The sequence below is a fragment of the Petaurus breviceps genome, unplaced genomic scaffold (assembly GCF_028583685.1).
Source record: "Petaurus breviceps papuanus isolate PSGF00001 unplaced genomic scaffold, PetGlider_PUasm1.0 184, whole genome shotgun sequence".
Classification (NCBI taxonomy): Eukaryota; Metazoa; Chordata; class Mammalia; order Diprotodontia; family Petauridae; genus Petaurus; species Petaurus breviceps.
In genome coordinates, this window is record NW_027185793.1 from 2168 (window position 1) to 74256 (window position 72089).

At 40.0% G+C, this 72089-nt stretch overlaps 1 protein-coding gene and 2 long non-coding RNA genes across 5 annotated transcripts in view; 1 reads left to right on the forward strand and 2 right to left on the reverse strand.

Annotated features, from left to right (window-relative positions):
* The first annotated feature begins 5799 nt into the window (after window positions 1-5799).
* Window positions 5800-26249, forward strand: LOC138161290 (uncharacterized). Its single transcript, XR_011168326.1, has 5 exons — window positions 5800-5989; window positions 6797-6874; window positions 10780-10836; window positions 21544-21695; window positions 26067-26249. It is a non-coding gene; the product is annotated as an uncharacterized lncRNA (long non-coding RNA).
* On the reverse strand, window positions 17917-24199 carry LOC138161289 (uncharacterized). 3 transcript variants are annotated; one of them, XR_011168324.1, is made up of 4 exons: window positions 23486-24199; window positions 22474-22586; window positions 19511-21401; window positions 17917-18782 (listed from the first exon to the last, which is right to left on the reverse strand). It is a non-coding gene; the product is annotated as an uncharacterized lncRNA (long non-coding RNA). The 3 variants fall into 3 exon arrangements; XR_011168325.1 differs by lacking the exon at window positions 23486-24199 and adding an exon at window positions 22942-23331 and having other exon boundaries at window positions 22474-22608; XR_011168323.1 differs by lacking the exon at window positions 23486-24199 and having other exon boundaries at window positions 17919-18782; window positions 22474-22913.
* A 33919-nt stretch (window positions 26250-60168) lies between the features above and the next one.
* CAVIN4 (caveolae associated protein 4) overlaps window positions 60169-72089 on the reverse strand; it is a 14015-nt gene continuing 2094 nt past the window's right edge. The window contains exon 2 of the mRNA XM_069088066.1: window positions 60169-61113. Within this exon, the coding sequence (XP_068944167.1) occupies window positions 60394-61113 (720 nt within the window). The 3' untranslated portion in view covers window positions 60169-60393. The remainder of the gene's footprint in view (window positions 61114-72089) is intronic.

Genomic DNA, 72089 nt, shown 5'->3' on the forward strand with positions numbered 1-72089 from the left:
ATTTAAAAATTATTGGACTACCTGAAAGCCATGATCAAAGTAAGAACGTAGAAATCATCCTCCAGGAAGTTCTCAAAGAAAACTGCAATGATGTTTTAGAACCAGAGGGCAAAATAGAGGTTGAAGGAATCCACCGATCACCTCTTGAAAAAGATCCCAAAAAGAAAACTCCTGGGAATATTATAGCCAGGTTCCGGAATTTCCAGATTAAGGAGAGAATACTACAAGCAGCCTGGAAGAAACAATTTGAATGTTGTGAAAAGACAATCAGGATAACACAGGATCTGGCACCTTCTACACTGAGGGATCAAAGGGCTTGGAATGATATTCCAGAGGTCAAAGGAGCTGGGATTAAAACCAAGAATCACATACCCAGCAAAACTAAGTATAATGTTTCAGGGGAAAATATGGTCATTCAGTGGAATAGAGGACTTTCAAGCATTCTTAATGAACAAACTGGAGTTGAATAGAAAATTTGACATTCAGATACAAGAAGCATGAGAAGGTAAACAGGGAAAAGAAATCATAAGGAACTTATCGAAGTTGAACTATTAACATTCCTACATGGGAAAACAATAATTGTAACTGATGAAACTTTTCTCAGTATGAAAATAATTGAAGGGAATAGAAATATATATGTCTATATATGTAGGTATGTGGGCATATGAATAATATGTGAATGTGTGTATATATGTTTACAGGTATACATAGATAGAGGACCAATTTAATAGGGAAGGATGATACTTAAAAGGTGAAATTAAGAGGTGAGGGAGGAATATAATGAGAGGAGATGGGGAGAGACAGAATGGGGTAAACTATCTCATATAGAAGAGGCAAGGGAAAATGGTTACAATGGAGGGGAAGAATGGGAAGGCAAAAGGGAATGGGTCAACCTTATTCTCATTGAATTTGGCTTGAGGAGGGAATGAAATACACACTAAATAGGGTATCTCACCTTACAGGAGAGTAGGGGGGAAGGGGATGAGAGGGGGTATGATGGAAGGGAGGGCAGGCTGGGGGGGAGGGAAGTTAGAAGCGCCCACTTTTGAAAAGGGACAGGATCAAAGTAGAGAGTTGAACAAGTGGGAGGTGGGATAGGAGGGAGGGAAATAGAGTCAGTCTTTTACAATATATCTACTATGTTATTGTTTTGCATTAGTTACACATGTACAACCTATACTGAACTGCTTATCTTCCCAGTAAGGGTGGGTGACAAGGAAGGGAATGAATCTGGAATTCAAAGTTTTAAAATCAAATGTTTAAATTTGTATACTTATTTATATACTATTATTAATACCATTTTGCATGTAATTGGGAAATAAGTTATACAGCCACTGGGGCATAGACATCCACCTGCCCTACTGGAAAAGTTGAAGGTGGTATGGGAGAAAATATGGGAGAGAGCAGATTGGAGGAGGGGATATCCTGTGGAACTTCTATTTTGGGGCAGTGGGTAGGGGAAAAACGGGGAGAAAATTTGTAACTCAAAATCTGGCGGAAATGAATGATGTAAATCAGAAGTTAATAAAGCATTTGAAAAATGGAAAAAAAAAATAGAGTCCTACACTTGAGAAATCTTCCTCTGAACGGTAACTTTAAAAATACCAAGTATTGTATTCTTCTCTTATATCTTTTAATAGTGCCACATTATTTCTTCATTAAATTTTAGTGCTTTGAGATTGAAAAGTTGCTATTTAAAAGTGACTATGTCGGGGGCAGCCAGGTAGCACAGCGAGTAAGAGCACCGGCTCCAGTGTCGGGCTGACCTGGATCAAATCCGGGCTCAGATACTCAGCACCACACCCAGAAATAACTGGCCGTGTAACCTTGAGCAAGTTACTTAACCCCGATTGCTTAAAAAAAAAAAAAGTGAATATGTAAACTTTTCAGAATGCCATGTAATATTAATTCTGTGCTTCAAGTGACTTCTTGAGGACAAAGACAAGTGATGGTCTAGTGAGAATCACATGCCACTGAGAACTTGGAATTAAAAGTGAGCAAAAGAAGGCAACAGCTTTCTTCTGCTGAAATTGATTAGTCAATCTCAGCAGTGAAAAACTTGAGTTCTTAAATTCTGACTCCTTATGCAGTGTTGAGATCTGCTAACACATGTACATCAAGTGCTTTCATAGTCTCCTGTTTATACACCTTGAATGAATCTGAACTGTTACTTCACAGGAACGGCCCTTTCATTTTCAGATAGATCTTATTGCTAGGGAATTATTCCCCACATTGCCTCCCTGCAGCTTTTTACCCTTTATGCTTGTTTTGTCTCTGGAACCAAGCAAAATAAGGCTTATGTGTCTCCTGTGTGATGGCCTTTCAGATATCTGAAGATAGCTTCCATACACTAACTCTAACCTACCTTGCTCACCCAGTCTTCTCCCCTCTAGGGTAAACATCCTTAATTTCTTTCCCAGATCTCGATGACATGCCTCCTAGTCTTCTCACTATTCTGGTTGACTTTCTTTGGAAAGTGACTAGCTATCAGCATCTCTCCTCAACGTGGTACACAGAATGAAACAAAAATATTTTAAATGTGACCTCCTGGTACAAGGAGACTATCTCCTTCCTCTGTGGATGGTATATTTCTGTTCCCTGAATAGTCTTACTCCAATGATTACTCATGGTGTGGAGGTGACCTTCAGTCCTCAATGATTATGCCAGCAGAATGGAATGCAAGCTCTCATAGTTCCTACCAAGCTGAAAAGACTTGGGATACAGGCTAGACCAGTGCAACTTTTAGAAGCTGTGGGGTTGGATGAATATTTACACCCCCACACTGATGACATCCCAGGCCCTTGAAGTCTGCTTCTTTGAATGCAGCCTACAACAGTCTTTCCTCCCGGGTTTGTCCATTGACTGTATCATTCTATAGAATGGATTCTTACTGCTTTTAGTGAATCCATGCTTATTCTTGATGTTCACAAATTACATGATATAATTACCATTATAGATTTTTGTCATAGATAGATGCTGAGCTCACGCATCTGTAGTTTGCAGAACACTCCTTATTCTCTGCCCCTTGTTTATTTTTGAAAATCAGGAAAACATTTGACCAGTTCCAACCTCATTGGCACCTCTCATTTTCCCCAGTTCCTCCAAGATCACCATTAGAAGTTCAACAGTTATATCTGCAAGCTGTTTTGATTCATGGGGATGTAATCCTCCCAGGACAAGGGACCAAGTCATTTATAGTATCTGAGTGTTCCACCTACACCTGCTATTTTTTAAATTTTTTCTTGCATTTTAATTCTGCTTAACTGCTTTTTCCTATCCTTTTCTTTTTCAAATTTTTTTTCTATTTTTTTGCTTTTTGGAGGGCAGTTGGGGTTAAGTGACTTACACAAAGTCACACAGCTAGTAAGTGTATCAAGAGTCTGAGGCCAGATTTAAGTTCAGGTCCTTCTGACTCCAGGGCCGGTGTTCTATTCACTGCACCACCTAGCCAACCCCTCCTATCCTTTTCAAGATGAAGATCATTATCCTTGGGAAGGGAGAAAAAAAAACGGAAGCAAAGTAGCAGTTGAATAGTTAGGGTTCCTCTGATTATTGAGATTTAGTCATTTTCTCTGTCATTTGTTTACATCATCCCATCTGCCCCAGCAGCAGAAGTGTCTCCCTTTTTTTGCCCCCCCAGTGTAGCTTTTAAAAATTGCTTTGTGTTGTCATTTGAACTTGCATCAGGTCTCAGCTTGTTCTAGGCTTTAATCTTACTGCTATGTCATATTTCTCTTTGGTTATATGCCTCCATTTTAAATATTCTATACCCCCTTAAATCTAAGCTCATCAGAGACTTCCCATCTAAAACCACATATCTTTCTCTTCCTTTTCCAACTCATTGGAATCATTCATGGTTGGAACATTAAGATTTCATTCTTGAATGTTAACCATTTCCTCTAGGAAAATCAGTGGTATCATACCTCCTTTTCTTTGAACTTCTTAAACTCTTTCCTGAAGTGTCATGTAAATGTCTTTCCTTGGTTTTTGCCAACTCTGTGATGATATCGTTGCTTTCTCCAAGGTTTGCCAGCCATTTTGGTCAGAATTAGATCCAACGTAGGATCAGATACAAAGCAGGTATTATTCTTCTCCTTCTCAGCTTTACCTTCTGAAAGGTACATTTATCAGTTTATCAGCAAGACAAGTGAAGGAATGATAAGAATTTTTACTTTTTGCTGGGATTTCCACCACGTGCCCAACTCTGTCACAATTACAGCCTTCCCTTGTCTTTCTGATAGCCTTGTGATCTAAATCAAGAACCTGTCATCAGTTCCCTCAGGCTGGACATCTTGTAGTACATTCCTACAACAATATCACTACTTTCTTCCTTTTACCCACACCCAAACATTTTTTTCATCACCTTTCTTTATTAGGTTCATGGGGTACATTTCTAGTTTGCCATGCCCTCTGTCAAATGTGTATCTTTTCAACATGGTTCAGACCGTCTTTCATTTCCATATTGTAGCTTGTCACATTAGGTTGTGGTGATGCTTGTATGTACTGCTGCTCTTTAAAAATGCATACCCTGTGCATTAGCATAATAGATATTGGTGGTTATAGGTATCACTCTTAATTTCTTCTAGTTATTTCATGCTGTGAACTACTGTTTAAGTCATATAAGAATTGATATTTTTTTTTTTGCTGTTTCATCCCTTCATAGCACCTAATCTAATAGTTTTCTGAGAGTACACTGTTATGTTATGGAAAAAATGCTAAACTTAAAATCAGGAGAGACCTAAGTTGAAATCCTGTCTCTTATATTTTCTGGCTTTGTGGCCATAGACAAATAACCTAACTTCTCTGAGCCTCAATTTCCTCATATGTAAAAAAAAGGAATCATAACACCTCTAGTACTTATATCACAGGGTGGTTGTAAAGGATTGAGTGAGACAATGTATGCTCAGCACTTTCAAACTTTAATATACAAATAATATAATAGCATTAAGTAATATAAGTATATTGTTATTTCTAAATATATAAATATTACTTTATGCATTTATATATAAAGTAATATATCAATATCATACAAACATTTTTCTTCCCTCCTTCCACTGTCAATTTAAAGCCTTCTTATTCCTCTAAAATTCTCCCTCTAAATGTATTCTTTGCAGTCTTATTAGATGCCTTCTTTCCCTGACTAAGAGCCTATCATTCCTATTAAGAAGATAAGATCCCTTTCTCCAAAACCATCTTCTTAGCCAACTGCGCAGCAGTAACCTATACAAACTGTACAAAACACAACAGGCTTTTCCACTGCATAACTAAGAGTAATAATCACAGTGTCTTCCAGAGGGGATAACTTGAGGGAAGAGAAAGACAAATCATTTTCATAGGGGATAGAGGCATGATGAGCCCCTATGTTGTTATACATGCCCAGACTGGCTTGGTTAAAGTAATTTAAAAACAACTGCCAGCTTAGCATACTCTTTTTCTAGAGGCTAGAGTAGGGCCCTTTTGAAAGTGTGGGGGGGAGCAAAGAACATCACATTATCAGCAGCTCCTGAATCTTATCAGATTAAAGTAACTCCCCACAAACACTTAGGAAAACAGTGAGTTTAACTTTACTCTTACATGGGGTCAGGGAACAAAGCAGTGATGGCATTTGAGTTCCTCAGATGTATATGGGATCCCATTGTTGGCTTTTAAGGATAACCTGAGGGTTTTCTGTGCTACAGGTAAATCCCTCTCTGCATAGGAATTATGATGCCCCCCAAATCCACTCTCTTGGGGAATCAATGCTAAATAAAGACAATTCAGAATACGTGTATGTTCTTGTGAATACTAATTGATTTATTAAAATATTTCTTAATGAAGGAATGAACTGGAAGACAGCCCAAGCTCTCAGACCCAGACATCATCCAGTACCTTATCTCATGCTCCAGGCTGCTGTTCCTTTGATGGGGAAGATCATCAACTTTTAGATACCTATACCAGTGTTAGTAAAGACAGCTTCACAGAAGATTCTAATCAGTACTACTGTGATAAGGTGAGGTCAGCTAGCTCAAATACTGTACTGTGGGGGCGGGGTAGGGGTAGCATAAATCAAATGTTCAAACTTAAAGTTCAGACGTTTTATTGGAAAAATATATATTATCACTAAAATAAAGTATCTTCTCTAAGTTATGCATTGTAATGATTACATAGGGAGACAACCCTATAACTGATCATCTTGAATGGTACCATGGCATAATGGAAATAGAGTTTGCAGCAACTAGGTGGCACAATGGATAGTACCCTGGAATCAGGAAGACTTAAGTTAAAATCTGCCCTCAAACATGTATTAGGTGTATGACCTTGGGCAAGTCACTTAACCTCTGTTTCCTCACCTGTAAAATGGAGATAATAATAGCACCTGCCTCCCAGGCTTGTTAATGAGATAGATTTGAAAGCACTCTCCAAGATGTTGGCTATCATTATTATTATTATTATTGCTTTCTGGAGGGGGGAATGCAGGGCAATTGGGGTTAAGTGACTTGCCCCAGGTCACATGCCTAGTAAATGTTAAATGTCTGAGGCTGGATTTGAACTCAGGTCCTCCTGACTCCAGGGCTGGTGCTGTATTCACTGCGCCACCTAGCTGCCCTGGCTATTATTATTTAACTCCAGTTCTGATAACTGTTAATTATGTGACTTTGAGCTAGTCCCTGAATTTCTCTGAGCCTTGGTTTCCTCCCCTATAAAACAGGGAAGATAATACTTGTCCTACCTTTAGGATTCTTATATATGGAAAATTCTGTAAACTTCAAAGCAGTAGATATATGTGTTACTATTATAATCTTCAAATTTATTTCAGAATGAAGATGGTGATGGTTATCTACTCCTGGTGTGTATTACTCCAGACAAAGATGGAAAATTTGGATTTAATCTTAAGGTAGGGTAGCATTCATAAACTCATGTAAATATAATAGGTAATTTCACAACATTTCAAGCCTTTTAATGGTATTAGAATTACTACTTTTCATTAGAAATGCGTGTTCTGTAAGCTGTTGTATATGATTGTGATGAAATACTGTTGGGCTTTAAGAAATGATGAGTGGTATGCTCTCAGAAAAACATGGAAAGACTTGCATGAACTGATGCAACGTGAAATGAACAGAACCAGGGGAACATTGTACATAGTAACAGCAATATTGTATGCTGACCTACTGTAAATAACTTCTCAACAATACAATGATCCAAGACAATTCTGAAGGACCTACAATGAAAAGTGCTGTCTATCTCCAGAGAGAGAATTGGTGGAGCCTGAATGTGGATCAAAGCTTTTTCTTTACTTTCTTTATTTTTCTTGGGGTTTTTGTCAGTGTTTTCTTTCACAGAATGACTTACATGGAAATGTGTTTTGCATGACTACACGTTTAACCTATGTCAAATTGCTTGCCTTTTCAGTGACGGGGAGGGGGAGAGGGAGAGAATGTGGAACTCAAAATTTGGGGGAGAAGAATGTTAACATTGTTTTTACATGTAATTGGAGAAAAAATTATAAATAAGTTTTTTTTTTAGTTTTAAAAGAAATGTGTGTTCTGGCTAAAAATAAGGAATCAGTTCTATTAAAATTAATCATAATTTAATAAATTTTATAATAAATATTTAATAATTTTATAATAAAAATTAATAAAATTAAAATAAGCTCATTGCAGGCAGAATTTACTCCATTCTTTGTACATGTATCAGGCCTATCCCAGTGCTTGGCACAGAGCAGATGCTTAATAGATAAATATTTGTTGATTGATTGATTCAGCCCCTGAGAGTGTTATGTCTATTTTACATACACCTAGAGGCAATCAGGTGGTGCAAAGGATAGAGTACTTGGCTTGGAGATAGGATAACTTGAGTTTAGATCTAGTTTCAGACACTTACTAGCTGTTTGCCTCAGTTTCCCCAACTGTAAAATGAAGAGGTTGAATCAGATGATCTCATAGGTCCCTTCCAGCTCTAACAGTTTGTGATTCTCTGGTGCTTATTTGCTAAAGAAGAAGCAGATGTTTCAGTATGAAGTATTTCTAATAGCCAGAAAGCATTAATTCTGGAATGTAAAAGATCAGCTAAGACCAGGAGAGGGAAAATTTTATTGCTGGGTTATAAATAAGTTGAATTTTGGTCCCAGTCACTCAACCTGTAGGGGATTAGAAACTAAATGATAATTAAAGCTTTTTTCCAGTTTAAATGTTCTTTGGTGCTAAGACTTAAAAAACACAATGTATAGCCAAGGAAAGAAATACTCTTCCACATCATAGGATAAGGAGAAATAAATATCATTTACACACTCTTTTCTGTAATGAAATGACCACCATTCCCTGGCACACTTTCATCATCTCTCCAGAACTAACCTTTTGTTAGAACCTTTGACAATTGCATAAGAGTTTGAGAGCTATTGTGAAATATACTGCAGAATTATCTAGAATAATTTTATGATGGTTGTCACCAAATTTACTATTAACTAAAGAGATTATGTTAAATAAGTGAAAAAATGAAAGAAGGATTCTAATTATAAAAAATACATTGGTTCTTTTGCTGGCTGACTTTCAGGAGGATAGGAGTAATGTGGGAACAGACAGTATTTCTCCTTTTTGCCACAGTGGACAAAATCATTGTTTTCCCAGAGGAGAGGGAAAGCTGTCGCATAAATTTGTATAAAATTAGTTGGGTGAATCAAATCCTTTCAAACTGAATAGGGTTTATATTTGAGAATGACCATTCTAATAGGCTAACCAGCTGTAGCAGCAAGCACCCCAAGGGTCCTCAGGGTTTGCAGCTACCACAGGTTCTTGGATCTGCTTTGTTAAAGGAAAGCAACTCAAAATGGGTTAACAAGCTTTAATCAGTCAGACATATATCGTTTACCTTGTTCAGGGGAAAAAGGTCAGCACCCTGAACTTCAAAGCATACAGGCAGAATTATCAAGACAGAAACAGATCAAGTAGACAGATTTCCAAACTGTCCAACCATTACATCCATACCCAGTCAACATCTGGGTTTCCACATCTGGGTTTTTCAAAGCCGGGGGACTCTCCACAATGGCTTCCCATAATTCAGATCAAATTACAGAACACTTCTCAAAGTGAGTCCCAAAACAAAGCTATACATCAGGGCTTATATAGCCTTCTCCTGGCTCAGAGAATGTAACAACCTTTTGGACCCACTGGCCAATCAAAAAGTATCTACTGAAAAACAAGCCTCCCACCCTAGGCTTCAGGTGCGCTTTAGCCTAGGGGCAGGGAAGATCTTCCAAATTTGCATTCCCATTACACCAGCCTACTCTGTCAATCACCTGGTCCCTAGAGAAACTTGTAATGCTTGAGAAATTTGTCTTCATCCCACTCCTACCTCCCTTTCTGTACCTTTCTCTTTCCCCTGGGAATCTCTTCCCCCAAGTCATCAGTGTCCTCATATTGCCCTCCAGCTGTCCAAAGCCTCCTAAAAATCAGTCAGTCAGTAAGCATTCATTAGTACTTGCTATGTACCAGGCGCTACAAAGAAAGGCAAAAGACAGTTCTTGTTTTTGAGGATCTCCATTGCAAAAACTCTATATGCAGGATAAATTGGTGATGAACAACAAAAATAAGGCACCAAAAGTGAGTGCCCCATCCTTCAGAATTATTCCACTTTTTTTCAACCAATCAGAACTTCTAAAGCAATTCATATAAGATGTAAATTAGACTTTCATTTAGAGATCTTCACAATGTGATTCCAGCCTACTTTATAAGGCTGGTTGCACTACCACGGAAAAACTTACTTGCTTCTAACCATGTATGACATCTCAGAAAGTGAAAAAATTTCACTGCAGTCTACACAGAGTTCATCAGTTCTCTCCCTGGAGGTAGATAACATTCTTCATCATGAATCCTTTGGAATGTTTTGGATCATTTTTTTGTTCAATATTCTGTTAAATATTCACTAATTGTGTTTTAATCTGGTTTAGGCACTAAGGGGAGGGTTGTAGACTGAATTTGACACCCGTATTGTAAGGTACCTGAGTTTCCATGTGCTTATTTGATACCCAGAAGAGATTCTTACAATATCACATGTCTTGAAATTGCTTGGATCATCATATTGATCAGAATAACCAAGTCTTTCACAGTTGATCATTGATACAGTATTGCTTTTACTGTGTATGATGATCTCCTGGTTCTGCTCACTTCACTTTGCATCAGTTCTTAGGTTTTTCTGAAACCATCTTGCTTTTCATTTGTTACAGCACAATAATATTCCATCACAATCTCATATACCACCACTTGTTCAGTCATTCTTCAGGGATATCCCCCTCCCCAATTTCCAATTCTTTGCTGCCACAAAAAGGGCTGCTATAAATGTTTTTGTACACATAGGTCCTTTTCCTTTTTCTTTGATCTCTTTGTTATACAGACTTAGTTGTGGTATTGCAGGATCATAAACTATGCAGTTTTATAACCCTTTGGACATAGTTCCAAATTGTTTTCTAAAATGGTTAAACTAGTTAACAACCCCTATAAAGAGGGGGGACGTTTAATATTCATATTAACCTCTAATTAGTGGAAGTGTCAGGGAGAGAGAATATTGGGGAAGTAAAAGGCTCCTAGTCTCTACCCTTTCCCCTAAGAGGTTGTGTGTGTTTGTGTGTGTGTGTGTGTGTGTGTGTGTGTGTGTGTGTGTTTAGAAGATGAAGAGGAATGAGAATCTTGGCACCCTTTTTCAGGGAGAATCTTGATTTCTCTACTACATTGACATAAATTTAGACCATGGAACTTAGGAATTTTTCACCATACTTATTTTCATAAATGTGAACAATTTATCATCTAGGGTGGTGTTGATCAAAAAATGCCTCTTGTGGTGTCAAGGATCAGCCCAGAGTCACAGGTGAGTCAACATTTTAAATGTTATTTCCCAAATTCATGTTTAAAACCTATCATAAATGTATATTTTAATACTGTGCTTTAGAATATATTTCCTATATTATCTTATTCCTAGAAGGAATACAATTAAGGTAAAGAGTCTTGCATTGCCTTCCCACTTTTCTACTTAGGTAGACTTTTCAGTATACCACTAAGATTATCGGAAGAGATTGTAACTAATAAACCTTATGACCTGAAGGTCAGTTACTCCAATCTTGAAAGTAAAATTGCCCCTGTCTTATTGTCCTTTCCCCTAATGCCCCTCTACTTTGTGTACCAGCAGCAACATTCCAATATAGATGTCAAATCTCCACAAATAACACAAAAACCTTCTATAGTTATGCCTCCAGCAGCACTGAGACTTTGGAGGTACCATGTATTATTCATCTTTGTGTTCCAGGGTTTGTCTAATCCTTACCATTCTAACCGTGTACATCCCTGAGGAAAAAGAGTGATTGGTGGTGGGTGGCAGAACGAGGTGGGTGAGGCAAAATGTTATTTGTTCCAAGCAGCTTGAGCTTTGGGGGAGAAGATTTATAAGAGATTAAATAGCAAAGAGACAGTTAGCTAGATTAACCAGAATGGAGGAAGGAAGTACCAGTAGGAAAGGAGGAGGGGAATTAAAAAAAGACTTATTTATGTAGGGACTTGGGGGCCGCAGCAGGAGAATATTGACATGTTCCACAGATACACATTTAAAGACAAACAGGCTTTGGTGTAAACTAAACCATGAAATTTTTAAATTTAGGCAAAAATCAGGTTCTTGTTGCCATTTTGTAGGGAAGAGGTTAAGAGAAACCTAAGGCTTTTACTGCTTTTTTGACAAGTCCATGAGAAGGTAGATAGATAGCCATTCTCAAAGTCAACAAGACTTGGGTTCATGTGCCACAACCAGTTTATACTAGCTTTGTGACTGTGAACAAGTCAAGGTGCCAGACACAAGATCCATTGACCACATGTTACTTGTGTGACCCTTATGTAGCCTGAACCAGATTATAATGTAATTGAGAAATTTTTAACAAAATAAATAAAAATACAGTGAAACACATATTGTTAATATGTGATTTCCTAAGTCAGTATGTGACCCACAGGGATCCTTATATGGTCCCTGTTTGTATTTGAATTTGATACCACTATTCTAGGTAACTCTTATGACTCTGAATTACAGAGAAGACCCTTTTGATTTGCACTGGTAAAGGAAGTTTCCTCACCTGGAAGTTCCAAATGCTATTGAAATCACAGACCCATCCAGCCTTAATCCATAGAGGAAATAAAAAATCTTCCATGTTTTATCCTTAGTAGAAATTCAAAGAACATTGTCATTATTTATACAGAACCCTTCATTTTTTAATAACTACTTAATTCTTTAAGAAGTATAATCCTAATTTTTCTTATAATCCTTTCTTGCACGTTTTATCCTTAATAGAAATCCAGAGAACATTGCTACCATTTACACACAATCCTTTCATTTTTTAATTACTACTTAACACTTTCATTTCTCTTAAATCATTTGGATTAAAAACTCTCAGCATTCCCATTAAACTTCCCTCATCTTCACAGTTGCTGAGGTAGCAGAGACTGGAATAAGACTAAAAAATTTCTAGTTGGGTCATGGGGAGATCCCTTTTCTTCTGGTGTCCCTTTTTCCTATTCATGTGTGCTAGCATTATATTTATTTGATAGAATGCATAGTGTAGATGGAAGATAATTAGACTGTAAGTCAGGAGACCTTGGTTCTAATCCTGTCTCTGACAAGGATTAGACAAGAGCAAGGTAAGAATCAAATGCAGGTCCCCTGTCCAGGACAGCAAATACTCCTGGGACTACCACTCCATAGCTCAGAAAATTTTTTAAAAGCCCCTATCAGGACCTCCAAGGACCAGGATGGCAGAGTGAACCCAGCCTGCTCCAACCTCGGCCCCCCCACCACCCTGAAAACATAGTAATTATTGCTGCAGGGTAAAAACCCTCAACAGTAAAGGCTTAAGAACCCTAGAGGAAGGGTGTGGCTAGAGCTCTGCCTCAAAATGGGTAGAAAGCAGACTGCAAAGACAGAGTCTGGAGTCCTGCTATCCTCGGAGGGAGATACCAAACTCAGAGGGAGACAATGTGGACTCCACACCCGCAGCTGAAACATCAACAGGGAATGGGTCCCAAGCACAGAAAGCTCTCCTAGATGAGCTCAAAAGGAACTCTGAAAACCAAATGAGAGAGATAGAAGACAAAATGAATAATTCTTTTAAAATCAAAATTGCAGAATTAGAAAAACATTCTAAATGAAGAAAACAGCTCCTTAAAAAGAAAAGTATATGATATGGAAAAGGAACTCCAAAAACTAACCAAGGAAAATGATTTGCTAAAAACCAGAATCAACCAAATTGAAACAAATAACTCTATGAGGAACCAAGAATTAGTCAAACTAAACAACAAGAATGAAAAATTAGAAAAGATGTAAAATATCTCAATGGAAAAATAACTGACCTGGAAAACAGATCCAGGAGAGATAACCGGAGAATCATAGGCCTACCAGAAAATCATGATAAAAAAATGAGCCTGGATAACATTCTTCAAGAGCTCATTGAGGAAAACTGCCCTGAGATACTAGAACCTGAGGGTAAAATAGAAATCAAGAGAATCCACTGGACACGTGCTGAAAGAGATCCCAAATTTAAAAATCCTTGAAATGTTGTGGCCAAACTCAAGAACTACCAGGTAAAAGAGAAAATACTTCAGGCGGCCAGAAAGAAACAATTCAAATATTGAGGGTCCACAGTGAGGATCGCACAGGATTTGGCAACCTCTACACTGAAAGATTGGAGGCAGTGGAATTCAATTTTCTGGAAGGCAAAAGAGCTCGGGTTACAACCAAGGATCCACCTACCCATCGAGACTAAGCATATTCTTCCAGGCAAAGAGATGGTCATTCAATGATATAACAGATTTCCAGACCTTTCTAATGAAAAAGCCAGAGCTCAATGGAAAATTCAACCTCCAATTACGAGATGCAAGAGTGACATAGAAAGGTAAACAAGGAAAACACACACCCTGTTATTTAATAAGAGCAAATTGTTTATAGACAAGTAGAGGGTATGAGTATAAATTACACAAAATGACAATTTAAAAAAATCTCATTAAGGGCTACAAAGGGACTGCAATGGAAGAAGAGGAATGAATGAAGTGGAAAAGGGTAAATTATGCCACTCGAAGAGGCATAAAAACAATATAGCAGAGGAAAAGAAGGGAGGGAGATGAGTATTATATGAGCTTTTCCCTCATTGGTCCTGGTGCAAGGAGGGAATAACAAACAGTTAAGCATAGGACTCTATGGAGAAGAGACACAAAACATCATATTAGAGGGAAAGAGGGGAGGGAGAGGAGCTTCGCATGAGATTTGCTCCTGTCACTCTTGGTGCGAAGAAGAAATAACATACTTCATTAAGTATAAAAATATCCTACAGGCAGTAGGAGGGGGAAAGGGCTACGAAAGGGGGGGGGTGGTTAGTAGGGAGGGAAGAAGTAAGGGGAAAGGGGAGGAAAAGGGAGGGGGGCTGATAAGGGAAAACTGAGGGAGGCGGTGGTCAAAAGGAAAACTATTAAGGAGGGGAAGGGAGAAGGGGAGAAAAAATATAAGCATTAACAGGGGAGAGAATAGGATGGAGGGAAAAGAAACAGATAATAATCATAACTGTGAATGTGAATGGAACTCTCCCATAAAACGGAGGCAGATAGCAAAATGGATTAAAAATCATAATCCTACAATATGCTGTTTAAAAGAAACACATCTGGGCAGCGAGGTGGCGCAATGAATAGAGCACCAGCCCTGAAGTCAGGAGGACCTGAGTTCAAATCCGGCCTCAGACACTTAACACAAATACTACCCGCGTGACCTTGGGCAAATCACTTAACCCCCATTGGCCTCCAAAAAAAAAGGGCAAAAAATAAATAAATAAATGAATGAATGAATAAAAGAAACACATCTAAAACAAAGGGAAATACACCGGGTAAAGGTAAAAGGCTGGAATAAAATATATCATGCCTCAGCTAAAGTAAAAAAAAAAGCAGGGGGGCAGCCAGGTAGCACAGCAAGTAAGAGCACCGGCTCCAGTGTTGAGAAGACCTGGAGATCAAATCCTGGGCTCAGACACTTAGCACCCACCCAGAAACACCTGGCCGTGTAACCTTGAGCAAGTTACTTAACCCCAATTGCTTAGGGGCGGCCAGGTGGCTCAGCGAGTAAGAGCACCAGCTCCAGTGTCGGGATGACCTGGATCAAATCTGGGCTCAGATACTCAGCACCACACCCAGAAATAACTGGCCGTGTAACCTTGAGCAAGTTACTTAACCCCGATTGCTTTAAAAAAAAAAAAAAAAAGCATGGGTAGCAATCCTTATCTCAGATAAAGCAAAAGCAAAAATTGACCTAATTAAAAGACATAAGGAAGTTAACTATATCCTGCTAAAAGGCACTATCAAGAATGAAGCAATATCATTACTTAACATGCACCAATACATATACCATGCATTTGGTATAGCATCCAAATTCCTAGAGGAGAAGGTAAGGGAATTAAAGGAAGAAATGGATAGCAAAACTATACTAGTGGGAGATCTTAATCTCCCCCTCTCTGAGCTTGATAAATCCAACCTCAGAATGAACAAGAAAGAAATTAAGTTGGTGAATAGAATTTTAGAGAGGGTAGGTATGACAGATCTCTGGAGAAAACTGAATGGGGATAAAAAGGAATATACCTTCTCAGCGGTACATGGCACATACACAAAAATTGACTATGTACTAGGACATAAAAACCTCACAATTCAGTGCAGAAAGGCAGAAATAATAAATGCATCATTCTCAGATCATGATGCAATAAAAATCATATGCAATAAAGGGCCATGGAAAGACAGACTAAAAACTAATTGGAAACTAAACAATTTAATGCTAAAGAATGAGTGGGTCAAACAGGAAATCATAGAAACAATCAGTAACTTCATTCAAGAGAATGACGATAATGAGACAACGTACCAAAATTTGTGGGATACATCAAAGGCAGTTCTTAGGGGAAGTTTTATATCCCTGAGTACACACATGAATAAATTAGAGAAAAGACAGGTAAGTGAATTGGGCATGCAATTGAAAAAGCTAGGGAAAAAAAAACAAATTGAAAATCCCCAATTAAATACTAAATTAGAAACACTGAAAACCAAAGGAGAGATTAATAAAATTGAAATTAAGAAAACTATTGAATTAATAAATAAAACTAAGAGATGGTTTTATGAAAAAAAAACAATAAAATTGATAGGCCCTTAGTCAGTATGATATAAAAAAAAGAAGAAAACCAAATTATGAGTATCAAAAATGAAAACAGTGAACCTGCCACCAAATGAAGAGGAAATTAAAACAATAATTAGGAATTATTTTGCCCAGTTGTATGCACATAAGTTTGACAATCTTAGGGAAATGGATGAATATTTACAAAAATAGAGGTTGCCCAAATTAACTGAAGAGGAAGTAAATTACTTAAATAATCCCATCTCAGTAAAAGAACAAGTCATCAGTGAACTCCGCAGGAAAAAATCCCCAGGGCTAGATGGATTTACTAGTGAATTCTATCAAACATTTAAAGAACAGTTGATTCCAATACTCTACAAACTATTCGGGAAAATTAGTGAAGAAGGTGTCCTACCAAATTCTTTTTATGACACAAATATGATACTGAAACCTAAATCAGGAAGAGATAAAACAGAGAAAGAAAATTATAGACCAATCTCCCTCATGAATATAGATGCAGACACTTTAAATAAAATATTAGCAAAAAGACTACAGCAACTTATCACACGAATAATACACTTTGATCAGGTAGCATTTATTCCAAGAATGCAAGGATGGTTTAATATTAGGAAAACCATCAGTATAATTGATCATATCAACAATAAAACTAGCAAAAACCACATGATTATCTCAATAGATGCAGAAAAGGCTTTTGACAAAATACAACATCCATTCCTATTAAAAACACTAGAAAGAATAGGAACAAATGGAGCCTTCCTTAAAATAATAGGTAGCATCAATTTAAAGCCATTAGCAAGTATTATATGTAATGGGGAGAAGCTAGAAGCATTTCCAATAAGATCAGGGGTGAAACAAGGATGTCCCTCTTATTCAATCTGGTACTAGAAATGTTAGCAGTAGCAATTAGAGAAGAAAAAGGAATCAAATTAGGCAGAGACCAAGCTATCACTCTTTGCAGATGATATGATGATATACTTAGAGAATCCTAGAGAATCAAGTAAAAAAACTATTTGAGACAATAAATAAATTTAGCAAAGTTGCAGGATATAAAATAAACCCACATAAATCCTGAGCATTCCTGATATTTCTAATGAAATTCAACAGCAAGAGATAGAAAGAGAAAACCCATTTAAAGTTACTGTAGACATTATAAAATATTTGGGCTTCTACCTGCCAAAACAAACCCAAGACTTATATGAACACAACTACAAAACACTTCACACAAATAAAGTCAGATATAACTAGTTGGAAAGACATCAATTGCTCATGGCTGGGTCAAGCTAATATAATAAAATGACAATTTTACCTAAATTAAATTATATATTTAGTGCCATACCAATCAGTTTACCAAAAAAAAAAATACCTTATAGAGCTAGAAAAGATAGTAACAAAATTCATTTGGGAAAACAAAATGTCCAGAATGTCAAGGGAATTAATGAAAAGAAATGTTAGGGATGGTGGACTAGCTATACCAGATTTTAATCTGTACTATAAAGCATACTTGGTACTGGCTGAGGAATAGAGTAGTGGATCAATGGAATAGATTGGGTACATGAGACTCAGCAGTCAATGACTATAGTAATCTACTGTTTGATAAACCCAAAGACCCCAATTTTGGGGATAAGATATTTGACAAAAACTGCTGGGAAAACTGGAATATAGTATGGCAGAAACTGGGCATAGACCATTATCTAACACCATATACCAAAATCAAGTCTAAATGGGTGCATGATCTAGGTATAAAGTCTGATACTCTAAGCAATCTGGGAAAGAAAGGAATAGTTTACCTGTCAGATTTGTGGAGAGGTGAAGACTTTATGACCAAACAAGAATTAGAGGGCATTATAAAATGCAATATGGATAATTTTGATTACATTAAATTGAAAAACTTCTGTACAAACAAAACCAATATAACCAGGATTAAGAGGGAAGTGGAAAATTGGGAAAGAATTTTTACAACTTATGTCACTGATAAAGGACTCATTTCTAAAATATACAGAGATTTGAGTCAAATCTGTAAGAATACAAGTCATTCCCCAATTGATAAATGGTCAAAGGATATGAACAGGCAGTTTACAGAGCAAGATATTAAAGATATTTATAAGCATATGAAAAAATGGTCTAAATCACTATTGATTAGAGAAATGCAAATCAAAACAACTCTGAGGTACCTCATTTCACCAGTCAGATTGGCTAAGATGACAAAACAGGAAAATGGGAAATGCTGGAGAGGATGTGGACAAATTGGAACACTAATGCATTGCTGGTGGAGTTGTGAACTGATCCAACCATTATGGAAAGCAATCTGGAATTATGTCCAAAGGGGTATCCCAAAGAGATCATAGAAGTGGGAAAAAGACCCATATTGTACAAAAATATTTATAGCTATTTTTGTGGTAGCAAAGAATTGGAAATTAAGGGGGTGCCCATCAATTGGGGAATGGCTGAACAAGTTGTGGTATATGCATGTTATAGAATACTATTGTGCAATAAGAAATGAGGAGCAGATGGACTCTGCACAAGTCACAAAAAACCTCTGCACAAGTATTACGTGAGTGCCGTTGTAAAATTGCCCAAATGTTGATTGACTGCAGTCAGCTTCGTGTAGATTAGCTGTAGAAATCCTAAAAAAAAAAAAAGCTTTAATTTTGACAGACATCTTTTCATGGAAAAACTAGCCAAACCTATTTTGGAGTTTGGGGAGAGGATTCTATTACATCTAAAGATATAAATCCTTTTCATGAAATTGTATAATAATAAATATAATCATATAATTATGACAATTTTATAATAAAAATTCATAAAATAAATACAATAAAATCTAGATAACATTACATTTTAAAACTAAATCAATAGGTGGCCCACAGGGATCCTTATGTATGGATTAGTGGTCCCTATTTCTACTTGACTTTGACACGGATTATTTAATGAGCGCACAAATGCCAATCATCTTAGCGCCTTCTTTTCCTCCCCAAATTGCCCTACATTTATTTTGAATATACCTTGTACATGATACTAATATATAGGAGAAGCATTATGTAAGATCTCAGTTCCCTCTGAAACATATATCTGTGTAATACTGCTCTAAATATACCTAAATGTGGCTTCCAAAGTGCCGGAGCCTTCCCACAAAGGGGAATATAATACACAGTGTCCTACTATAAATCAAGATAAGAGAATATGTATAGTTGAACAGAGGTTAAGCTATGAAAAGATAGTATTCAAGCACCACTTCCAATCTTCCTTTAAAAAAATAATTAAACACTAGTTCATATTTTATAATACTCCGGGTAAATTTTAGAGCAATATGTAAACTTAGAGCCACTGAAAATATTTCTGGACTGTAACCTACCCCATCCATGAGCAAATTCTAGCTCTTGGTGAATAGTCCTTAGCTTTACCTCCAAATCGGATCAGTGTTGGCCCACATGGGCACTCACTGTAAATACAAATGAAATCACAATAAATTAAAATATTGTTCTTAATAAGTATGTAAGCTAAAACGAAGAATCTTGAAAAAAATGTAATATATGTTGACTACCACTATTCTATATTAATGTGACGACAAGAACCATAAACAATATTGTTATTAGTTCTGTATACTTCAAGGTGTCAAATTTTTAAGTAATGAGTTTATGAAAAATATATCTTTTTACTCATGAATTAAGTACTTGAAGTCTCTTTTTGTTCCTTTCAACAGTCACTGTTTATTTAGAGGCCATACTTTGGAAGTCTTCTAGAAAAAGAAGTAGCTAGTTTCCACTTGCTGAAAAGAAATGAGTTTTTAGAGGGGAAAACCATAGCTTTTTGTGATAGGTCAGTAAAAGGGCAGAATTCAAATTCTATCCTTAGACACTATGTGATCCTGAAAAAGTCACTTAACTTTCCTTTTTTTAATTTAAAAATTTTTAAGTTAACTTTTTAGTTTTCAACATTTACTTTTATAAGATTTTAAGTTCTAAAATTCCCACCCCTTCTTCCTTAGACAACATGCAATCTGACACAGGCTATACATGTATAATCATATTAAACATATTTCCACATTAGTCGTGTTGTTAAAGAAGAATGAGAGCAAAAGGGAAAAACCACAAGAAAGAAAAAAAGAGAAAATAGTATGCCTCGATGTGCATTCAGACTTCTTTCTTTGGATGTGGATAGCATCTTCTATCATGACCCTTTCAGAATTTTCTTAGATCACTGCATTGCTGCGAAAAGTGCAGCAAAGTTGTCATCCCGCAATGTTGCTATTACTGTGTACGATGTTCTCTTGGCTCTGCTCCCCTCACTCAGTATCTGTTCATATAACTCCCTCCAGGTTTTCCTGAAATCTGTCTGATCATCATTTTTTATGAAATAGTATTCCATTACATTCACATACCACCACTTGTTCAGCCATTCCCAATTAATGGGCACTCTCTCAATTTCCAATTCTTTGTCACCACAAGAAGAACTGCTATAAATATTTTTGTACATATGTGTCCTTTCCCCTTTTTACATTCTCTTTAGGAGTCAGAACTAGTAGTGGTATTGCTGGATCAAAAGGTATGCAGAATTTTAGAGCCCTTTGCTCTCCAGAATGATTGGATCACTAGTAACAATGCATTAGTGTTCCAATTTTCCCACATAATTGCCAACATCTGTCATTTTCCTGTTTTTTCAGGTTAGCCAATCTTATAGGTTTCATGTGGTAGCTCAGAGATGTTTCAAGGTGCATTTCTCTATGCAACAGCACTTAACTTTCTGAGCTGCAGTTTCCTCATCTGTAAAGTGATGGATTTGGCTCTGATACTGTGGCATAGTGGCTACAGTGCTGGATTTTGAGTCAGGAAAACCTGAGTTCAAATCCTGTCTCAAATATCCAGTTCAAGACACATTAACCTGTTATCTTCAGTTTTGTCATATGTAAAATGGAAATAAGAGGGCCTCACAGGGTTATTGTGAGAATAAAATGAAATTATATATATATATATATATATTTTTTTTTTTTTTTTTCAAATCACTCCTAGGGACAAAAAATATTAATTCATCTAAGGTGGCAGAGAATTAATTTTGACTATAGATGGTTTGTTTGATAAGATTAAAGTTCAGGAAATATAAATTTTAGAAATTCAAAGTTAGGCATGCATAAGAAGATTGCATGAGGTGAAGACAGAAAGAATATTGAGTAAATTATGCAACTTCCTCCTTTCTAACTGCTGCAGTGAAGATATGACTTTGATGCTCTCCTTTACCTATTACCAAGACTAGGAAGAAAAAAAAGAATTAAAAAAAATAATACCAGGAAGGAGAAAGATTCCAAAGTATAACTACTTCGCTATTATCCAAGGCTTGCTTGTCTTATTTATGGTCTTATGTCTCTGATTTGTCCCTTTCCTCTTTTTTCAGATTTAATCTTTTCTACAGGATGGTTAAAGAACTGAAAACAAAATTCTGTTAACTTTGCTCTAAGCAAGTCTAAAGCCTACAATAACTACTTTTAATGCCTTTTGAGTAATGACCATTCTGCAAAAAAAAAAGAAATATGAAGCATCAATAAGGTAAGGCATATAAAAATCAAAACTAAATAATCCCTGCTTTCACTTTATCAAGGGAGACAACATGTACACATAGAAACACATACAAAATAGAAGCTGACTTTGAAAGAATGGACAAGAAGCCTGGAATGGTAAATAGAAACCAGGTTGTAAAGGGCTTCTGACTTCCAAAAACAGTATTTTAGTTTGTAAAGTAGTGGAGTGTACTGTGTTTCTGTAACATCACTTTGGCTGTTGTGTGGAATGGGGAGAGGCTTGATGTAGGAAGAACAAAAAGCACAATTGGGTAGGAAGTTGAAAATAAGTGGTTAAAAGTGAGTTTAGTGGCTATTATTTTTATTCCATCTATCCCTGTCACATATTAGTTATGAAATTACCAGATTATACCTTAAGATTATTATGATTATACTACTTTAAACAGAGACATTCAAACTCTAAAGAGAGGCAGCTGAATGGTATAGTAGATGAAGACTTGAATTCAGTCTCAGACACTTACTAGCTGTGTGAGCTTGGGTAAGTCACTTCACTTCACTTCTGTCTAAGTTTCCTCAGATGTATAATGGGGATAATAATAGTACATTATAGATAATAATAGTACAGGGCTGTTGTGAGGATCAAAATTAACAAATATCTGTAAAGTACTGAGCACAGTGCATGGCACATAATAAGTACCTAATACATGTTTACTCCCCCTTCCCTTTTCTAATGGTAATTTCCAAATGGTGCAAGTCCAAAAAAGTGCTCATAAGATTCATTAAAAGTCTGTCATAAATGTACTCACATAGCATGAAGAGCTTCCCACTTTAATTTGGTTCAAGTCTTTAATTCGTAGGCATTTTGATGATACTTATACAGTTGAAGAATACATCATGTGTATTATGTTTACTAATAAATCTAAATTTCTTCAGTATAGCAGCTGAAAGGAAATTATTATTTTGCTATAACATTTCACAAGCTTCCAAATATTAATTAGTTAGCAAGAACACTCTGGAAACTTTAACTGCCAAATGTGAAGCAAGAATACCTATCTGATAGTATTCCTCTTATTTTCGTCAAGTACTTTACATGAAAATAAGGAATTCTTACTTTGCTATGGTTGGGTTCGCACATATCTTGATAAATCATGATTAAAGTCAATGACAACTATTAGAAAATGTTTCCAAATGTTTACTACATATTTAGGGATTCTATACCATACATCTTTCAGGGAATCTTTTAAAAATTATATTTAACATCATTATTTACCTACCCTTTTCTTAACATGGCATTCCAAAACATCTGTTCTGAAGGGTAAACCCACTTTTTTTCCGAATCTGCCCTGGGAATTGATGATTCTTCCCTAACAGTTGATAGTGCAAATGGCTGACCAGGGGATGGTGTCTGATTAGGTGGTGGCATCTAAATAAAAAATGAGATTGCTGAGGTTTTTTCAAATATTGGGAAAATTCTGATAATGCACAAATGATAAACATAAAGATCAAATGCTGACTTATAAAACACCAAAAATTTTTTTTTTAAGCAATTGGGGTTAAGTAACTTGCTCAAGGCTACCCGGCCAGTTATTTCTGGGTGTGGTGCTGAGTGTCTGAGCCCGGGATTCGATCTCCAGGTCGTCCCAACACTGAAACCGAAACCAGTGCTCTTACTCGCTGAGCCACCTGGCTGCCCCTAAGCAATTGGGGTTAAGTAACTTGCTCAAGGTTACACAGCCAGGTGTTTCTGGGTGGGTGCTAAGTGTCTGAGCCCGGGATTCGATCTCCAGGTCTTCTCAACACTGGAGCCGGTGCTCTTACTTGCTGTGCTACCTGGCCGCCCCAACACCAAAATTATTTTGACCACTTTTTTTTTGTTCACATAAACTCACCAGTCATATAAGCTCACTACTAAGCAAATCTTACACTAAAATTTTCAATACTTCATACTATCTATCCTTGGAGATAATTTCGCATTTTTCAACAACCCAAGAGAATCACATAAATTGCTTTTCTCCAGTGGTTATTATTTCTTCTGCATTGTAAACACAGTTGCTCAATTTCCTGTTTTGTTTAAAATGTCAAATTGTAAGCTAATACTTAATTTAAAAAAAAAGGTATAAGGCTTTATAAGCTATTATAAGATATTATTAAAAGGCATAAATGTTTATAAGATGTTAATTTTTAGAAATGTACTTAGAAAAGTAGATAGAAAAGTGTTACCTGGAAAAGTCACAACTTCTGTGTCTGTTTTCTCCTTAGCAGAGTGCCCAGTATATAATAGGCACTTAAATACTTATTCCTGTTTTAAATGATATCTCTATATGTCAAGGTTGGTGATTTCCAAATGATGCACTTTCAATTTGTAATTGTAACAGGACAATAAAATATATTAGATAAAATATAATCTTCTTTTCCCATAGTCCAAATGATCCCTTTCGTGCTGAACAACACAGAACTTGGACATGTTAACTTAGGTGAGATGAGTTTTGTAATGGACCTCACTCAAGTTTTTCTCCCCAAATTCCAAAATGCTGGGGCAAGTCATCACTGCCAGTCACTGCAGGAACTCTAGCTTGGCTTCTTCTTCCTCTTGCCCCACCCCTTCCTGCTACGTCATCAAGTCCAATGGGCCATGGAAGATCTTTAAATCCCATAAACCTTACATAAGGCAAACAGGTTAAGTGATTGAGCCAGAGCCATACATCTAGTAAATGTCTGAGGTTCGATCTGAACTTGGGTCTTCCTGACTCTAAGCCCAGCACTCTATTCAATGAGCCATCTCTACTAAAATCCTTTCTCTTAGGAAAATGTATAAAAGGTCCAAAATGGAAGCTGAGACTGCACAAAGGAGATTAAGGGTGGTAACTAAGCAGAATGAGAAAAACTTCAGGTGTAGTTAAGATCATTGCCTTTCACAGCATCAGTATTTTTCTTTGACACAAGGGTCTGGTACCATATTTCACTTGTATTTTAAAATAATAACTGATAGGATTTTTTAAAGCCTGAAATAATATACTATAGGGTCAGAATATTGTCAGACATGGTCTCTATTTTAATCATTTTTTTTTGTCATTGTACAGTAGGGATTCAATCCTAGGAAGGGGAGTTCTTCTGAAAAGAAAACTTCTGAAAGAACTGTAAGCCAAGCAATGCTGAGAATTCATGCATTTCAAAGAACTCCAGAGAAATTGTAGTTTTCCTCATTGTCTTAGATGGTCTTTCCTAGAGCGCAGTGAGAATCCTTGGTGTATTTGCTTGGGAATCCACAGAATGAGGGAGTTCAATGAAGAACTAGATGATGCTCTTTCTTTTTCGCCAGACCTCTTAAACATTCCCATTACATCTCTTTTCCTTTGGCTTGTTTTCGTTGAAACGGAGTGTTTATATTTTCTGCCATTAAAAGGCCCAGGAGCTCATGAAAACGCATTTTGACCCTGGAGTGAAAGCAAATGGTCTGGCTTTTCCAGGGATATGTGGAGGTCTGAGGGAACTGTAAGCCAAGCGATGCTTAGAATTCAGGTATTTCAGAGAACTCCTGGAAATTCCAGTTCTCATCATTGACTTGGATGGGCTTTGATAGAGCGTATTTAGAATACTTGGTGTATTTGCTTGTAAATCACCATGATGTACGAGTTCATCGCCGATGTTCATGACGCTGTTTCTTCGTAGCTAAGACCTCTCACACATACACATCACATCTCTTTCTTTTCCTTGGGCTCATTTTCGTTGAAACTGAGTATTCACGTTTTCTCTCATTGAAACCCAAAGGGGCACATGAAAACGCACTTTGACAAAGGAGTAAAAGCAAATGGTCTTGCTTCTATGGAAGTTTGTAGAGCTAAAGGCACTCTAAGCCAAGCAATACTTAGAATTCCAGTACTTCAAAGAACTCCTGAGGATTTCCAGCTTGCACTTTGAGTTATGTGGTCTTTTATAGAGCGCATTGGGAATCCTTGGAGTATTTGCTTGAAAATCAACACAATGACGTAGTTCATTGAAGATGTTGATAATGCTGTTTGTTCTCAGCCAGACCTTCGAAACATTCACATTACATCTCTTTATGTTTGGATTCTTTTCATTGAAATTGAGTATTCCAGTTTTCTGACATTGAAACCTGTTAGCAACCAAGGCCTTAGGGCCAAGTACCCTTCCCCCTGCAGGCAGGCCACACCCCCGAGTACCTTGCCACGTGAATCTGCTGACCACAGAGTGTTTCGGCAGCAGGTGTTCTAACCACAAAATGTTTCAACAGTTTATAAGAATCCCTCTCCCCGCCCACTTCTTCAAAGAGTATATAAGCCTTGTTTACCAACAATAAAGAGCTTTTTCTCTCTCATCATCAGACCTTAAAACAAACTGCTTGGTCTCGTTCCTTTTTTTCCCACCCATTCCTTTGCAGGCTGGGTCCTCCTCGGCCCCACGAATAACTTGGTCCCGCAGGACGGGACAAGTGGCGCCCAACGTGGGGCCTGAGGCACGGACCCTTGCCAGACAGACCAGTGCCTAGCACAACCCCTTCTTTTTCGGTGAGAAACCCCCCGGCTGTGAGAAGCGCCCCCAGCTGTAAGAGCCCCCCGGCTGTGAGAAGCGCCCCCCCCCGCCCCGGCTGTGAGAAGCCCCCCGGCTGTGAGAAGCCTCCGTCCTCGGTAAGTTGAATTCGTCCGTCTCATACTCATGGGTCAGAAATTATCTAAGGAACAGGTCTTTATAAAGGACCTTAAATCATTACTCAGGGAAAGGGGAGTTAAAGTTAAGAAAAAAGATTTAGTTAAGTTTTTTTTATTTGTGGATGATGTTTGCCCTTGGTTCATTATAAATGGGCCAGAGATTCACCCTGGCAAGTGGCAGAAAGTTGGCAGGGATCTAAATAGAAAATTGCAAACAGAAGGTCTGGAGGCGGTCCCTGTGACTGTCTTCTCTTATTGGGGCCTCATTAGAGATATTGTAGAAGCAGCCCACAAGGACCCAAATAACCAACAATTACTATCAGTCGCAGAGTTCTGCCTCCGCCCCCTGTCCCGAGCAGCCTCCTAGGCCTCCTTGACCCCCACCGGCAAAGAGCCCTCTCGGCCCCCGTCGGTGGTAACAGACATGCCCGTAGCCCCGAGACAACCCCTCAATCCCCCCCTTCCCAAGGAGGAGCCACCTATGGCCGACTCCCTTAACTTTCCAATATTTACAAAAAAAATCCAGCAGTGATATTTTAGACCCTGGGGATGCGGCAACCTTGAAGGATGAGGCAGCTCATTATAATGACCCTGATGGGCCCCTTGGACCTCTCCTCAACACAAGCCCCCACCAAATTTCTCCTCCTTATGTGGTTCAGACTTGTGCACCTGCCCTTCTTTCGCCTGGCTTATCCCCTGCCACCCTCATAGAAGCTAGAAATCAGCTTTCCACCCAGGTTAATGAACTTCGGGAGGTCCTTGACCTCCAGAAGCAGTTTGTTCAGCTCTCTACTGAGCTCTCCTCCTTACAGAAAACGCTGCATACTTCTGTTCTCCTCCCGGCTTCAGGCCCCTCAGTTGGTCCTCCCCCGCCTCCCCGCCAGAAGGGACCCTCTCGTAAAACCAAAGATTTAAGGTTAACCTTTCCTGTAGTAACCCGCTCTGATAAGTCCGCCCCCCCCCTTCCGATGGCCCCTCCACTTCTGCTGTAAAGCCCTCCGCTACTGATGACTTGCAAGAGGAATCGGATAGTGAGGGGGAGAATGAGAATGAAAACGAAAGTGATGATGAGACTCATGGGGCACAAGGTGCTCCCCCTGCAGGGTTCTGTAAATTAGATTTTAAGACCTTAAAGGATCTGAACACTGCAGTAAAATCTTACAGACCTAATGCGCCTTTCACACTCTCGGCCCTTGAGGCCATGTCCCTCGGAGGCCATATGTTCCCCGGAGAATGGGTCCGCGTAGTCCAAGCAGTCCTTTCAGGCGGGCAATTCCTAACCTGGAAGGCAGATTTTTTCGATCGCTGCCAGTCAGCTGCCGCTGCTAACTTGAAATCTCCATGTTCACCTTCTGCGAACTGGACTTATGAGAAACTTAGTGGACAAGGGAAATATGCGGCAGAAGACCTACAGCGGCGTTTCCCTGTGGGGCTTTTGGCCCAGACCGGCTGCGAGGCGATCCCTGCCCAATGCTGGCTCCCCCTTTGCCCCCCTTAATAAGATCGTTCAGGGAGGGCAGGAAGATATTTCTGAATATGTCAGCCGCCTATTAGAAGCCACTGAGAGGACCCTGGGGCAGGAGGCTGCCAATGACCAGCTTGTTAAGCGCTTAGCTTATGAGAATGCTAATAATGCCTGCCGAGCTGTATTACGTGGCAAATGGAGAGATAAATCCCTTGATGAGATGGTTCGTTTGTGCCGCGATGTGGATCCCCTTGCTTCCAAAATGTCACATGCCGTGCATTTAGCTATAGGAGCGGCATTCCAAGTAGGCGGGCCTCCAATGCCCTGGAGACACCCCACCCTCTGCAGGCCCTCCAAAACAGCTAAATCAACCCTCCACTGTTTGCCCTCGTTGTCGTAAGGGGAAACATTGGGCCAATACCTGTCAGTCTGTCACTGACGTGGACGGCCAACCCTTACCCTCCCATCCGGAAACGGCCAGAGGGGCCAGCCCCGGGTGCCTCAACCCATTCCCTTTGTATGAGCCTCGGGGAACAGCCCATCTGCCCAGCACCCCCCCTTTGCCACGCAACAACAGGGAGCGCAGGGGTGGACCTATGTGCCGCCTCCCCCACAATATTGAATCCGGAAGATGGGGTGCAGACCATTCCTACGGGCGTCTTTGGCCCTCCCCCACCGAATTCTTATTTCTTTATTATGGGCCGCGCGTCCTCCACCCTTGCTGGCCTGATGATTCACCCCTCCCTGGTTGATAATGACTATACCGGGGAGATTCAGCTGCTTGCTACCGCCCCCTATGGCCCATCTCGATTGATAAGGGACAACGCTTGACTCAGGCCTTGCCGCTCCCCCTGGATACTGCTTACCCTGCCCTTGCCAAAAGGCGCGGAATATCCCAGCCCGGATCATCCGACCTGTACTGGGTCCAGGCCATCTCTCAGGAACGCCCTACTCTTAAACTCACAATACTGGGTAGGATTTTTGAAGGTATTCTAGATTCTGGGGCCGACTCTACTGTTTTGTCACAAGAAGCCTGGCCCGCTGCTTGGCCCTTGCAGGCCTCCATAACCCACTTACAAGGCATTGGTCAGTCCAGGAACACCCTCCAAAGCTCCTAATGGTTACCCTGGAAGGATAATGAAGGAAATGCTGGTACTGTCCGGCCGTTTGTGGTCCCTGGACTGCCTGTTATTCTCTGGGGTAGGGACATCCTTTCTCAGATGGGAGTCATTATGTGCAGCCCCAATGCGATTGTGGCCCAGCAGATGCTCTCCCAGGGATTCCTTCCAGGACAAGGCCTGGGAAAAAACAAACAGGGACATTTGACCCCCGTATCGACTGCCCCTAAGGTGGGTCGTGCAGGCTTGGGCTTCCACAACCATTTTTCATAAGGGCCACTGGTCCCCCTGCACACCAGGCAAACAAAATCACCTGGAAGGATGACCTTCCCGTCTGGATCGACCAGTGGACCTTATCTATAACAAAGCTAGCTGCAGCTGTAGAATTAGTGCAGGAACAACTGGCTGCAGGGCACATTGAGCCCTCCACATCACCTTGGAATACCCCCATTTTTGTTATACAAAAACGTTCAGGAAAGTGGCGCTTACTACATGATCTTAGGGCAGTTAATAAAACTATGATCCCTATGGGAGCACTTCAACCCGGGCTCCCCTCCCCTGTAGCCATTCCGAAAGGATTTTCTAAGATCATTATTGATTTAAAGGATTGTTTCTTTTCCATCCCCTTACACCCTGATGATTGCAAATGTTTTGCCTTTAGCCTCCTTATAGTTAATTGTGTGGGCCCTTCTCCCCGTTTCCAATGGAGGGTCCTCCCCCAAGGCATGGCCAACAGCCCTACTCTTTGCCAGAAATTTGTGGCCCAGTCTATAGATCCATTCCGGTTGCGCCACCTGGAGATTTATATTATCCACTATATGGATGACATCCTCCTAGCAGGACCTGATGAGCCGTACCTGTCCAAAATCTGTCAATCGCTCGTTGTGGCTCTACAGTCCCGCGGGCTCTTTATTTCCCCTGAAAAGATCCAAACCCAGCCTCCCCAGTTGTTTTTGGGTTTTGAGCTCCTCACTAATCATGTCTTCTCACAAAAATTCCAATTAAGGATAGACTGCCTTCACACACTTAATGACTTCCAGAGGCTCCTTGGAGATATCAACTGGCTGAGACCTTATTTGAAACTCACTACAGGGGAGTTAAGGCCCCTGTTTGACATTTTGAAAGGGGATTCTGACCCATCCTCCCCCCGCCACCTTACTCCTGAGGCGCGCAAAGCTCTTATTACGGTTGAGCATGCCATTTGTGATCAGCACATAGGGTATTATGCACCCCTTCAACCCCTTTGGCTCCTCATATTTCCCACCCCCTTTGTGCCCACGGGATTGCTTTGGCAACGAGAGCCACTTTTTTGGATCCATTTGCCCGCATCCCCTTCTAAGATTTTACCCACCTATCCCCATTTGGTTGCTACCCTCTTGCGCCTTGGCAGGGGGGCTGCCTTAAAACTTTTTGGTAAGGACCCCGATCATATTTTATCCCCCTATACTGCTGCACAAGTACAGTGGCTCGTTCAGAATGATGATGATTGGGCTATTAGTTCTATTTCCTTTCATGGCACTATTGAGAATCATTTCCCTTCAAATAGATTGATTCATTTCCTGCAAAGGACGCCTGTGGTTTTCCCCAAAGGAACAAAAACAACACCAATTCAAGGAGCCCACTTGGTTTTCACCGACGGCTCCTCCACGGGTGTTGCTGCATTTAGCATTGATGGTCAGGTATCCCGCTTTAATACCCATTTTTTATCTGCACAATTAGTTGAGCTTGTAGCCATTATTAAGGTCTTTGAGCTCTTGCAAGAGCCTTTTAATTTGTATACTGATAGTGCTTATATAGCACACTCTGTCCCCCTTCTGGAAACAGTTCCTTTCATTCGCCTTTCGACTAATGCCTCTCCCTTATTTGCAGAACTTCAACGCCTTATTCTTGCCTGAATTGCCCCTTTTTTCATTGGTCACGTCCGGGCCCATTCAGGCCTGCCCGGTCCATTGGCGGAAGGAAATGATGAAGTCGATCAAGCCACTCAACTGGTGGCCGTTGCTCTCACCGACTCCCCTCTTTCCGCTGCACAAAAAGCCCATGCCTTGCACCACCTTAATGCACAAACCCTTAGGTTGCGATACTCCATCACTCGTGAACAAGCACGACAAATAGTGCGTCAGTGCAAGGGCTGCCTGACCCTCCTACCTGAACTTCATTTGGGAGTAAATCCCCGGGGGTTAATGCCCGGGGGAATATGGCAAATGGATGTTACCCTTTATCCACCTTTTGGTAAACTGAAATATGTTCATGTCTCCATTGACACCTTTAGCGGCTTCCTCTTTGCATCCCTCCAAACAGGCGAAGCTTCTAAACATGTGATTTATCACATTCTTGCCTCCCTAGCGGTCCTCCCACAGCCCCAAACTATCAAAACTGATAATGGGCCTGGTTACACTAGCATTGCTTTCCAACAGTTCTGCGCCCAAATGGGGATTAAGCACATCACAGGCATCCCATATAACCCTCAAGGCCAAGGCATAGTTGAAAGAGCTCATCAAACATTAAAAAATATGATCTTAAAATTACAATCAGGGGGGGATATGTTATACCCCAGAGCAGGGAATTTTGAATTTCCTCACTTATGACGCTAATGGCAAAACCGCTGCCGACCGCCTCTGGCATTCATCCACGGCAAGCACTTATGCACAGGCCATGTGGAAAGATCCACTGTCCAATAAATGGCAAGGCCCCGACCCGGTCCTTATCTGGGGCAAAGGACATGCCTGCGTCTATGATACACAAGCACAAAACGCCAGATGGCTTCCAGAGCGCCTGATAAAACTTCATAACTCGCCCAGGGATCTCCCTGAGAAGTCTTCTAACTGTGCTTTGTTTCAGGAGACGTCATGAACCAGACGAGCTTGCCAGACATCGCAATGATCCTTTGCCTGTTTGTCATCTTCAGGGCCATTCCTGGCACTTTGTACCAGCTTCTCAACCATACCTGGCTGGTAATAAATGGAGTAGGTGATACAGTGTGGAGTGAGTCAAAAATAACATCTGAAGACTGGTGACTTACCCTATACCCTGATCTTTAGGGGCACCAACCAACTGGGATTTGGAAGGGTATAGCAACCAACAGCAAGCCCCCTTGTCTCCCTCCCCTCCTGGGAGGTGGGGCCTTGACCCATGGGGGGGCTGTGGCTCAGTTAGTCAAAGGAGTATGTTAAGAGCACTTCCCTTTTATGTCTGTCCCGGTTATCATAGAAATCGCGCCCTGAACTACAAGTGCAGAGGCTTGGCAGATTACTATTGCCACAGTTGGGGCTGCGAAACCACTGGGGACACCTACTGGCATCCCTCCTCCTCATGGGATTTTATTATGGTCAAAGCCAACTATACACATCAGGGCACCGGGACTCCGGGTTGGACAGACATACAGGAGTGCTCAGGGTGGTGCCATCCCCTGCACATCCAATTTGCAGAACCTGGTAAAAAATATACTAACTGGGACCGGGGTGTGTCTTGGGGACTTCGGCTTTACAAAGAACGATATGATGATGGTTTGATTTTTACCATCAAGCTCCGTAAGAGCATTCCTAACCAAAATAAGCCTGTGGTTGTTGGTCCCAATACTGAGCTTCACTCGGGAGTTTCTCAGGGGCGCAGAATTAAGCCTAATCCCCTGCCCATTTCCCCTACATCTATAGCACCAGTAAATGAACCTTTTCGGCCCACACTTCCCAATGGACCCCCTTCCTCCGCTGAACTTATTCTTTCTTTGGTTAATGCCTCTGTATATGCAATTAGTAAGATGACTAACCATTCCTTAGAAGATTGTTGGGTTTGTTATTCCTCAGCTCCCCCCTTTTATGAAGGGGTTGCCCATTTTGGGAACCTTGCCTTTACTAATGACACCTCTTCCCTGCGCAGGGGAACAAAGGATAAACATGGCCTTACCCTCAGTCGCATTTCTGGCCTCGGCCTGTGTCTCTTGGGACCACTTATGCTCCCTCCCAGGCAACTTGAACAGGTTTGCAATCATTCCATTATAGTTAATGCCTCATTACAATATATTGCAGCACCAAATAATTCCTATCTTTCCTGTTCCTCTGGACTTACCACCTTTGTGATTACGACCTCCTTTTTGAAAAATAAAGATTACTGTGTGGAGGTTTCCCTTCTTCCTCACCTCACTGTCCACTACCCAGACGAATTCCTCCGGTTCTGGGAACAAGGCTCCAATTCACATAGTAGAACTAAAAGAGAACCCTTGACCGCACTTACTTTGGCTGTCCTCATAGGTCTTGGGTCCATTGGCACTGGAACTGGGATTGCCTCTTTGGTCAATTCAAATATGCAATATGCTCAGCTTAGTGCAACTATTGATAGGGACCTCCAGGAACTCCAAGCAGGCCTTGAAAATCTTAAAGACTCTGTGGCCTCCTTGGCCGAGGTGGTCTTGCAAAATAGGCGAGGCCTAGATCTCCTTTTTCTACAGCAAGGTGGCCTTTGCACTGCTTTAAAAGAAGAATGCTGTTTCTATACTAACAAGCTTGGCCTTGTAGAAGATAGTTTAAAAAGGGTTAAAGAAAGTTTAGAAAAAAGGAAGAAGGAAAGAGATCAGAAAGAATCCTGGTATCAAAACTGGTTCTCTACATCCCCCTGGCTGACTACCTTGCTCTCCACTCTTTTGGGACCCCTCGTGGGGATTCTGTTGCTCCTCTCCTTTGGGCCATGAGCCTTCAACAAACTAACCACTTTTGTTAAATCACAGATTGACTCGGCTCTTAGGAAACCCATTGCTGTTCACTTTCATCGGCTTAACCTTCCTTCTACGACCATCCTTGAAGGCCTTCAATTTTCTGCTCTTGCTGGTGCAGATGCCGATCCGTGGTACTCAAGGGTGTGGAAATGTTTTCATAGATCATAAGGTTTTGACCAACGCCGTAAAAGAGCCCATGACGGGAATACAGGGGCCCACGAGCCAGCAACATCAGACCTTGCTGCAGATGCACCCAAAGAAGACAGGGGCTCTGCCATTATAGGTCTTGGCCGTGGACATCAGCCCCATAGCCTAAGATGGGCCTTTCACTGGTCTTTTGTTTAAGTGTTTCCTACCTTTTTAAAAGAAAAAAGGGGGACATGTTAGCAACCAAGGCCTTATGGCCAAGTACCCTTCCCCCTGCAGGAAGGCCACACCCCCGAGTACCATGCCATGTGAATCTGCTGACCACAGAGTGTTTCGGCAGCAGGTGTTCTAACCACAAAATGTTTCAACAGTTGTTTATAAGAATCCCTCTCCCCGCCCACTTCTTCAAAGAGTATATAAGCCTTGTTTACCAGCAATAAAAAGCTTTTTCTCTCTCATTATCAGACCTTAAAACAAACTGCTTGGTCTCGCTCCTTTTTTTCCCACCCATTGTTTTGCAGGCTGGGTCCTCCTCGGCCCCACGAATAACTTGGTCCCGCAGGACCGGACAGAAACCAAATGAAAAGGCATTTTGACAAAGGAGAGAAAGCAAATGGCCATTATATCTCTTTTTCTTTGGCTTGTTTTCATTGAAATGGAGTATTTAGGTTTTCTGCCATTGAAACCAACAGGAGCATATGAAAACGGACTTTGAAAAAGGAGTCAAAGAAAATGGTGTTGCTTCTCCATGGAAGTGGGCAGGGCGGAAATATCTCTAAGCCTAGCAGTGATTAGAATGCCAGTATTTCAAAGAACTCCTGAGAAATTCCAGTTTTCGTATTTGACTTAATCTTTGATAGAGCGCATTGAGAATCCTTGCTGTATTTGCTTGAAAATCAATAAAATGACGTAGTTCATTGAAGATGTTCATGACACTGTTTATTCTTAGCTAGACCTCTTAAACATTCACATTACATCTCTTTATGTTTGGATCCTTTTCAATTGAAATTGAGTATTCAGGTTTTCTGACATTGAAACCAAAAGGAACCCATGATAACGCACTTTGACAAAGGAGTTAAAAGCAAATGGTCTGGCTTCCACATGACAAGGTGCAGGGCTGAAAGAACTGTAAGCCAAGCAATGCTGAGAATTCATGTATTTCAAAGAACTCCAGAGAAATTGTAGTTTTCCTCATTGACTTAGATGGTCTTTGCTAGAGCGCAGTGAGAATCCTTGGTGTATTTGCTTGTGAATCCACAGAATCAGGGGGTTCATCGAAGAGCATGATGGCACTCTTTCTATTTTGCCAGACCTCTTAAACATTCCCATTACATCTCTTTTCCTTTGGCTTGTTTTCGTTGAAACGGAGTGTTTATATTTTCTGCCATTGAAACCCCCAGGAGCACATGAAAACTCATTTTGACACAGGAGTGAAAGTAATTGATCTGGCTTTTCCAAGGATATGTGGAGGGCTGAGGGAACTGTAAGCCAAGCGGTGCTTAGAATTCAGGTATTTCAGAGAACTCCTTTGAAATTCCAGATCTCATCATTGACTTGGATGGTCTTTGATAGAGCGCATTTAAAATACTTGGTGTATTTGCTTGTAAATGAACATGATGAAGGTGTTCATCGAAGATGTGCATGACGTTAAATGTCAGATAAAAAAGTGTCTCAGGTAGCTTCTCTACATCCTAATAGCTAGTCCAACCCCTTTTTATACATGAGAAAGTCTTAGTTACAGAGAGGTTAGGTGACTTCTCCATTTCCTTGATGTAGGAAAAACTTTTCGCCCTAATCTACTTGGACCTCCTCCAATAATTATTGATTTAATTCATTATTTAATTTTGGGTGAAGGGTGTATCCGAGGAGGATTGGAGTTCTAATTTTTACTAAGCTCACATATTTCCATAGAAAATGTTCCCAATGAGTGAAGAATGTAAAGTAGCCTGAATTGTTTTTACTTAGAATATTACAGTATTATTCAAGGTCTAAATGCCTTATGACTAGGGTGTTTACGTTGATGAGTTACTAAATCTAGTGCTTTTCCTCGGTGGCGTGCCCTTGAACACCTATTCATTAACAATACACATTTATCATGGTCTGCCAGATACAGTTGCAGTTACCGCTGCATGCGCCGGAAAGGAGGTATAGGAAGGCTCGGCAGGAAACGCAGCTGGTGCACGTGAGGACACCAAGTCGCTTACTACTCCCCTCCAAGTCGCGCCCGCCCCGGGATGCTTCCCCGCCCCTCGTTTGAGCTAGCCAATGAGCAGCGTAGCTCCAAGAAAGAGGCGGGACTTCCTGTTTTCAATACCCGGGATGGTTAAACCCTTATGTGGAAAGTCAGAGTTGCTAGTAGGCTCCCGCCGAAGTCGGGGATTATGGATGGAAGCCACCATATTTTCCTTCCTACGGGGTTTTAACCTCCTCCGGTTTCTTCTGGTAGTTTCTGTTTATGCCAGCGTGCAAAGCGCTTTCATAGGAGTCTTACCGATGACTCTATGGTAGGCAGCGTAGCCATTGTTGTCCTTTTGCAGGGAAGAAAACCGAGGCTCAAGAGTCACGTGGTTCCTTCCTCCAGTTAACCGTTCCGGGCTCCGCCGAGCGCGGGGGAGAAGTGTAGTCTCCCGGGCTCACATTGCCTTGGATGGAGGAAGGGTGTTTTGGAAGCCGCAGTAATTTCCTCATAGGAAACAGTCGCCTTTCTTTGTCTCGGGCTTTGTTTCTGGCGTCTCAATGCGGAGGCCCCGCTCTTTCCCTTCTTCGCCCCCATCCCCACCGCGGGCTGGTGAGGCCTCGTCTGTAAATGCGAACGAAGCCCGCCTGTTACATCAGAATAAAGTTAGCAAAAATTATCCTAAAATACCAAGTTCACGGACCCCGGATTAAAAACCGCCGACGTAGAGGCTGGCAGGCAGCAGCAGCCTTCCTATCGCGAGAAATTCTGAGTCACCAGGCGGGAAAAGAGGTTCTCTAGGGAAGGGGGAGGGGGTGGCGTTTTAGGGGTTCAGGGCCTGGACGCGGGGCTCTGGAAGGGATGGCATGGAGGAGGGGGAGCGGTGAGAGGCGGACAGAGGTAAGTTTTCGTAACTCACATTGATTTAATATTACGCGGCGCTTTACCCAGTAACCTCAGCACCGGCGTTATCTCCGGGATTCACGTGAGGGAAACTGAGGCTCACATGGTCGTAGAGCTGCTAAGTGAGAGGACGGGGATTTGGATGCAGGGCATTCACTAGAACATGGGCTTTGTGAAAGGAAGCCGTGGGAAGAGGAATTGGCGCCAGGTGGTGAAGGACTGAATGAAAGATGAGGAGTGGGAGTTCTATCTAGGAGGACTGATTAGAAGATAAGCACAATCTGACAGGCAGGAGTTAACGAGAGCTTAAACCGAGGCGTTGGTGTTGGCACCAAAGAGAAGGGCGTTTGTGAGAAAGAAAGATGATTCTGCAAAGGTAGAATCCCCAGAACTTGACACCTGAGAAGAGAGAGACAAAGATGACTCCCAGGCTTTTACCCCAGAAGCCTGGGAGTAGTGATGCAGTTAACAAAAATAAGGCAAACAAGGAAATGCAGGTTGTTTAAGGGGAAAGGAGGAGTTTTGGACATACATTTGGAGTTATTCAATAAACGTTTGGAAATGGGGTCAGTCATACAGATTAGGAGTCAGTTACATAGATAGTGGGTAGTTGAAGTCAGGTGACTAGATTGTGCTTTGTTACGTAAAAGTGTAGAAAGAAAAAGAGGTCTGAGTAATTTAATACATGTAAGTCCTTGATTGAAGAATGACATTTTATCCATAATTTACAGGTGATGGAAATGAGACACAGAAAAGTTAATCCAGTTTTACCAAACATAACAAATAATTACTGAACAGACATTAAAACTAATGTCCTGCTGTACTAATTCAGAATGCTTTTTCTACATGGCGTCTTACTTGCTTAGGCTTCAGTAGAAGTACACTATAATGATGGCTCCAAATTACAGCTTTCTCCATGTGGTTCTGAATTCCTTTTTGAAAAGGCTCCTCCTATTTCAGCACATCCTTTGCAGCAGCCAGAAAGAATTCATCAAAGGACCCAATTTGTTATTAGTAATTACAGAGTACGTAAGTGTGGAATATTCCAATTGTTGGTGAAGAAGAAAAATAATTAGTGCTCTGTATAACTGTAATTCCCTCTTGATTAAAAGGTGTATCAAATTAATGATTTTACTTGTTTTTCTTTCTCATAGGAGCAATTATTGCAGGCCCTAGATTTTAGAAATTGCTTTTCTAGTTGCCCTTTGTTACCTGAAAGCATCATACCTTCTGAAAGAAAAAAGTGAGCTTTTGTTTGTCTCATATTTTCTTAAATGTAATATGAAAAAGTAAACTAGGTATCATTACTAAAGATTTTATTGTTTTGTGGCATCTGGAAATAGAATCACAGTTGTGGTATTTATAAGCCCATAGAGTCTATGTGATAACAGCTTTGAACATTTCCATATTTAGGAGAAGTATTATGTGGTCTGTCATCACCCTATCCTCAGACCAAGCCTAAACTTTTCACAAGAGATGGCCAGCCATCTTTTTAATTCTTAAACATCTATGCAAGTTGTATGGTCTTTGTGGTTAATAGAGACATTTAACCATTAGATTATAAAAAAGATGCTAATACAGTCTTAATATTTCTTTTTCCTTATTTAACACTTTTAACAGTGACTTTTGCTTGGAAAGTATTGATTTTATCTATTCAGTTTGACCCCTACAGAATGATTACTTATTTTTCAAAACACTGGGCTAGACCCTGAGAATGTTACACAGACAAATGAGACATAATCTGTTTCCTCAAGAGACTTGCAATTTAGTAGGGGAAATAAGATGGACACAAATAAGTACAACAGAGATTAAAATCTGATAAATGTATGAGAGGTACAAAGTGCCATGAAAGTTCAGAGAGAAGGTCAGGGAAGGTTTCATAAAGAGGGAGGCATGTAGGCATTAAGTAGAGTTTCTACAAGGACTGCTGGGAAAAGTTCATTCCATTCATAAAAAATAAGCTAAAGACATGGAGACTAGTGTAGAGTACAATTAGTTTGAGACAGTTTGAATGGTTAAGTCTGAAGCAAAAAATATGGGAAGAGGGTAGCTTGAGTTAAATGTGGAAAGATACTGTCCTAGAATTTAGAACTAGAAGAGATTATAAATATAGCTCTAAAAGAATCTTTATAGAAATTTTCTACTTTAAATCTCTCATTTTACAGCTGAAGAAACTGAGCCTCAGAAAATTAATTGACTTACCTAAGGTCACACAGGCAGTACACAACAAAACCAGGACTGAAAGTTGGGTCCTCTGAATCCAAGTACACATTAGAGCCAGATTGCGGAGGCCCTAGAATTAAGTTTGGACTTAATATTTGGTAGATAGTGAGAAACTTGAAAATTTTTGAACAGAGTAGTAATAATTAGAAGAAATGTGTTAAGATTAATTAGGTATCAGTGTATGGGGATGGATTGGAGGTGGGAAAGACATTGACCATTCAAGAGACAATAAGGAATTGAACCAATGAAATGGTGATGATCATTAGTTGATATATATCTATCTCCTTCTCTCTGTTGATAGAGATATATATAGTACATTAAAGTTTTCAAAACCCTTTCCATACATTCTCATTTGAGCCTCACAGTAACTCTGAGGTAGATTGTGGCAGTAACAATGAAAAGGAGCAGATGGATGCAAGAGATAACAGAGAAGAAAGGATGGATATGTTTTGGTCCATTGGTTTGAGGAAGAAAGAAGGAAAAGATAACTATCGTTTTAATTCTAGGCGATTGGAAGAATGAGAGTAAACAAATAGATCACAGTCGAATTTAATATGGACATGTTCAGTTTTAAGTTCAGGACCTTAAAATTGAATGTGCATACTAGACAGTTAATATACTTTGAAATGTCAGAGGGTCTCTCAAAAGAAAAATGTAGACTAGTGTTTCTTAAAAATATACTTTCTGGATGGCCGTTGTGACAATGGAATCACTCATTATTCGTGAATCTAGGCAGGGCTCTAGGAAGTTTTCATGAGCACGTCCAGAATGAGCCAGTCTTTTAAAGATTACTGTGAATAACTCAGGAATCCTGTCAGTTCTTTCCATATCCTTGGATATAGTGCATCTGGACCTGGTAACGTAAACTTATTTAGGATTAGCTACGGTCTTCTCTCAATATCTCGTTAACTATCTTGGGTTACAGTTCCCTGTTAGCCATTTATATTCTATCATTTCTATCCTGAGAATCGTTCTCTGTGGCAGAGAAAATAGGAGTTCTTTAGACATCTCCATATTTTTCCCTATTGAAATTATTTCCATTTATTTTGACTTTTATTCTTGAGAGCTTCTTGCTCTTTCTTCATTAATTTCTCATGTAGAATCTTACACCTTAGAGAAATTGAGTATTCAGGTTTTCTGACATTGAAACCGAAAGGAACGCATGAAAATGCACTTTGACAAAGGAGAAAAAGCAAATGGTCTGGCTTCCACATGGCAAGGTGCAGGCCTGAAAGAATTGTAAGCCAAGCAATGCTGAGAATTCATGCATTTCAAAGAACTCCTGAGAAATTCTAGTTTTCCTCATTGTCTTAGATGGTCTTTGCTAGAGTGCAGTGAGAATCCTTGGTGTATTTGCTTGGGAATCCACAGAATCAGGGAGTTCATTGAAGAGCTTGATAGCGCTCTTTCTTTTTCGCTAGACCTCTTAAACATTCACATTACATCTCTTTATGTTTGGATTCTTTTCATTGAAATTGAGTATTCAGGTTTTCTGACATTGAAAGCAAAGGGAAGACATGAAAAGGCATTTTGACAAAGGAGAAAAAGCAAATCACCTGGCTTCTCCTTGGATGTGGAGGGCTGAAGGAACTGTTAGCCAAGCAGTGCTTAGAATTAACTTACTTCAAAGAACTCGTGAGAAATTGCAGTTTTCATCATTGACTTAGGTTGTCTTGGAGACAAGGCAGTGAGAATGCTTGGTGTATTTGCCTGTATATCAACAGAATGAAGGAATTCATCGAAGATCTTTATGACGCTGTTTCTTCTTAGCTAGGCCTCTTAAACATACACATTATATCTCTTTTCCTTTGGCTTCTTTTCATTGAAATGGCGTATTCAGGGTTTTTGTCATTGAAACCCAAAGGAACACGTGAAAACGCACTTTGACAAAGGAGTAAAAGCAAATGGTCTGGCTTCCACATGGAAATGTGCAGGGCTGAATGAACTGTAAGCCATGCAGTGCTGAGAATTCATGTATTTCAAAGAACTCCTGGGAAATTCTAGTTTTCATCACTGACTTAGATGGTCTTTGCTAGAGCGCAGTGAGAATCCTTCGTGTATTTGCTTGTGAATCCACAGAATGAGGGAGTTCAATGAAGAACTAGATGATTCTCTTTCTTTTTCGCCAGACCTCTTAAACATTCCCATTACATCTCTTTTCCTTTGGCTTGTTTTCGTTGAAATGGAGTGTTTATATTTTCTGCCATTGAAACCCCCAGGAGCACATGAAAACTCATTTTGACACAGGAGTGAAAGTAAATGGTCTGGCTTTTCCAGGGATATGTGGAGGGCTGAGGGAACTGTAGGCCAAGCTGTGCTTAGAATTCAGGTATTTCAGAGAACTCCTTTGAAATTCCAGATCTCATCATTGACTTGGATGGTCTTTGATAGAGCGCATTTAGAATGCTTGGTGTATTTGCTTGTAAATGAACATGATGAAGGTGTTCATCGATGATGTTCATGACGTTGTTTCTTCTTAGCTAGACCTCTCAAACATACCCATTACATCTCTTTTCCTTGGGCTCGTTTTCTTGAAACAGAGTATTCACGTTTTCTGTCATTGAAACACAAAGGGGCACATGAAAACGCACTTTGACAAAGGAGTAAAAGCAAATGGTCTGGCTTCCACATGGAAAGGTGCAGGCCTGAAAGAACTGTAAGCCAAGCAATGCTGAGAATTCATGCATTTCAAAGAACTCCTGAGAAATTCTAGTTTTCCTCATTGTCTTAGATGGTCTTTCCTAGAGCGCAGTGAGAATCCTTGGTGTATTTGCTTGGGAATCCACAGAATGAGGGAGTTCAATGAAGAACTAGATGATGCTCTTTCTTTTTCACCAGACCTCTTAAACATTCCCATTACATCTCTTTTCCTTTGGCTTGTTTTCATTGAAATTGAGTGTTTATATTTTCTGCCATTAAAAGGCCCAGGAGCTCATGAAAACACATTTTGACCCTGGAGTGAAAGCAAATGGTCTGGCTTTTCCAGGGATATGTGGAGGTCTGAGGAAACTGTAAGCCAAGCGATGCTTAGAATTCAGGTATTTCAGAGAACTCCTGGAAATTCCAGTTCTCATCATTGACTTGGATGGGCTTTGATAGAGCGTATTTAGAATACTTGGTGTATTTGCTTGTAAATCACCATGATGTATAAGTTCATCGCCGATGTTCATGACGCTGTTTCTTCGTAGCTAAGACCTCTCACACATACACATCACATCTCTTTCTTTTCCTTGGGCTCATTTTCGTTGAAACTGAGTATTCACGTTTTCTCTCATTGAAACCCAAAGGGGCACATGAAAACGCACTTTGACAAAGGAGTAAAAGCAAATGGTCTGGCTTCCACATGGAAATGTGCAGGGCTGAATGAACTGTAAGCCATGCAGTTCTGAGAATTCATGTATTTCAAAGAACTCCTGAGAAGTTCTAGTTTTTATCATTGGCTTAGATGGTCTTTACTAGAGCGCAGTGAGAATCCTTCGTGTATTTGCTTGTGAATCCACAGAATGAGGGAGTTCAATGAAGAGCTAGATGATGCTCTTTCTTTTTCTCCAGACATCTTAAACATTCACATTACATCTCTTTTCCTTTGGCTTGTTTTCGTTGATATGGAGTGTTTATATTTTCTGCCATTGAAACCCCCAGGAGCACATGAAAACTCATTTTGTCACAGGAGTGAAAGCAAATGACCTGGCTTCTACATGGTAATGTGGAGGGCTGAAGGCACTGTAGGCGAAGCAGGGCTTAGAAATCAAGTACTCCAAAGAACTCTGGACACCAATCAGATTGGTAAGATGACCAAATAGAAAAATGACAAATGCTGGAGAAGATGTGGGCAAATTCGAACACTAATGCATTGTTGTGTTATTATGCCCAAAGGGCTATAAATACATGCTCAGAAAAAAAAGAACTGAGAAATGCCAGGTTTCATCATTGACTTACTTTGTCTTTTATACAGCGCATGCAAAATACTTGGTGCATTTTCTTGTAAATCCACAGAATCAAAGAGTTCTTCGAAACTCTTTAGGACCCTGTGTCTTCGTAACTAGACCTCTTCCACATACACATTACATCTCTTTTCCTTTAACTTCTTTTCATTGAAATTGAGTATTCTGATTGTCTGCCATGGAAACGCCAAAGAGCACATGAAAAGCACTTTGACAAAGGAGTGAAAGGAAGTGATTTGGCTTCCATATGGAAATGTGGAGGGCTGAAGGAACTGGAAGCAAAGCAGGGCTTAGAATGCAAGACCTTCCAAAAACTCCTGAGAAGTTCCAGTTTTAATCATTGACTTAGATTGTCTTTTATAGAGCGCACGGAAAATACTTGGTGTAGTTGTTTGTAAATCAACAGAATCACGGAGTTCTTCGAAAATTTTTATGACGCTGTTTCTTCTTAGCGAGACCTCTTCAACACACACATTACATCTCTCTTCCTTTGGCTTGTTTTCCTTGAAATTGAGGATTCAAGTTTTCTGCCATGGAAACGCAAAAGATCACATGAAAACGCACTTTGAGAAAGGAGTGGTCTGCCTTCCACGTGGAAATGTAGAGTGCTAAAGGAACTGTAGCCGAAGCAGGGCTTAGAAATCAAGTACTCTAAAGAACTGCGGACACCAGTCAGATTGGAAAGATGACCAAACAGGAAAATGACAAATGCTGGAGAGGATGTGGGCAAATTGGAACACTACTGCTTTGTTCGTCGAGTGCCGAAGTGATCCAGCCTTTCTGGAGAGCAATTTGCAATTATGCCCAAAGGGCTATTAATACTTTCATACCCTTTGATCCATCAATATTATGACTAGGTATGTATCCCAAAGAGATCACAGAAATGGGAGAAAGACCCATATGTGCAAAAATGTTTATACCAGCTCTTTTTGTGGTAGAATTTTGAATGGGGTGCCCATCAATATGGGAATGGCTGAACAAGTTGAGGTATATGCATGTTATGGAATACTATTGTGCTATAAGAAACGAGGAGCACTCTCGAGTGGTGAACTGATCCAGACTTTCTGGATAGCAATTTGCAATTATGCCAAAAGGCTATTAATACTTTCATCCCCTTTGATCCAGCAATATCATGACTAGATGTGTATCTCAAAGAGATCATAGATATGGGAGAAAGACCCATATGTACAAAAATGTTTATAGCAGCTCTTTTTGTTGTAGCAAAGAATTGGAAATTAAGAGGGTGCCCATCAATTGGGGAATGGCTGAACAAGTTTTGGTATGTTATGGAATACTATTGTGCTTTAAGAAACGAGGAGCAGGCAGTCTTTATATTTACCTGGAGAGGCTTAAAAGAACTGATGGTGAGAAGAGTAGAACCAGAAGAAATTTCTATACAATTACAGACACAACGTATGTGTGATGACCAACTTTGATAGAGTGGACTCTTCTCAGCAATGCAGTGATATAAGTTCATCCCAAAAGACTCATGATGAAGAGAAATATGTGCATACAGAGAAAGAACTAGAAAGAACTAAGTTTATATCCAGGTGGAAGCAAAATACCTGATCTTTTTCATTCTCTTATTTGGTTTTATATCCTCTTTACCATATTTCTTTCCAGCTGGTACAATCCATCCTTATAACCTGAGTAATGTATAATGTGAAAGTATTTACAGGTCTGTAAGGATTATGGGATTTAAAGATCCCCCATGCCTCATGGACGTGCTGACATAGCAGAGCAAGAGAAAGCGGAAAGCGAGAGAAAGTGAAAAGCCGAGCTAACGGTCCTGCGGTTGGCAGTTGGCGGCGGTTGCGGTTGCGGTTGTCCTTTTTTTTTTTTTTTTTGAGTTAGGACTCCTGCTGAGCACTGCCAGGGGCCGGAGCTGCTGGGAGCAGGACTTTCTGCTAAGGACTCCTGCTGAGCACTGCCGGGGGCCGGAGCTGCTGGGAGCACGCTGGGTGGTTGCTGTGAGTGGAGAGAGGAGGACCTTTGCCTGAGGTAGCCTGTTCTGTTTTAAAGGCTTGAGAATGTGGGTGCTTTCTACTTTATCTACCTGTGCCAATGTCATAACTACTCTGATGGCTTTCACTTTCTGGTTTTGGGACTCAGTCTTTTGGTATCTTAATAAATTTTCTAGTTTATTTCCCCAAATGGCAAACCTGACGTATTTTGTGATGGATAATTATATCAGCATATTTGTAATCTCTATAGGCATTGTGAATATGGCATTGCTGATACATTTGGCGACCAGGATGGGATCACAAAATGTCAGGCCTCTATTTGGAAGCAGTGGGGCATTAGAGGGAGAAATGGCTATTCCAGGATGGGAGGATTTGCCTTATTCCTCTCTAGCCAGAGAATGGGCTAAAAGCACAGGGCCCTGTGAAAACTGGGAACCAAGGCTAAAAGAGGGAGAACCTGGAGATTTGGAAAGATGTTTGAAAGCAATACCCATAGAACCAGGCAAAGAACTGGCAGGAGTGTGCAGGAGAGGCTGGGTGCTGCTAACAAGTTATCGCCTTATGTGTAAAAGTAGGGATAAGCTGCTGAAGGAAAGAGCTAGGATGGCTAGGGAGTCAGCTGGTTTGCCTGAGGAGTCTTCTGTGTCACAGCACTCAGAAGAGCAAACTGGAGGGACTCATGTGGTCCAGGAGCAAGCTACTGTTCATGTAGCTAAAAGGAAGCAAAAAACTAGCAGAAGGAATGTGCATGCAGCTTTTGTAAAGGCTGGGCAGAGTTGCCCTGACAGCTTCCAGGAGAATGTGTGTGAGGAGAATGGAACAAGGTTAGATGAGGAGTCTCCTAATGTAGAAGCTCTCCCCATACAAAGAAGAAGGCAGGAGAACCACCGAGGCAAAACAGAGTCCAGGGAGATAATTGAGGATTTCACTCAACAGGAGATCACTGATATATTGAGTAGATTTACCCAAAGAATGGGGGAGTCTTTAGTGTCTTGGATAGTAAGAATCACTGATGAAGGCGCTGGAGGAATAACACTGGACAATGAGGACTGTTTAAAATTCATAAGTATCAGTCAGAATCCTTTTGTACACCAGGCTTTTAGGGATCACCATATGCAAGGAGGACATAACAAAACTAATCTTCTAGCTTTAGCTGCAGAAGGTTGCAAAAAGCAATATCCGACTGAATCTATGTGGCCTAGGGGAGACAGACCCTGGTACTCACTTAGAGACTGTATGAGAAAGCTAAAGGAGGAGGTAATGAAAACTGCTATCCTGATTGGAGATGCAAATGCATATTATGATACCCCCCTAGGAGTTCCTCATAGAAATATCATAGTGAAGATGGCTCCTCCTGCATATAAGCACCTAATGCTGACTCTTTTAATTGGAGAAATAGGGCACCCTCTTTCAGAGGTGCTGGATAAGATTTCACAATTAAGCGATTTAGGGGAATGGGAAAAAGACAAATTGCCTCGAGAGAGAAGAGTAAACAGCCAGAGAATTCAGAGACAAAATAGACCCACAAGAAGGGAACTGTTCACTGCTCTATTAAGAGCTGGGGTGGACTTTAGAAGAATAGATGGTATTCGAACTGAAGAGCTGTATAAGCTGTACCAAGAAAAGGTACTTAGCATTAGAATGAACAGGGAAGCAGGAACCACCCCTGCAGGTATTTCTGAATCTGAATCTTTGTATCCAAGTTTGCCTCACCTTCAGGGGGAATAGGAGATAGGCCAAGCCCCAGCCCGGATAAAAGAAATATGCAGAAGAGATTGCAGACCCCATATTGGTTTAACAATATATTGGAAGAATGGATCAACTACTGTGACTAGGGCACTGATTGATACTGGGGCTGAGGCCACACTTATCTATGGAAACCCTGATAAGTTTAAACATGGAACTCCTATTACCATCACAGGTCTAGGAGGTGCTGAAATATCAGCCAGACAGGTTAAAATAACAATGAAAATTGGGCAGTTACCTAAGAAAGAATATACTGTGGTTGTTGTACCCATTCCTGAATACATCATTGGGATAGATGTATTGAGAGGCATGACACTGAATTTACCTGAAGGGAGATACCAATTTGCTGTGAGGAAGATAGGAATTAATACAGTTTTAGTGGGAAAACTAAAAATGGACCCAATCACTTTACCTGAACCTTCTGAAGTAATTACTTTAAAACAGTATCGTGTGCCAGGTGGGCAAGATGAAATTGCCACTACTATAAAGGAATATGTTGAAGCAGGAGTGTTGGTCCCTACAACCACAAGATGGAATAATCCTGTCTGGCCAGTAAGAAAATCAGATGGGACATGGAGAATGACTGTGGATTATAGACAGTTGAATAAGGTGACTCCTTCTTTGTATGCTGCTGTTCCAGATACCATCACCTTAATAGAAAGGATCCAGAAATATGATGGGACTTGGTATGCAGTTATTGACTTGGCAAATGCCTTCTTCACCATCCCAATAGACTCTAAACATTGGGACCACTTCGCTTTCACTTGGCAGGGTAGACAATATACTTTTACTCGCTTGCCACAAGGGTACATACATAGCCCCACTATTTGTCACAGGATTGTGGCTGAACAGTTGGATGAATTAAAGCTACCTGGTGTACAGCTTACCCACTACATTGATGATATCATGATACAGGGAAAAGATGCGAAAGTAGTGGAAAGGAGTTTGACCCTTCTAATTGAGCATATGAAAAGTAAAGGGTGGGAAATTAACCCTGCAAAGGTTCAAGGACCAGCTCAGAATGTGAAGTTTTTGGGTATACAATGGAACAAGGGGCTAAGGGAGATTCTTCCTCGAGCCCGACAAAAGATTCAGGATTTTCCTACCCCTACCAATAAGAAGGAGGCCCAAAAGTTCATAGGATTGTTTGGATACTGGAGGCACCACATTCCACATTTGGGAAAGATTTTAAAACCTTTATATAGAGTTACACGGAAGAAATATGAATTCGATTGGGGACTTGAGCAGAGTAAAGCTTTTGAAGAAGCCAAGGCTGCCATACAATTGGCCCTAGATTTGTGACCCATGCAAAATGGTCCAGTGGAATTGCAAGTGACTGTACAAGATGATTATGCAAACTGGAGCTTATGGCAAAAACAACAAAGCCGAAATGTACCTTTGGGATTTTGGTGTAGGAAACTCCCTTCATCTGGAGTCCAGTACACACCTTTTGAAAAGCAGTTGTTAGCTGCATATTGGGCTTTGGTGGAGACTGAACAACTGACTGTGGGCCATGAAGTGATATTAAGACCTGGAATCCCAATTATGACCTGGGTAATGAGTACCCCAGCTTCTCACAGAATTGGACATGCCCAAGAGGCTAGTATAATCAAATGGAAGTGGTATATTCAAAATAGAGCGAAAACAGGCAAAAGCGGAGTCTCTGCTCTGCATGAATCTATAGCAAACATAGAAATTGAGAGGAATGACACACCCCCTGAGCCAAAGCAACAGTTGGTACAGTCCACTGTAAAATGGAATGAGGGATATGATGTATTAACTGAGGAACAAAAGAGACATGCATGGTTTACTGATGGGACAGCAAAATATTTGGGGCAAAAAAGACATTGGAAAGCAGTGGCCTATAACCCATGGAAGGACTTTGGAAAGTACTGGGATAGGTGCAAGTAGCCAATATGCTGAACTTATGGCAGTATATCAAGCCATCAAAATAGAACAAGGAGGACAGTGTCATATATTCACTGATTCATGGATGGTAGCTAATGGGTTAGTGTAATGTAATGCCAAGGAAAGGCAACTTCCCAAGGTTCAGAATATCAGCATAGGTGCTCTCCATTTTATTCAGTAACAAACCCAGAACAGAGAAGATCAAAACATGACATCATTCAAAATACAGCATTTACTAAGCGTGATTAAATAATCTCCAAGCACTACCCCACCCCAGGACCTTCCAATCATTCAATCAATTACAAAGTCTCTGTTCTAAATACTTCTCCACCCCTAGGCCATACTTTAATTTAATCCACCACAAAGCTCCTCTTCTCAAATGGAGATTAGTTTCCAAACATAAGGTCAAAAGTTCCCCACCCCTAGATCACAATTGAATCTACCCCAGAGTTACATCAAGTTTAAACACAGCACTTAATATCCAAATGGAGATCTTTTCTTCATCTTGACACAAGGCAAGTTCTCAGCAATCTTAGTTCCTGGGGAGACAAGGCTTAGCAAGGCCATAAGATACATTGCCAGTCCCTTCATGAATTCATCCTCTGTCTATAGAACAGTCCTGGAACCCCTGAACACATCAGCAAAACCCTCTCCCAGGATTTCTGTAAACATACAACCAGAAAATCCTTCTTCAGGGCTTACGAACCAACAGAAAGTGCAACAACAGCACTGTCCTTCACCAGTGGACAGTATTCACTCTGTCTGCAGGACAGTCTCCAGACCCCTGCAACAACAGCACTGTCCCTCACCAGTGGACAGTATTCACTCTCTGTCTGCAGGACAGTCTCAGGGCTTCTTAGCGAACAGCCAGGTTCCAGGACTTCTTCAACAAAAGGACTGTCTTTCACCAGTGGACAAATCTGGCAAAACAACATCAAAACAGACAGACAAAGTACCAGCAAAACAGCCATGTCTCCTCAGTCCTTGGCAGCTCAGGGGGCAGGTCTCAAAAGTCCAGGGCAATTCAAAGCGGCCACCAGCAATTCTCTTAGTCTCTCTCTCTCCACGAGGTGCTGCTTCCAAAAAAAAAGGTCTTCCGCCTCTCTCTTGTCTCTCCAAATCTACGTCACCAGCTCCTCCCAGTTCAGGACTTTCTTATCACATCAAAAAGTCCATCCCACAAGTGGGATTAACAAGCTCTGGGTTTTAACACAATCAATTTGAAAACCAAGCCCAATACAGGGGAATCTCCACATTCCATTACTATCACAGTTAGCTACATGGATGCCCATGTGGAAAAATGAAAATTGGGAAATTCATGGTAAACAAGTCTGGGGCAAAGAATTATGGGAAGATATCTGGAAAATGTCTTTGGTCACTGACTTGTCAGTTTTTCATGTAGATGCTCACGTGGCCCCCACCACACCAGAACGTGAGTACAATGCTCATGCTGATCGACTGGCAATGATTGCTACTGAACATATTGTCCCTACTTTGACAACAACTGATGATCCGGTATTAGCAAAATGGGTCCACCAAACAGCAGGCCATTTGGGGGTCCAGGCCACACACCAGTGGGCACAAGATCGAGGTATTAGTATCTCTCATTCACTGTTAAAACAGATAGCAGAAGAATGTCATATATGTCAATTGGAAAAGGAGCGAACTGTTCCTCGGGTAGTAACTGGAGAGATAGCAAGAGGAAAAGTCCCAGCCCAAATCTGGCAAATAGATTATATTGGTCCACTACCACTGGATAAAGGATGCAGATTTATATGTACTTGTGTTGATACCTATTCAGGTGTACTAGTAGCTTGTCCTTATAAGAATGCAACCCAGAAAAACACTTGTAAAACCCTAGATCTCATAAGTCTATATTATGGAACCCCAATGCAGATTCAAAGTGACAATGGGTCACATTTCAAAGGCAATGAAATGAAGAAGTATTGTATACTAAACAATATAGAATGGATATATCATATTCCATATTATCCAGAAGCATCTGGGTTAATTGAAAGAATGAATGGATTACTGAAAGAACAGTTGAGGAAGTTAAGTTCCAATAATTCATATCAACATTGGAAGGATAATTTGTTCATGGCTTTGCGTAATTTGAATAATAGACCATTGGGAGGAAGTACACCTCTAGCCAGAATGATGACCCCCAATCTGCAAATTAGAAAACAACAAACACACGAGATCCCAAATATTGAGTATTGGACCTTGAGGCCAGATGTCCCAGCACCGTACCCAGGACCACCTGGTTCGGTGGGGTATGATTTACATTGGTTAGAGGACTTTTGGTTGGACAGGAAAGAAGTAAGAAAAATTTCCACTGGGATATGCATAAGAATCCCTAAAAATCACTTTGGACAGATTTTACCCAAATCAGGATTAGCAGCTCAAGGAATACATGTATTGGCTGGAGTAATAGATTCTAATTATCAAGGAGAAATTGTTGTAACATTCCAGAATTTAGGGGAAGGGCCCATACAGATTCACAAGAATGATAGGATAGTTCAAGTGATTATCGTTCCTTGTAAAACAATGCCACTTGTAAAAACTGACCCTCCTTCCAAAATAACTGTCACAGGAACTGAAGGATTTGGTTCTACTGATAGAATAAAATCAGGAGCTAAAGTATGGGTAAAACGGAAGCCAGATGATGTTCCAAAGGCTGCAGAGATTATAGCATATGGGAAGGATAACACTGTAACTATTGTTTATTCTGGAGAAGATGATTACAAAATTGTACCCTTAAGTCATTTATTCTACCGTGAGTGAGGCTACAATAGTCTGGTTATTGTCTCTTTGCTTCTTCTTGATTTTTTGTTTGTTCACCTTGTTTGTTAGATTTGTTTCCACAGGCTTGGTACCCTTCATCTGTAGATGCCTGATAGCTTAAGCTGGATGTCACCCCCTGTCTGCAACTGTGATGTGTCACCCTTGGACCTGGCATCAAGCATATTAAGAACTGACCTCTCAAATGGGACCCCTTAGGACAGGGACAGCTCTACATCCGATTTCAGCAGCAAGTAGCCATAGAAGAAGAGATCTTCACCCCTTACCACAAGATTTTGGGGCCCCATTTGTTCGGGGTGGGGGGAATGATGGAGAGCTTGTGCTCAAGCCCCACCCTAAAATATGGTTTTTTGTGTTTATTGTGTGCTATTCTTGTTATATTGTTGTGAAATTTTGTTGACACCAGTTATTCCTACTGTATTTTTGCCAAGTAAGGGACATGAAAGATCTTGGGGCTGAATGTAAGGGTTATGGGATTTAAAGATCTCCCATGCCCCATGGACGTGCTGACATAGCAGAGCAAGAGAAAGCGGAAAGCGAGAGAAAGTGAAAAGCCGAGCTAACGGTCCTGCGGTTGGCGGTTGGCGGCGGTTGCGGTTGCGGTTGTCCTTTTTTTTTTTTTTTTTGAGTTAGGACTCCTGCTGAGCACTGCCAGGGGCCAGAGCTGCTGGGAGCAGGACTTTCTGCTAAGGACTCCTGCTGAGCACTGCCGGGGGCCGGAGCTGCTGGGAGCACGCTGGGTGGTTGCTGTGAGTGGGGAGAGGAGGACCTTTGCCTGAGGTAGCCTGTTCTGTTTTAAAGGCTTGAGAATGTGGGTGCTTTCTACTTTATCTACCTATGCCAATGTCATAACTACTCTGATGGCTTTCACTTTCTGGTTTTGGGACTCAGTCTTTTGGTATCTTAATAAATTTTCTAGTTTATTTCCCCAAATGGCAAACCTGACGTATTTTGTGATGGATAATTATATCAGCATATTTGTAATCTCTATAGGCATTGTGAATATGGCATTGCTGATACAAGGTCCTATACTTGAATATAAGCCGCCATGGGGAGAGGGGGAGAATGTAGGGGGACAAAATGTAAAATTTAAGGAATTGTGGAATTGAGTCCTGTAAACTAAAAGAAAAAAAAAACAAATTAATAAAATAAAATAAAATACATGCTCAAATAAAAGGACTCCTGTGAAAATCCAGTTTTCATCATTGACTTAACTTGTCTTTTATAGAGTTCATGGAAAATACTTGGTGTATTTGCTTGTAAATCAAAAGAGTCAATCCATGTCCCCTTTCTCTGCATTTTCTCATTCAAAACTCAATCCTTGGTCTTCTTTCCTTTTAATCTCTTGATGACCTCCTCAGCTGCCATGTTAACTCATAGATCTACAAAACAGTTTCCGTTTCTTCCATTAGCCTTAGTTTAATATCACTAGTTACATATTGGACATTTCAGACTCAATGTCTCAGAAAAAAGCTCAAACTCAACTTGTCCAAATCTCAACTCATTATCATTATCTTTTCCCTCTTCTCACTCTTCCAAATATCCATGTTTCTTTTGAAGGGATCACCATTCTTCCAGTCCTGGTTCATAACCTTTATGTTCTACTCACTTTTCACTCTCCTCTACTCTGTGTTTCCAATCTTTTGCAAAATCATTCCAATTCCAGCATCTCTCTTTCTCTCTCTCTAATCTGTTACAATATTTAATTTTTTTGGAGTCAACCAGGGTTAAGTGACTTGCCCAGAGTCACATATCTAGTCATTGTCTGAGACCAGATTTGAACTTTTGAACTCAGGTCCTCTTGACATAAGAGCTGGTATTCTATCCCCTGAGCCACCTACCTGCCCCTCATAGCATATCTTGCATCCATTTTTTATTTTCTCTGTGCACATGGGTGTAGCAGCAAGCACCCCAAGCGTCCTCAGGGTTTGCAGCTACCACAGGTTCTTGGATCTGCTTTGTTAAAGGAAAGCAACTCAAAATGGGTTAACAAGCTTACTTTAATCAGTCAGACATATATCGTTTACCTTGTCCAGGGGAAAAAGGTCAGCACCCCAAACTTCAAAATATACAGACAGAATTATCAAGACATTAACAGATCAAGTAGACAGCTTTCCAAACTGTCCAACCATTACATCCATACCCAGTCAACATCTGGGTTTCCACATCTGGGTTTTTTCAAAGCTGGGGGACTCTCAACAACGGCTTCCCAGAATTCAGATCAAATAACAGAACACTTCTCAAAGTGAGTCCCAAGACAAAGCTACACATCAGGGCTTATATAGCCTTCTCCTGGCTCAGAGAATGTAACAACCTTATTGACTCACTGGCCAATCAAGAAGTATCTACTGAAAAACAAGCCTCCCCCACCCCAGGCTTCAGGTGCACATTAGCCTAGGGGCAGGGAAGATCTTTAAAATTTACATTCTTATTACAATGGGCAACAGGCCCCATTACCTCTCACCTAGGTTATTGCAACATGCTTCTAACTGGTCATGAGATCATAGATTTAGAGTTAATCATATCTTCAGGCCGTCTTGTCCAACCCCTCATTTTACAGAGGAGCAACCAGGCCAAGAGAGGCTAAGGAACTCGCCCAGAGTTAGCAAGGAGTGAACATGGGTGTTGAACTTCTGTGCTCTGATTCAACAGCCAGCATTTTACTATCCCATTGTACTGTCTTCCTACCTCAAGCTCTTTCCCTTTCTAGTCCATCCTCCAAGCCACTATCAATGCAATTTTCCTTAGGTGTGGATCTAAATACATCACTGCTCAATAGATTCCTGAGGCTTCCTCATTGCCTCAGTTATCTTTCCAGTCCCGTTGTTCATTACTCTTTCTCCGGCACTCCGCTCCAGACTAGCAGCCCTTCTCTCTGTCACCACACAGGACACTCCATCTCCTCCCTCCATGCCTTTGCATTGGCTGTCCCTGGTGACTGGCATGAACTTCCTCCTTATCATCATCTCATAATGTCATTCAGCTCAGACGCCTTCTTCTAGTGAATCCTTTCCTTTCCCCATAACCTGCTTTTGCCCTCTCGCCTAATGCTTTGTACTTAGCTGCTTTCTCTTCTTAGCTATTATGCGTGTCCTTATATATAAATGCACCCGTTTTCTTCCCCCTTGGAACGTAAGCTTCTTGAAAATCAAAACTGTTTAATTCTTTGAATTTGGATCCTCAGCAATAGTCCAGTGCCTGGTATGTGAGAAAACGTTAATAAACAGTTGTCGATTTGAGTGTTCCAGGTGAAATCATGACTAAACTTGGGAAGACTTGCACAGACTAAAGCAGAGCAAAGTTAAGCAGAATCAAGAAAACTAGATAGAGGGTGTCCCAAAAGCCAAAGTGCAGTTTTAAGCTTTAATAACTTGTTGTTTGTCTTTTATTCTCAAAGAGGACTAATGACATCATGTGAATTGGACCCAAGTCTGACAGTTGTACAAATTCCTCAGGTTTACTCTTTCCTCCAACATCAAGCATGGGGAGGAACTCCAGTATGGATGGATATCACAAATGGAACTATTTTTTTGATTAAGTTTTAATAGTTTGAAAGTACATTAAGACTATTGGGACACTCTATACATCTGCTGTTGTTGTTTGTTTCTGTCGTGTCTGACTCTTCGTGTCCCCATTTGCCTTGAATGTCAGGCAAAGAAATCTGAACTTTACTTGATAGAGGAGTCACTAAAGAGCTTTGAGCAGAGGAGTGATGTGATCAGATTCATTTGTAACATGAGTATTTCCCTACATCCCGGGGTTCCTCCCCACACCTGAGCTCAGTTTGTAGGGATATGTATGTGTATGTGCATAAAAACACATGTAAATGCATATATATCTATTGTAATATGTGTATACATATTACATGATATATTATTTTATTACCTTAGAATATATGCTCATCTGGAGTCCCTATTCAGTGTAGATTCTACTCATAGTGGTAACCTGCCACCCAGATATTAGATAATAATTCAATTATGAATAATTCTAATAATAATAATACTAACAAAATATAACTAACAGGAGGATCATAAGATCTTAGGTATGGAGAGAAAAGGGACCCTAACTAGTTTAATCCCATCTTTTTCTTAGGCATGTGAATCATATTCCACCTTTATTTAGTCTTTTTAAAAATTCTGAATTTAACAAACACCAAATAAAACAATATTTCCACATACATATTACAAGAAAAAAGAGGATTGTATGTGAAAGTGTAGATTTTTATTATATACAGTTTGGCTTTCTTTTTTAAGTATATAAATTTAATCTGTAGCTTTCAAAGTTTTCCTGGTTATCTGGGCTTCTTTCTGGATTTTGTCCCCTGCATTTTTTTTTCAAAAGATCCCTCAATGATCCTTTTTCTTTTTTTGCTACCTTATCTCTCCCCTTTTATTTCTAACACCAATTCCATTGGGGAAATAAAAAAAAAAGAGAAAAAAAGCCCTTGAAATGAATATGAGTAATCAAGAAAATAAAATGTCCACATTGGTCATTTCCAAAACATTATGTCTCATTCTATATCCTAAGTCCCTCAGTTTTCTAAGAAGGAGGTAACATGTTTCATCATTAATCTTCTAAATTATTTTTGTTTATTACATTGATCAGAGTTCTCAAGCATTTCAAAGATTTTTAAAAATAATGTAGTTGTTATTGTAAAAACTATTCTATTTCTGTTCATTTTACTCTGCAATTGTTCATCCATTTCACCATTTTTTATGGAGTGATAATGTTCCCTCACAAGCGTACTAATATTCACTCTGAGCTTTGAAACTCTCACCCTGGTTAGAAGTGATAGATGGAAGGATAGGCCCCACACCAAGCTTCTGATTAGTGTAGCAAAGGTAGGAAGAAGCTTGTATTTGCTGTAACATCTCCTGACCCTTTCTTTGGGGAACTTTGGGACTGGGATGATGGAGATTGCTTAAACTCAAGGGGCTTTTAAAACTTGCAGGTAACAATGTATGTCAAATAAATGGCTGTGTAACCTTGAACAAGTTACTTAACCCCAATTGCTAAAAAACAATGTATGTCAGTAATTACCATCTTAACTCCTTCCTTATCAGTTTTTGGGGTATTTTACCCCCCTACCTCCACCCCAAAGCACTTAACACAGCATCTGGTATATAATAGGTGCTATATAAACCTTATTCCCTCCTTTCTTTCCATTATAAAGCATTTCTGACCATAGAGGCAGTTTGGAGTAGAATGGTGGTTTTGGCCTCAGAATTCCTTTATGCTCTTAAAAATTATTGAGGATGCCCCCTCCCCCAAGAGCTTTTGTCTTGATATTTACCATGTTAGAAATAAAACATCTTGGTATTATGGAAATAGCTTTGCTCCTGAAAGAGTCTCAGGCACTCCTAGGAATCATCACCTGACCGCACTCTGAGAACCAAACGGTCAATAAATATTTATTATGTGCCTACTGTGTGCCAAACACTGGACTAGAAAATAGAGGGATAGGCTAGTAGGGGGTAGAGGACGGGAGACCTGCATTCATACCTTACTTCTGATACTTGCTAACTAAACTGTATGACCCTGGGTGAAATTACCTAATCTCTATGTGCTTTGAGTAGCTACCTAGGATTTATTTACTGAGGTGAAGAAAGTTCCCTAGCTAAGAAAAGTACAAGTCTCTGGTGGATTAACAAAATAGAAAGCAATGGGAAAATTCACTTTACAAAATTGTTCTGTAGATGTCTTGCAATATATCTTTTTGATAAAGTGAATTTCACATGGGACAGAAAATCCCTAAAATTTGCTCTCTCTAATTGCTCCACATCCCTCTGAAATTAACAATAGAAAACGTGGTATTGGAATAGTTACATCACATATGTATTTTCCTATTTATCATGTTTAATGGTGATAACTAAAATACATATTTAAAGGTAGATATATCAAACTGTTTATGATAATGTATAATGATAATTTTTGTAAATATTAATTGTGTCTCTTAGAAAAATGTTAGTAAAAGTCCTTTAAGTTATTCTTCTATACTATTTAAATAGTATAACTATTTAAAATGTGTTCTTTTCAAAATGTATTTTTCATTCTGTACACATTTTAATTTTCAACAGACTGCATTTCATAAATGTTATGAAGTATCAAGGTTGTGTCTATCCAGGGAAAAGGGGGAAGGATTGCTGCTAAATCAAATATTTATATCTAGGTACCAGGTACCTATTTCCTCTGCATTTTTCCAAATCTTTTAGACACCCCTCCCACACACACACAGATACAATGCAGAATGGAATAAGCTCAGTGCTACCGTTACAGGCATTGTAGGAGTCAAGCTAGGTTGAGGCTCTGGAGAGATTTCACAAAGGCACACACAGTACTTTACGTCTCCTGGGACTTACTGATATGACTTTGCTGGCATTTGTGCTTTGTGGTTGACTGGTACTCCTGGCATTGTGTATCATCAGGGTGGAGGGAGGGGAGCAGGCTAGCCCTTGAAGCACCAAGTCTTGTTCTTGGGTTTCTTGTCACATTAGCCACACATGGGGTAGAGATGCAGGTAAGGAAACTTGCCTCAGTTGGTGGTGCTAGGTTGACTTATTGAGTTACTCTTGGTTTCCAAAGTATCTAGGAACCTGTTCAGGAACCTAGAAGTGCAGCACATTCATTGGCAGAGAGCAAGGAGCTGTGTGCAGTTTCTAAGAGAATAATGAGACACTGGGTGAGCTGGAGTATGTGGTGAGATGATTTCACCGATCCTAACATTAGACTGGGAATAGCACTTTTTCTTTTTAGTTTTCAACATTTCCTTTTATAAGATTTTGAGTTCCAGGTTTTTTTTTTCCATTCCTCCCTTTCCCCCCTCCCCACGGTGGCATGCAATCTTAGCAATAGGTTATACATGTACAATCGCCTTAAACTTATTTCCACATTAATCATGTTGTGAAAGAAGAATCAGAGCAAAAAGGAAAAGTCACGAGAAAGAAAAAGAAAGAGAGAAAATAGTACGCTTCAATCTGTTTCAGACTCCATAGTTCTTTCTCTGGATGTGGAGAGAATTTTCCATCATGAGCCTTTTGGAATTGTCTTAGATTGTTGTATTGCTGAGAAGTTATCAAAGTTAGTCATCACACAATGTTGCTGTTACTATGTACAATGTTCTCCTGGTTCTGTTCACTTCACTCAGCATCAGTTCATGTGAGTCTTTCCAGATTTTTCTGAAATTTGCTTGCTTATGATTTCTTGTAGAACAACAATATTACAGTCATATGCCACAACTTGTTTAGCCATTCCTCAACTGAAGGGTATCCCCTCAATTTCTAATTCTTTGCCACCACAAAAAGAGCTGCTATAAATATTTTTGTACATGTGGGTCCTTTTCCCTTTTTTATGGTCTCCTTGGGATCCAGACCTAGTAGTAGTATTGCTGGATTAAAAGATATGCACAGTTTTATAGCCCTTTGGGCAGAGTTCCAAATTGCTCTTTGAGATGGTTGGATCAACTCATAATTGATCTCACTTCTTCTGATTCTTTTTTTTTTTAAAGCACTTGCTCAAGGTTACACGGCCAGGTGTTTCTGGGTGGGTGCTAAGTGTCTGAGCCTGGATTCGATCCCAGGTCATCCCGACTCTGGGGCCAGCGCTCTTACTCGCTGTGCTACCTGGCCGCCCCTATTGATCTCACTTCCTGACAGGCTTGTTGATGTCTCTGTCTCCACCTTCCTTTCAAGAATAAAGGGGCACGATGAAGAAGAGCATTCAGGAAACTGAAACTTGAACCTTACCAACAGTGAGTGTGTTCAACTGCCTTAGGCCTTAATTTATACTTTACACTCACTTTCACAGTAGTAAATGGATTTTATCCTGTGTGCCAACTGAGTAAACTTTTGAGGCCATGTGGAGGAGACAAGAAAAGATTGGGGCACAACCCAAGGGGTTGGGGCATAAGCTCAGCAAGTTAAGAACTATTACTGGAATATTCCATACCTCTAGGAAGGAACTCAGAATTTGGAGAGCACCAGGAGGGAAAGGTGAGATGGGTGAGCAAGTACTTTTTACAAAGTTGTAATAGAGAGTAAGATGGAATGGCGAAATTTGAATGTCACCTGGTGATAGGAGCATCTGTTAGAAGCTCTAACCAGGGGTGGGAAACTTGTGTCTAAGCTATATCCCAATGAGGCCTTGGTTTTTTTTTTCAGCTTCATCTACAATTCTAATGTGAAGATTGATAAATCAATTTTTACCTTTTTTATTAATAAAACCTAATTTGTATATCTTGAATTGATGGTTTTGTGACTTACATGGACAAAATGTGTTTGTAACAGGTAAGTTATTTATAAAAATTTTAAAAGTTCTATACTAAGTTGTACCCCCATAGCATTAGGAGAAACATTGTCCCCACAAGCTACCAGACTGCTCCAATTCAGAGGCAAAAGTATCCTACACTGAGACCGATGCAAGGATTTCAAATGGTTGAATTTTGAGTGTGTAAGCAGATACATCTTAAAACAAAATTTATATAAATATTGTTGCATCTGATATTACTATAATAACTTTCCTGCTGTTACCAATGGGCCAAAAGTCAAGAGTTCATATGCATGTGAACACATCAATTAAATAATTTCTTTTGTTTCTTTTAGATAACCTTCTTTTAGTTTCAGACTTTGTAATCCTTCCCTCCCCCTCCACAGAGAGAAAAAGGACCAGAGATATTTCCACACTTGTGAAGGTAAAAGCAAAATCCAATAACCTAAACAACAGCAACAAAAAAGCTTCATCGCTCATTAGGGTTTTATTCCTCAACGACGGCAGGAAAATGCCAATAAAATGAGATTTTTATATTGCCTGGCTTATTAAAATATACTTGATAGCCTGGAATACACTAAATGAAACAATAGCATTTATCTATCTTTATATTATATTAAAAATAAAAATTACTATCTTTTCTAGTTAGAATTATTTGATGAAGCAGACTCACAAAGGCTTTTTGGTTCCCTTTTACGCTGACTGTTTTAAATCCAGCAAAAGGGATTCGTCATTGCTTCCTTTTATTTTGTGTTGCAAATCGATATTTTCCACAGGAACCTGGGTTTCCTCTTCTGCTTGGGAAAGATATACTTCCCTGCCTTGTTCATTCTCGGCTATAGCAGTCATTTCTGTGTAGAGCTCATTTAGGGGTTCCTGAGCCCCCCTGCTGCCAAAGATATCCATGCCCATATCCTGAATGCCTTCTTGGCCTTCTGCGGTAGTTTGTCCTTTGCCTTTCTTATGGAGATGCATCTTGAAAGTTTCTTTTGTTGGAGTTGCTTTAGAAATTGTTTTCTTAAATCTTTCACCAGACTGCTTCAGTCTTTCTCCTGATGACTGCCTCAGTCTTTCTCCTGACTGCCTCAGTCTCTCCCCTGACTGCCTCAGTCTTTCTCCCGACTGCCTGATCCTTTCTCTCCTCTCAGGAGTCACAATTCTAGTCCGAATTCTGTCTACTTTCTTGTCAAAATTCTCTCTTGTCCTCTGCATGTTTTCTTTAGAGAAGGCCTTTTTGATGTTATCGATTTGCTTCTTTCCTGACTTTTTAAACTGGGCAGCTCTGCTTTCTTCAATTTCATATTCTTCATCAGAAGAGAGATCATCTGGGAGGCAGAACTCATCTTCTTGTATATTCTCAAGCAGGCTTTTTTCCTTAACGACAGAGAGAGATGTAGGACATTGGACATCCTCCTGTGTGGGGAGAGGAAAATAATGGAAATTATTATACTATCCATTTCTACATCATTTAAAGTTTTACAATATCCCTGTGAGGGAGGTAGAGAAAGTTATATTAGGCCCTAAACCTTCAACTTCCTAGAAGAGGAAACAGGCTTAAGAGGATGGAGTGACTTGCCCCAGGTCACACAACCAATGATGTGAGGGGAGGCATGGATAGATATCTCTGGGGAGACTCTGATTCCTGCCCTGAGGGGTGCAGGAGAAAGAACTGCAGAGGTTACTAGAGCCACAAAGCTTTCCTGTAAAAAGAGGGGTATCAGACTAGAATTACATCTGTTTGCCCCCTCAATGATATCTTAGAGGCATAATTATTTTAAGTTCAAGCCACTTTCCAAGATGCTATCCCACCAAATGTTAGTTACACAAAAGACCATCTCAGATAGTGAAAAGCAAGTAAGTATTGAGAAATTCATCCAAAAGCCTCATAGTAAACAAAGTATTTTTAAATCAAAAAAGACTTCAAAAAGTTTAGAATCAAAACTGACCAATAGGTAATAATTCTATAATATGATAATGTAATATAATGTAACATAACATAATATTATGTAATGTAATGTAACATAATATAATGTAAAAATAAATATAATAATATATAATCCTATAAGATATATATAATATATAACAATACATAGTAATAATCCTATTTCAACTTGGGCAAGTCACTCAACCCCAACTGCCCTCCAAAAAAGCAAAAAATTAAAAAAAAATCCTATTTCAAATACATATTAAATCAGTTTAGCAAATTAAAACCAAAGGAAGATTCAAAGGGAAAAACAACTTGCCCAATGAGGCAATCGATTTCTTTTTTTATATGAATTTTATTTTCCCTGTTGTAATGTAATGCCAAGGAAAGGCAACTTCCCAAGGTTCAGAATACCAGCATAGGTGCTCTCCATTTTATTCAGTGACAAATTAAGAACAGAGAAGGTCAAAACATGACATCATTCAAAATACAGCATTTACTAAGTGTGATTAATCAGCAATCTTAGTTCCTGGGGATACAAGGCTTAGCAAGGCTACAAGATACATTGCCAGTCTCTTCATTAATTCATCCTCTGTCTGCAGAACAGTCCTAGAACCCCTGAAAACATTAGCAAAACCCTCTCCCAGGATTTCTGTAAACACACAACAAGAAAATCCTTCTTCAGGGCTTCTGAACCAACAGAAAGGTTCCCAGACCCCTGCAACAACAGCACTGTCCTTCACCAGTGGACAGCATTCACTCTCTGTCTGCAGGACAGTCTCAGGAGCTCTTAGCCAACAGAAAAGTTCCAGGACTTCTTCAACAGGACTGTCTTTCACCAGTGGACAAATCTGGCAAAACAATATCAAAACAGACAAAGTACCAGCAAAACAGCCATGTCTCCTCAGTCCTTGGCAGCTCCGGGGGCAGGTCTCAAAAGTCCAGGGCAATTCAAAGTGGCCCTCAGCAATCCTCTCAGTCTCTCTCTGCCTCCACGAGGGTGCCGCTTCCAAAAAGAAAGTTCTTCTGCCTCTCTCTTGTGTCTCTACAAATCTACATCACCAGCTCCTCCCAGTTCAGGACTCTCTTTTCACATCAAGTCGATCCCACAGGTGGGATTAACAAGCTCTGGGTTTTAACACAATCAATTTGAAAACCAAGCCAACACAGGGATCTTTATATTCCATTACTATCACACCTGTGAACTTAACAAATATCAATAAACATGAGCATTCTCAATATTAAAGAAAAATAGAAAAACAGTGGTGTATGCAACTGTGAACTTATATTGTCTAGCTTTTTTAAAGTGTGTACAGGCCTACCTCGTTTTATTGAGCTTTGCTTTTTTTACTTAACATATACTGCATTTTTTATAATTGAAGGTTTGTGGCAACCCTGCATTGAGCAAGTCTATTAGCGTCATTTTTCCAATAGCATGTGCTCACACTGTGTCTCTTTCACATTTTGGTAATTCTCATAATATTTCAAACTTTTTCATTATTCTGTTACTATGATCTGTGATCAGTAATCTTTGCTGTTACTACTGTAATTATTTTGGGACTCCACAAACCATGCCCATATAAGATGGTGAACTTAAGAGATAAATGGAATGTTTGTGTATTCTGACTGCTCCACCCTGTAATAGTAATGGAATTTAAAGATCCCCCTGTATTGTCTTGGTTTTTGGATTGATTGTGTTTAAGCTTGTGAATCCCACTTGTGGGATGGACTTGTTGATGTGAAAAGAGAGAGCTGAACTGGGAGGAGCTGGTGATGTAAATTTAGAGAGACGCAAGCAAAGAGAGAGGCAGAAGAACTTTTTGGAAGCAGAGGGCCAATTTGAATTGCCCAGGACTTTTGAGAGCTGCCACCCAGAGCTGCCAAGGACTAAGGAGACATAGCTGTTATGCTGGTATTTTGTCTGTTTTGGTGTTGTTTTGCCAGATTTGTCCACTGGTGAAAGACAGTCCTGTTGTTGCAGAGGTTCTGGAACCTTCTTGTCGGTTCAGAGTTCCTGAGACTGTTCTGCAGACAGAGAGTGAATACTGTCCACTGGTGAAGGACAGTGCTGTTGTTGCAGAGGTTCTGGAACCTGTCTGTTGGTTCAGAGCTCCTGAAGAAGGATTTTCTTGTTGTATGTTTACAGAAATCCTGGAAGAGGGATTTGCTAATGCTTTCAGGGGTCCTAGGACTGTTCTGCAGACAGAGAATGAATTAATGAGGACACTGGCAATGTATCTTGTGGCCTTGCTAAGCTTTGTCTCCCCAGGAACAAAGATTGCTGAGAACTTCCCTTGGGTCAATGTACGTTGCTCTTAAATATAATAATATTGGGGTGGCTGGGTGGCGCAGTGAGTAAGAGCGCCAGCCCTGGAGTCAGGAGGATCCAGGATCAATTCTGGCCTCAGATACTTAACATCCACACACACAAAAAAAACTGGCTGTGTAACCTTGGGCAAGTTTCTTAACCCCAATTGCTTTATAAACTATAGTATAACATAAACATAACTTATATGCACTTGGAAATCAGAAAATTCATGTGACTCATTTTATTGCTCTATTTACTTCATTGTGGTGGTCTGGAACCAAACCCCAACATCTCCAAGATACACCCATATTAAATTTAACGCAGTAGCAACAAAACCGTCCTACTAATTAGTGTCCCCCTTGGACCTTCTTTCTGTTCATTTCTCTGTATTTAAAATGTGTCACTGACACATTTCTTCATCTTCATTGTAACTACCCACCAACTGTCTCTCATCCCAAATAGCTCTCCCTTGTAAAAAAGAACACATAGCCAGCCACTTTCTTCTGCTCTGCTTGTTTTAACATCTCTTCTGTCTTTTGTTACTTAAAATTCCCTGGCACTGGGCACAGGGATGATAGATGAAATAAGAAATTATGTGTAGGAACCCTGTTGCTCTGATGAATCAGTGGTGGTGGGAGGGATCAAAATTCCTTACAACTCCTCCCCACTCTTAACACCTGCTGTAGCCACAGGCTGCACTATCAGTAGGAAGGTCTGACTTAAGAGTAGAAGATTGAGGGGGAAGAGAAGGTTGGGCTTGGGGATTTTTTTGCCTCCTTTAAAAAAATATATTTTTATTCTCAGTTTCCAAATTCTCCCTCACTTCACCTCCTCCTCTACCCACTGAGAAATCAAGAAATATGATATCCATTATACCTATGAAGTTATACAAAATATATTTCCACATTAACCATGTTTGAGGGTCAAGGGAAAGCAAGAAAATAAAGGAAGGGAAAAAATGCTTTGTTTACATTCTGAGTCCCTCAGTGAAGAGAAGAGTTAAAAATTAGTATCTGATGGCCACAAAACCCGCAAAATCCCAACCTGAAGAGTTTAGCTTTTCTCTTCCTCTCTCTGCAAAAACAGAACGCCATAAAATGTCTCTTAAATGAACAGACAGTACCCAGAGAAGCTTTGGTCACACAGGATTATTCTTTTTAGCAGGGGGTTGATCAGGGAACCTTGGGGTCCCTCCAAACCACTTGATGAGGTTAGAAGATAAAAAGGACAGGTAACAGAAACAAAATGACGGAAAGATTTGGAAGTTGACCATTTGCACCTTATAGAAGACATATCCATCTCAGATTTTGACTGACCAGTGTAAAGGAAGTATTTTTTTAATGCTTATATATTTCTTTACTCTTTTTGGAGGTGTGAAGAAGTTCCTCACTCACCTTTTTGGAATTATAAGGTCAGTTAGCGACTGGCTCATAATTGAGCCATTTCCTGGTGGCTTTTATAAAATAAGAAAGATCTGAAATCAGGGTTATCCTGGCATTTGAGAAGTGAGTATTGAGGAAGAACCCACTTGTACTTTGTTTTTTCCCCTTGCACCTCTTTCTGAGTGCAGCTTTGGAAGGAGGTTTCCTTCTCCTTACCTTTATATATCAGTAATAGTACTTTGTGGGCAGCTAGGTGGTACAGTGGATAGAGTGATGGGCCTAAAGTCAGGAAGACTCATATTCCTGAGTTCAAATCTAACCTTGGACACTTATTAGATTTGTGACCCTGGGCAACTCATTTAACCCTGTTTTCCTCAGTTTCCTCATTTGTAAGATGAGCTGTTTCTATGTTTTCTATGTTTCTATGCCAAGAAAACCCCAAATGGTGTCACAAAGAATCAGACATGACTGAAATGACCAAACATGTCCCAGGTTTATGGGGGAAATATTTTATATCTACTATTCTTACAATGCTATCTCAGGAAATAAATGTATTTGCTTTAAGCCAGTTGTCCTCTTAGCTGACTACTGAAGGCAGATATGTCAGTGAAGCTTGGGGATTATAGTGCTAGGAGTGTGGACTCACAGATCACCTTGAACCTAATTAGAGTATCTCTCATTCCTGGGGGACCCAACTTTTTAGTGAAGTTGGAGAAGTGAGACGCAACATTTCAGAACTGCAAACCTCTATGGTTTCATCTGTGGAGGAACTTTCTCCATAGATGTGGATCTGTATCTGAAGTCCTCTTTGCATTTGGTCTTTGTAGGTTGCTGTGAAAGAAAAGAATTCACCAGTGCTGCCAATATGGTGATGAGCCTTCCTGAATTTATATAAGCTGGTCCTCAGATGAAAGACTTTTTTTTTTGTCATCAAGTGGCTTGAAAGGACCTGTCACATCTTAAGGCATAGTCTTCAAGAACCCAGGGCCACCTACATGCCATGATGAAGAAGCAGGGGAGGACTTCAGGGGAGGATTAATTGTGGAGAATTCATTGTAAAAAGAGAACAACAGAGAGAAAGAGACATACAGAATCTTCTTTTCAAACCCCATTCCTCATAACTGGATTTGACATGTATTATAACATCTTTTGTTTGCTTTGTTCAATTTCCCTTAATCACCCCTTGTCTCTCTCCCACTCCCTTCTTTCCTTCTCTCTGTCTCTCTCTCTCTATCAAGCCACAGACTCTCCTTTATTCAGTTGAAACATATGCATGAAAATATGTGGCAATGGAAAGACAAATGGCAGCTATAAATAGGTCATGGCATGCTATCAGCAATGACTTGCATAGGAGAAGGGGATAAAAGACATCACTGAGGCAGTGCATGCTCTAGGAAGAAGGTAGGATGGTTATGTAGTGAGTATGAGAGACAACAAATGGACAGGCTGAATACACCATTTGTTCTCCAAAGACATTCATGCTCCCTTAGCATGGGGAGTATTCGCCTTGGCCAATCTCTCCATTTCTCACTATCATTGTTTGTCTCTGTTTCAGTAGTTTCTCTTTGTATTTCCTTCTCTCTGTGTCTCTGTGGCTGCTCTGTCTCTAATTCTCTCTCTGTCTCTGTCTCTCTGTCGCTGTCTCTGTCTCTGTCTCTCTCTTCCCCCCCTCAGCAGACACAATTTAGCATGACCTCCTAACATTACAAATGACAAAGCTGAAGTTCAGGGGGATGTGAATTGTCTAAGGTCATATAAAGGTCCCACATGTCAGTAGCAGGGTTTGATCCCTGGTCCTGTTACTCTAGAACTAATGCTCTTTCCATTCTACCATTCTGTTTCATGTGATACATCAAAGGCTAAAGGGATATATGTGTGTGTATGTGTTTGGCCTTGTACAAGTAGTATGGGACAATGTGAGAGTTGCTGCAGGAGCATGTATAGATATTCTACCTGTGCGACAATTCCTCAAAGAATAAGGAAGAAATAAATAGAATAAAATTTAAGCAGAAGAAAAAGTAACAAAAGATAAATGAAGCAGGCTGATGTAGGAACTAGAAAGGGAGTTTTCTGGAAGAGCCCAGAATAGGGAAGGCCAAGGACACCAAGTCAGTCTTCCCTCTACGTTTTTTTTTGTTAGTTTGTTTATCCTTTGTCTTACTCTAGCTGGCAATAATGAGAGTTCTATAAGAACACTGAATTTTTTCACTAAGAAAATTCAAATTAAGAAATAGATGATGGTCACATTTTTTTACTTCAGCTAAAAAAACCAGAATTATATTCCCCCAAGGTTTTGACATAAAACTGACAATTCCCATTTATGAGAACTCTCGTTCTTAGCTTTAAATAGCTCTCCTCATGACAACTTCTTGGGGGCAAATAGTCCAAGTATTATTATATCCATATTACAGGTAAGCAAACCAAGCTTGAGAAAGATGAAATGACCTTCCCAAGACCAACTATCTAATATGAGAACTGGGACTTCTCTGTTTAACATATAGCCAGACTTGCTTTGCTGTTTCTCACCCAAAATATTCCATTTCCAGTTTCTGTCCCTTCGCCCTGGAGTGGCCACCATACCTGAGTCCCCTCCTCACTCCTCTCTGCCACTTAGACTCCTTCAAAGCTCACCTTGACCATTACCTCCTGTATGAAGCCTTACCTAACCTGCCAGCTGCCAGAGCTTCCTCTATTGAAATAACGCCGTGTTTATTATGTGCGTGCATGTGTCATCTACTTATGTGCATATATTTTGTTTCCCTTTAGAACATAAATTCTTTGAGAGAATGTGCGGTCAAAGAGACTGTGGCGGTCCCTCCTCCCTGCTCTTTAGTGCAGCCCTGCCTGGAGTTTTACACATCCTGAAGTCTAAACTATAGATGGGTGGGCCTGGATTTGTCAGAGGTCCTGAGCTCCAACCACATAGTCATTTTCCTAAGTTTCTGACTGAAGAGAGAGGAGTTGTATTTTGTATTTTTTAATTCATGGATTCTACACTTTCAATTTAAAAAATATTAAATAGTAATTATAGAAAGTATTTATATAGTGATTGAGGTTTGGAAAGTACTTTACAAATATCTCATTTTATCCTCACAACTACTCCGGGAGGTAGTTGCCAACTATTATGCCCATTTTAAAGATGAGCCAATGAAGGCAGACAGGGTCTTGCCCAGGGTCATACAGTTAGTATCTGAGACTGGATTTGAACATAGGCCTTCCTGAATCCAGGTTCAGTGCTTTAGACATTGCTCCACCCCACTACCTCAAAGTAGTTTTTTTTTTTAAAGAGTAACTATTTTATTTTATTTTTGCTTTTTGGAGGGGGGAAGGCAGGGCAATTGGCATTAAGTGACTTGCCCAAGGTCACTTGTTAAGTGTCTGAGGCTGGATTTGAACTCAGATCCTCCTAACTCCAGGGTTGGTACTCTATTCACTGTGCTGCCTAGTCTCCCCTCAAAGTAGTTTTTAATTGGATTTTCTGGTTCATGAGTGCCTGTTGCATTTTTTAAAAACCTTGAATCTGTTGGTCCCAGCTAAATTTAGATTTAGTCCACAGTATCACATGCCTGACATGATGGTATAATGGAATTATATCATATATCACCATACCTAGAACATATATGTGTATATGTATGTGTGTACATAGTAATGATATATAATATAATAGTGTTCAAAGTGTCATATCTTTTCTTTGGCATAGGTCATGCTAAGGAGAATGGGAAGACCAGTTGCAGGAACAGGGATTCAGGCCAAGAACTCTATACTACATAGATTTCTGGGGCAAAAAAATTCAAGGAATTTGGAAGAGCTAATCATTTATCTAGATCCACCTGTCTCCCCAAAGCCTCAGTCCTTTTAGGGAAGTTTCTGGTGTTCCCAACCCATCCCTTTTCCTGCCTGCCCTGACATGCCAGTGTGGGCAGGCATGGGATTGACATGCTCCCTTTCTGATTCACGGGATCATAGAGACTAGAGCTGGAAGGGGTATAAGAAGACAAGTAGTCAACTCAAATAGAGACAGATCCCTAAGGGCCAGGTACTGACTTAGAAAATCACAAATTAACATTATCTGTGTTGTATTTTTTTTTATTTTGTTAAACATCTCCTAATTACATCAGTCTGGTTCAGCCTCACTCAGGAGTTTTTCCAACCCCTTGTGGCCATGAGCCACAAGGTCATGAGAGTGATACCTGTACCCATCCCAACTCCCTCATTTTACATACAAAGAAATTCTGCTGCTCTTAGGGTTGGCTGTAAATTTTCACTTTTTAAGAACTTCTATTTCTTTCATAAAGCAACATCACACTTATAAAACTGACTTTGTTTATGAGAATTCAGGTGATAATGATGGACAACAATCAGGAGGAAATCTAGTAGATTTATTTCTAGTAGAAATAGAGGAAATAGAAATAGAAGCAAGGCAGCACAGTGGATACAGCACTGGGCCTGGAGTCAGGAAGACTTGAATACAAATCCATCCTCAGAAATGTGGCAAGTCACTTAACCCTGTTTGCCTCAGTTTCCTCATCTGTAAAATGAGTGGAAATGGCAAACCACTACAGTTTCTTTGCTAAGAAAACCCCAAATGGGTCACAAAGAGTCTGTTACCCTTGAAATGACCAAATAATAAATAAACACAGAAATAGAAGGAGAGTAAGATTCAAGAGAACTGGGTGTTTGTCAGTTTTGCTAATCATGCAGTATTGAGTAAATGATGACATGTTTCTGGATCTCAATTTTCCTATCTGCAAAGGTAGGGGATTGAACCCTATGATTTCTAAGGTGCCTTCCAGGTTTGATTTTATGTGTTTCTATAAGTTAAAGGGGAGAGTACAATATTGCATCCATAAAATGTGTATCCTTTCCTAGTGTTTAACTTAACACTAGTAGTATGGTATAATGAATGGAAGGAACATTGGATTTAGAATTAAGGAACCTGTGTTCAAATCTTGTCTCTGCTATTTAGTATGTGACCTTGAGCAAATCATTTTACCTCTGGGGACTTCAATTTCTTTATGTGTAAAATGAGAGGACTTATACCCCTAAATACTATAATGTTCTGTGACATTCACGGACTCAATTCAGAAACGTATATCAAGTGCTGGCCATTAGAGGAGATAGAAAACTGAGAAAAAAATCAGTGATGGGTTGAGCAATTTGTATAGAACACAATAGGGAATTAGAGGGAAAAGTCAGGACATGGTCTCTGCCATTTAATATCTTCAACTTAGTGTAAGAATACTTTACCCAGCTGACCCTTCATTCTTAAAGGCCATCCCTACCAAGCCAGAAATAGCTGCAGGATGGGCCCTGGATTGTGTCTATAATCTGAGTATCAGCCTAGTTAAGATCAAAGAGGCTCACCATGAGAAGTTTGGTAAGCAAAGTGAAAGAAAGTTTTTGGCCATAGCCACTTGTGATATGGTCTCCTGAAGTGTGGAGAAGCTGTAGTCTGGGTCATCAGAGGGAATACACACAGTGATGGAATCACTGCTCTAGGAGTAAGGGAGAAAGGGAGGGAGGAAAGTAGGACGCACACACATATAGACAAGTATACACATTTATACACATATATAAAGCATATATATGTATGCATGTATAAGCCCTGTATAAACATACATACATTTATGTACATGTGTGTATGTGTATATGTATACACATAATATTTCTTGATAGCTGGAGCTAGTTTTAGTTTGAAGAAGCAGGATAGACAAAAAGCATTCTTTATTTGACAACAAATAGATTTGGAGTCCAGGGATCAGAACCTGAATCCTGAATTTGTTATGTATGCATATATGTAATTAGGGAAGTTGGATTATGTTCCTTATTCCTCACTTTTCTTAACTGCAAAAAGTCTAACCATTAAGTTGTTCATAATAGACTTGCAGTTTCATGTGTAATCATCTTTTTTTATTTTACTATGTTATAGAAATGCTTGTTTTACTGTATAATTAAAAAATAAAATAACATTTTAAAAAATGTCTAACCATGGGACAACTCTTTATCAAGGCTGGTGTGATGAGGGAATCAAATGTGATGATGGAAGGTAAATCACTCTCTATAAAGTCACCTAATATTATTGAATATTTTAGATCCTCACTTCTTAGTATAGTACATTGTACATAGTAGGTACTATCAAATTTGTTGAATTTGAAGATTGTGGATTTGGTGATACTTTATTGTATTTCCTTGAGAAAGGAGTTCCTTCCTTCTTTCCCTCCCTTCATCTTTCCTTCCTTCTGAGCCTTCCTCCTTCCCTCCTTCCTTTCTTCTTTCTTCCCTTCATCCTTCCCAGCAAAACGGCATGGAGCTGGGAGATGGAACATTTTGTGCAAGGAACAGCAAATAAGCCAGTACAGTTGAAATGTAGAGCATGTGTCTCAACACAGAATACAACAGAATTGTATTCTGTAACAGTGTATGGAAATTTATTGCTATACATTTTGAATCCTTTCTTATGTTCTGTTGTGCACATGACATTCTTTTTTCCCTTTTCTTATTATATATTTAAGCTTCAATATTTAAATTTGTGTTTCTTTTTCTTTTCTTGTATATTTAAGTTTCAGTTAAAAAAGATTAAAAAAGAAACATAGAATATGTGGAAGGTAATAAAATGTAAGAAAACTGAAAAGACAGAAAGATGTCAGGTTGCAATGAGCTCCTGGAAGTAATAGGGAGCCACTGTAGTTTAATGAGCAGGGGTGTGGGTGACATGGTCAGATCTATACTCTAGAAAAATCACTTTGACAACAAAATGAAAGATATATTGGAGTGG